The sequence below is a fragment of the Pelophylax lessonae genome, assembly GCF_965119305.1.
Source record: "Pelophylax lessonae genome assembly, chromosome: 2".
Lineage (NCBI taxonomy): Eukaryota > Metazoa > Chordata > Amphibia > Anura > Ranidae > Pelophylax > Pelophylax lessonae.
In genome coordinates, this window is record NC_138769.1 from 479,044,196 (window position 1) to 479,116,284 (window position 72,089).

Sequence of the window (72,089 nt, forward strand, 5' to 3'; positions counted from 1 at the left end):
TCTTGGGTTTGTGTGGATTTCCTCCTTCATCTAAAGTGGCACTGGTCATCTGGAGAGTAACATATCCAGGGAATTCATTCTACAATAAAATAGAAATATGGGTGCTGCTAATGCTGACTTGATTTTTAAGGGTGCAGGCAGGAAGTTTTTTTTTCATAGCAATCCTGGTTGCACTACTTTGTAAGTAACTGGAACAAGCATGCCCCTTCTCCCCTTTAAAAAAACAAAAAAACAAAAGAAAACATGCCTGACACATAAGGAATTCAGGATTGATCAGTGACAATTGTAGGGGCCATTTAATGTGATAAAGCAGGAATTCAGTACTGGCCATGTGCTGTAGGAGGGAGGGGACCCTTAAAAATAGGTCTCAAAACACTTTTCCAAAACATTGCACTAGACATTCAACTAATAATGGCTTTGTTATTTGACAGTATCCTCACTAAAGGGTGGGATACCAGCAGTGTGTGTTGTCAGTGTGTAGGCAGGTTCTTACAGGTTGTAAAGGGGTTGAGCTAGGCTGTGCATTTTCCTGGGCATTTCTGAGCTCTGCCCTTCACAATGTGCTGTCAATAAAAAGGAGGAAGGCTCTGCGTGGGAGCTCTCTGCTGTGGCCTGCTTTGGAAGGAATCAAGAGCCCAAGCCTAAAGATGTACAGTAACTACTAACAATGAACTCGGGTAGTTCTCCTGATCCAGGACTCTACTACAAATGAATGCTCACCTTTGGGAAGGTATGCACCAGGCAACCTGGGTTTAGTTAGGAAGGAACTGTTTTTGCACTGTTGGACTGTATTGTGTAGTTGTCCAGTAAAGTCTTACCTGTTTCATGCCTAGTCTGAAGTTATTCAAAGAGCTGCATGGAGGTACATGGTGTATCGGGAAGAACAGGGCCTGTAAGCATATGCGGGGGTGAAGAGGAAGGAACGAAAGAACCACAAAGGGTTAACTGAGCAAAAGAGTTGTCGGGAAGTGTGTAGTTGCTAGCTATGGTTAACCATGGATTGATGGGAATGTAATAGCAGCCAGACAGCAGAGGGTGGTACCAAGCATGGGTGACTGGTTCTCTGGTAGGGAGGGGGGGTCAAAGTTCTCGCTCCTTCCCTAGTGGTCAGTTCCCCCAAAAGCAATCAGACTGAACCCGCAGCAAGAAGACCCAGTGACCAAGCCGCAGGTAAGGGAGAGCTGAAGGAGTTCAATTAAGTGCACACATGAGGTCTGTGCTTAGTGCACAGCTGGGCCCCATTTAGTCAGTGGCAGATTAAGGCTGGATTGGTGGAATGGGATACAAGCTTAGCAGTGTTGGTGTGCAGTATAATGGGAGTGATTTACTGTAAAAATCTGCATGACGTTGCGTAGCTGCACAGATGTACAGCTTACTTCTAATCTATCGTACCGCATAATGTTGATTTTCACATCACCACAGCCCTGCCTGGTCCTGGGCATTGGTGAGCGCCTACATTAGAAGAGGTACCCCCATGTGCAAGGTGAATAGGCCCTGGCCACAATCGTGTGTTTGAGTAGCTTAGAGACAACTGACTATGCTTTGTTAGTGACATTGTCAGCCCACACCATGTAAGCAGTTTCATTAGAATTACATTTGAGAAAATATGCAATGCTAAATTTGTTTCATAATGTCTATCATCTAGTGTGCACACAGATGAAAGACTCATGCCAATTTAAAATACTTCATATAAATCATAATACACTGGTGACATTTATATTTAGTCATTCAAAAGTTTCTTTTTGTTTCACCAGCCATTTTATATTCCACAATGAATTCATTAACAGGCTTTAAGCCGTGATCATTTACAATTTATTCTGAATGATACCTTACCTGTTAATAAGTTTCTCAGTCACCAATTAAGAAGTGTTAAAAATGCTTATTAAAACCTGAGAACCAGGATTTCTTTTTTACACATTTTACTGCAGTGGAAAGATAGCCCTGAGATATTTGGTTATATAAAATTAAATTCTATCAAGGTGTGCCTTAATTAAATTGCTTTACCTGATATTTGCCTATATTTATTATTTAGGGCAAATATTGCTGATGTTTGCCCTGATGTTTAATATTTATCTATGAAACCTAGACTAAAGTGCTCTAACCTTATATTAAACACACAAAAAGTTTTTTATATAAGGGTCCTTTCACACGGCCGCTCAGCTGCTTTCCGTGTGTCCGCAAATCATCCTATTTTTTTGCGGATGATTTGCGGACATCAATGTAAGTGAATGGCACTGCGGGTGTCAGCGGAATACCATCCGCTGACACCCGATTTTCCTCCTGTCAGTTCTGTTCCGTTTTTACAAATGGAACAGAACCCATTTTTTCTTCCGTGTAAAACACGGAAAGGAAGGAAAATCGGATGTCAGCGGTGTTATCCGCTGACATCCGCAGTGCCATAGACATACATTATGTCCGCATATCATCCGCAAACGGATGGGATGATATGCGGGCACACGGAGCGGATGACAGAAATGTCATCCGCTCCGTGGAAAAAAAAAAAAAAAAGTCCCGCAGCGGACCTTTCACACGGAGCGGCCGTGTGAAAGGAGCCTAAAGGAAAATAAATCAAAGATTGTAATCTCTTTCACACCATAATAATTATACATGGGTGGTAGTGCTACACATGAAAATAAATAATAATCATAATTGTTTTAATAAGATCAGAGAAAAGCTTAAATTTGGAGTAGCTTTAAAGTCATGCTACAGCCTCTTTGTAGCTTCGAATCAATCCATTCTGTCTTTTATATTACAAAAAAGGATATTAATGCATCAAACAATAGTATAGGAATAATTTCATGCAAGTGTTTGCTTTATGTCTAAACTTGAAATGGATTTTTGTAAATAAACATTAGATTTCTCATCAGATTTTACTTACTGCAACCCCCAGCCTCTTGGAAGCAACATTTGAACTTTCTAATCAGTGCTATATAGCGTTTCATATTGAGGGATGAATTTATGTAAATATACAAGAAATATTATGTTTAAACTAAGAACTATAAACTATGTTTAACAGTGTTTAGAATTAGCTCAGTTGTCTAAATCAGCCTTTGTCAATCTGTTTAACGTGAAATAAAACCTTAAATTGATATTAATTGATATTAAAGTGGTTTTAAAGGATTTCTTTTTTTTTTTAAACAAACATGTCTATACTTTTCTGTACCTTGCAAAAGAATTGCATTAAGTGGCCCCTGATCCTCCTCTTCTCGGGTCTCTTGCTGGCTTTCCTGGCTCCTTCTCTCTTGCTAATGTTCTAAAAGGAAACAGATTCCCATAGGGGCACTCATGTGGGCCCACCCCCAAGACCCACTGATTCCCATAGGGGCACTCGTGCGGGCCAACCCCTGAGACCCACTGCTGCATCCATTAATATAGACAGTGGGACTCAGCCCCGCCCCCTCATCATTGGAGTTTTTTGACAGGAGTTTGAGCCAATGCCCTCCCCTTCTATCAATCTGCCCAATGAGGAGGGAGACAGCAGCAAGAGTCACTGCTCTCATGCACATCTCTTGACCAGATTGGGCTCAGGCAAGAAAAAAAAGGGGGACTGGGGGGGACCCCTCAGCAGAGAACATTTTTTACCTTAATGCAAAGAAAGCATTTGGGTAAATAAAACCTTAAGGCTTTATAATCACTTCAAACCCATAAGCAAGCATTTTAATTTATTGTAGTTTACCAGTTCTTAAATGTGATGGCTGCATTACTTCTCTTTTCTTTAAGCTTTTTTCGATTATTTTTATCTGATAACCAGGTCAGTAAACTACTTCCTGTCCTAAGGTGTCTTAGATGAGAACGTAATAAAAACATTTTTGGATAGCAATCTGGGAAGGGGGTAGTGTTAGCTGCACTAGCAGATTTCAATGGACCTGACTCAAGAATTAAAGCCAAACTCCAGCTAACACTTTAAGCAGTTAGAGCAACATTTTTTTTTTTTTTGCCTTTAGGGATAGTGGTTTTATATAAATAAATAAAAGCTGACCATTGTAAGCATCTCTTTAAGTGTTAAATGGTCTGTCTCAATCCTCTAACTGACACTTTTTCTGGACAGCTTGGTCTGTTAAAGAAAGTTGAAAAATAACTGACTTACTGGCCAGATCACCAGATTAAAATAAAGGAAAATAGTCTAAAAAGGAAAACTAACGAAACCATGACATTTAAAAAGCTGTAAGTTGCAATATATAAAACGTTTTTGTTTTTTAGGTTTAACACTGCTTTAAAATAACTACATTAGCATGATGTTTGATGATTGCTTCTGATATTTGTGGACGTTTGTAGAAGAATCCCCCCCCCCCCCCTTATAGATATCTAAAAAGTTATTATTGACATTAGCAATTTCTGAGGGGTAGAAATTGCTTTAGCAACCTCTTAAGAAACCCTGGGGTTCCATGGAAGCCTGGTTGCAAAGTCTGGTCTAAATCATCCAGAAAGATACAAGTTTTCTCACAAAGTTATATTATTTTCAAGGGAAGATGGCAGTGGGAGTGACACTGACAAATGATATTCCAACATTATCTTTACCAACTAAAAAGGTTGTGGCTGTGATAGAAAGCAGTGCCAGAAGAAGACAATATATCAGTAGAAGCAGCAGAAAAAGAAATGTTAAAATGGTGAGTTCTAGCTTTTGAAACTATTTCACTACTCATTATGAAACAGATCATTAAAAAAGATCTAATCTGGCCAGAGATGGTTGAACCCATCAAAATAGATCCCATGTAAAATATTGTGTATATACATATTAACTATACTATTCTGCATTTTAGAATCACTGTTGTGTAACACCTTGGGCATAAGGTATTGCATGGTGCTCTTTATAAAAAAAATTAGAGCAGATCATTTCAGTTACTTTGAATTTAATTTGAGTTTATAATCACTAGTTGTAGTTGGATTTTGTAAAGCTGCTGGTATTCTATACAAAGACCCATGTGTACTTATCATGCAAGCTTCAAAAAGTGCACAGCCATATAACACAAATTATTTTTTAACTGCATTTTTTAAGAAGTCTTTGTTTTTTATAAATATTAAAATGTTCATCCAGACAATATTTTACATACGTTTTGTAATACCAAAGATTTTCAGAATGAGGTGGTAAGTTAAAAGGAAGACAGAAAGTTTCATTGTTATGTAAATTGTATGATAAAAATACATTATATGAATAAACATGATTAAGTTTAACCAGCTGAAGTTTTAGTTTTATCCCTGATCTGAAAAAATAAAAAAAAATAAAGAAATCAGGTCTTGAAATGGAATGTGTTAATTGGTATCTTGCTTGTTAATTAGGTTTCACTGACACCTTTTCTCTTTTCTTTGCTTTTTGTTTAATGAGCTCCCTTGTTGTATTAGATATTAGGTAATTAACTAAAACAAAAAAATGTTTGCGGACCTATTTCAAGTCAATAATAGGATATGTATTAAATAGAGCACAAGTTTCATTAACTGGATCATTGCACTTCAATAATGTTTAATCAATGGACCATAATATATTTTTAGAATAAGTGTTTTCAATCCCAGACTATTAAAATAATAACAAAAACTAAGAAAGCATCCATGTTGTTGCTTTCACATAAATCAGTTGAATTCAGTAAAAAGGCAAAAAAAAAAGACTTTGGGGAAACTATAGAAGCACATTTTCGCATCAACAACCTGGAAAGGAGCTTGGACATTACCCATCAGGCGCTGGCAGGGGCCAGCATAGAGGAGGAAGGAGTAGAGGAGACGCAAGTAGCAGAGGTACGCAGCTGGGTGACTGTTAGGAAGGTTAGTGGGATAAGAGGCAGGGAGGCCAGTCCTGAGTTGGTACACCCTAACATATTTGCCGAGTTGCAGGTTGAGGGGGATATCAGCTCAGGGGTGGCAGAGCTGGAGCATGCACCCTCCCCCAGCTGCCAGGGGAGGGGCGGCTCCAGGAAGAAGGGGGGCCGTAACACAGGAAAGGTTAGACAGGTTGTGGTAGTTGGGGACTCAATTATCAAGAGGACAGAGAGGGCAATCTGTAAAAAAGATCTCGGTAACCGAACAGTATGTTGTTTACCGGGCGCCCGCGTTCGGCACATCGCAGATCTGGCAGACAGATTATTGTGCGGGGCTGGGGATGACCCAGCGGTCATGGTGCATGTGGGCACTAATGACAAAGTAAAAGGTAGGTGGAGGATCCTAAAGAACGATTTCAGGGACTTAATAGATTGAGGAAAAGGACCTCCAAGGTGGTTTTCTCTGAAATACTGCCTGTACCTCGAGCCACACAAGAGAGGCAGAAGGAGATTAGGGAACTTAACAAGTGGCTGAGGAACTGGTGTAGGAAGGAGGGGTTTGGATTCCTGGAGAACTGGGCTGACTTCTCAGTCGGCTACTGGCTCTTTAGTAAGGATGGGCTGCACCTTAATGGGGACGGTACAGCTCTTTTGGGGAGATAGATGGCCACCAAGTTGGAGGGGCTTTTAAACTAGGAGACGGGGGGGGAGGGCTCAGAAGTAGAATCAGTCAGGAGGGAGCAAAGGACTGAAGGCAGTTGTAGGGTCAGCATCGACAGTAGGTCCACAACGTCAATTGGCAGGTCTGTGCGGGAGAACCTCAGACCAAACAGGAATAAACATAACCGCCAATCACGTTTAACTTCCGTAAAACTAAGAGGGGTATATGCTAATGCCAGGAGCCTAGCTAATAAAATGGATGAATTGGAAATGTTAGTACATGAGGATGACATAGACCTTGTGGGAATAACAGAGACTTGGTTCGACCCCTCACATGACTGGCTGGCCAATATCCAAGGGTATTCGGTGTACCGGAAGGACAGGGTAGGAAAAAGAGGGGGAGGGGTATGTCTCTATGTCAAGAACAATATAAAGGTGATAGAAAGGAGTGACATTACGGATGGGATGAGCATGGATTTAGAATCTGTGTGGGTTGAACTCCATAGGGAAGGAGAAAAGGGAAAAGTAGTTGTAGGGGTTTGCTATAGGCCACCTAACCAAGAGGAGGAGGTAGAGCTGGAATTTTTAGCACTAATGGGTAAAGTGGCAAGATTGGGATCAGTCATCATATTGGGGGACTTCAATTATCCCGACATTGACTGGGAAGAGGGGACTGCACACTCACAGAAGGCATGTCTATTCACGGAAACCTTACAGGATAACTACATGTCACAGTTGGTGGATTCCCCTACCAGAGAAAACGCAGTCCTGGATCTATTGATCACTAATGACCCAGACCTAATCTCGGAGGTAGGAGTCCAGGACAACCTGGGCTCTAGCGATCACAGGATGATCACATTTAGTATAAATAACAATATAACAAGGCAAGTGGGGAACATAAGAACCCTAAATTTCAGAAGGGCAAACTTTCCAAAATTGTACTCATTGATGGAAAGGGTAAACTGGGACCAAACCTTGGGATCACTGACCACAGAGGAAAAATGGGAATGCTTTAGGAACATATTAAGCAAATGCATCTTGCAGTGCATTCCTATGGGAAATAAATTTAGAAGAGACAAAGCCAAACCTGGCTGGCTAAACCGTAGCGTTAAAGAACTTATTAGAGGGGCAAAGTATCGGCTTTCGACTAATACAAGGAGGCAAATAAGAAAAGTAAACAAGAAATCAAGATGGCTAAAAACAACTTTGAGAGACAAATAGCGGAGGATAGTAAAAAAAAAAACAAAATATATCAACAGCAAAAAAACTAGGGCAGAGCATATTGCACACATAATTAACGATGATGGGAGGATGGTTACAGAGGACACTGAAAAGGCAACCCTGCTGAATGCTTTTTTCTCGTCAGTCTTTACACAGGAAAAGGAGGGGTACACTGACCATGACTGTATGGTTAGTAGTAATAGACAGGACTTGCCACTATGGCTAACAGAGGGTGAAATCAGGGAAAGGCTGGATAAACTTAACACAAACAAATCACCAGGCCCGGATGGCGTACATCCGAGAGTACTCAAGGAACTCAGTAAGGTTATATCTAGACCACTGTTCCTGATCTTTGCTGACAGTATTAGGACAGGAGATGTACCAGGGGATTGGAGGAAGGCTAACGTGATTCCGATATTCAAAAAGGGCCAGAGGCATATCCCGGGAAATTATAGGCCTGTCAGTTTGACATCAATAATAATGTAAACTTCTGGAGGGGATGATAAGGGACTATATAGTAGAGTATGCTAAAGACAACAACATCACCAGCAGTAACCAGCATGGGTTTACAAATGGGCGTTCTTGTCAAACCAATCTCTTAACATTCTACGAGGAGGTGAGCTGTGAGCTAGACAGGGGCAGACCAGTGGATGTGGTGTATTTGGATTTCACTAAGGCGTGTGATACAGTTCCCCACAAGCACTTAATTTATAAAATAAGGTCTGCAGGTATCGACAGCAGGGTTTGCTCTTGGATACGAAACTGGCTAAAAGGCCGTGTCCAAAGGGTGGTAATAAACAGTGCATACTCAGACTGGTCTGAGGTAGTAAGCGGGGTGCCCCAGGGCTCAGTCCTGGGACCAACCTTGTCAATTTATTCATAAACAGCATTGAGGACGGGATCAGTAGTTTGTTATCAGTTTTTGCAGATGACACAAAATTCTCCAGGGCAATAACTGCACAGCATGAAGCAGATATCCTACAGAATGACCTGGACAAAATTACGGAGTGGGCAACGACATGGCAAATGAGGTTTAACGTGGAGAAGTGTAAGGTTTTGCACTTGGGGACTAAAAGCATAAAAACACAATACACCTTAGGAGGGGAACCCTTGGGGGAATCAAAAATGGAGAAGGATCTGGGAGTCTTGGTTGATGATAGATTAGGCAACAGCATGCAATGTCAAGCGGCAGCTGCCAAAGCCAGCAGATTATTAGCATGCATAAAGAAAGGGATGTATTCCAGAGATAAGACTATAATCCTTCCACTTTATAAAACTCTGGTCCGACCGCATCTGGAGTATTCTGTCCAGTTCTGGTCGCCAGTCCTCAGGAGGGATGTGTTGGAGCTGGAGAGAGTCCAGAGAAGGGCAACTAAACTGATTAGGGGGTTGGAGAAACTTAACTATGAAGAGCGGCTGCAATCGCTCGATTTATTCTCCCTGGAGAAGAGACGTCTGAGGGGGGACACGATAGCAATTTATAAATATCTTAATGGGGATCTCAGCTTAGAAAAAAAGCTGTTCATTCGAAGGAATTGCAGGAGGACTCGAGGACATACAATGCGATTAGAGGAGAAGTGTTTTAACCTCAGGCAACAAGGAGGGTTCTTTACTGTTAGGGCTACAAGATTGTGGAATTGTCTACCACAAGAGGTGGTTTCTGCGGGTAGTATGGTGGCTTTCAAAAGACTCTTAGACTTACATCTCAAGGATCAGGACATTAAGGGCTATGTTAGATGATTACAGCCACACACACCTACACAGGTTGAACTGGATGGACTATTGTCTTTATTCAACCTCACCTACTATGTAACTATGTAACTATTTTAAGGGGACTCTGTTGCTAAATAAATGTGCTAGTAAAAGTAACTGTAATCAATATTGTAAAAACCTTCATCAGAAACCTTCATCTTCCACTCTCCATGGTACCAAACACTGCCCTGCTCAAATGAACTCTCTGACTGAAGATTTTTTAAAATTGACACTTCCTGGAATGTCAGAGTCACAGTGTGGCTCCTCCTGTCTATAACACATGCTTGCGAGCACACCATGGATCATCGAATTGCAGCATTCTATTACATTATGTCCTCTATGATGTGATCGTTCTTCTATAAGGATTTTGGACACTATCTGATCCATGGTGTGCTGGCAAATATGTGCACGTGACCTGTGATGTCTCCAGTTCCAACTGGCTGTTGCTTTAGCAGCTGCTAATCCTAAGCCTTATTCATGAAAGTTTGCAATAAAAATGTTGACATTTTCTCCTGTCTACCTCCAAATCACTACAGGACAGAGTAAGAATGTGGAGGCTGGTCGAAGGAACCATTGGGTACATTAGGAAATAAAGTATCTGAAAACTCAAGGAAGTGTTGGTTTCAGCAAAATGTCAGCAGAGGATTTCTTTTGATCAGAAAGGCATTTGATGGCATGGACATAAGTATGTATTTGCAACCTAATTTACAACTACTTTTTCTACTGGCACATTTATTTAGGTGGCAAAGTCACTTTAAAAGTGTACGCCAATCAAAATTAAAACTTGCCATCATAATAAAGGCAAACTTTTTTAAAATTAAAATAAAAAAAGAGGTTCCTGGCTCAACACCATTGGAGATTATCCTATTGCATATGGGAGGGATACATTGCCGTTTGCTTCATGCATTTCTACCTATTGAGCCACGGCCTAAGCCATTTTCTTTCTTTTGTTTTTTTTTTTTGCTTTCCTTGTCTTGTTAAATGATTTGTGCCTGCTATGTCTTGATACTTTGAGTTTGACATCTTTTGATATTGTTTGTATTCGGCATTTGTTGGTTTATTGTTTCCATAACAGTTCTTGAATTTTTCTTATTGTTCTCAACAAAATAAAATAAAATCATTTGAAAACTAAGGTAAAAAAAGGTTATACTTACGTGCTCTGTGCAACAATATTGCAGAGAGAGGTCTTGTGGGCTCCGGAGGAGCTGTGTGCTATGGGGGCACCCATGCAGTGGGCTCCAGAGCTGGAATGTGTGCATCTATAGACACACACAGCACAGTTTGACCATGCCCCACCCCTCCTCACAGGATTTGACTGACAGCAGCAGAAGCCTATATCTCTTGCTGCTCTCAGAGTCTCCTGTGAGACCAGAAAGAGTGCAGCATCGCTGATTCTGGGACAGTGTTGGAGCACCAGAGGAGAAAATTAAGTCAATTCATTGCACATCCATAATTCTTACATTGATCCCCTTCTAAACCATGAAGCTGATGTTTGGGTTTCACTATGCTGGCAATTATTCTTCACATTGTACGTTTTCACTGGCTATAAGCTTTGCAAATCCTTTGAAAGTTAAGTGATTCAGATTTTACCAGTTACATATATATTTGGTAGGCATAACTTATAAAAACAATCTCAATTCCCAAGAGTCATGCCACAAGTCATATTAACAGTTTTCTGAAAAGGTTGTGGTCAGTCATTAGGAGAGTAACATGAATCTTCAGTCACTTCGGTAGAAAGGTGTCAATTGACATAAGGTGATCATTTTACTCTCCAGGGTGATACAATTTGATTGGGAAATAATTTTATGTCTTAAAGCAAGTAACTTATAGTATTTTTTCTAGATGATTGCTACTGTTTTCCCCCAAGATAAACAGAAATCATGAATATCATCTTACTTTTTTCTCCCCCCTCTTCCACAACTTTATGCACATCTGGTAAATATTAAAGTTACATTTTGAAGAAACATGTTTTGGTATTCTAATTGCACCTGCATATCTAACTGCCTTGGGAGAGGAACAACAAGTAGGAAATTATAAACATAAAATGCAGTTGTCCTTCCTGCCTAGCTTCCCGACCTAAGGAAATCAACCAGCTCCTGCCTTGGATCTATACTTAACTTCATCCCATGTCTTAAGTCTTCCAAAATGTTCTTTTTGCTAGCCAACCCATTGACTGACTTCATAGCCTTAAAGCTAAGACATTTTTTAGATTTTGAATGGGGTGAGGTTAGATATAATAACTTATATCTATGTTCTTGTTTTGTAGATTTTACTACTTCCTCTCTCTGTGACATAAGAGAAAGTAAGATGGCCTTAATAGAGACACAACAGTAAAAAATAAAAAAATAAAAATGCCTGATAACAGTTATATCCCTTCCCCACTCCAGTAATGAAAGTACTTTTATTGCTGTCTTAAATCGCTTTCCTTGAAGAAACAGAAATAAAAATTGTTTGATACCTTCCTTTGCTTACTAGAGTTCTACTTTAACCAATTGAGTCCCAGCACCTTTTTAAAAGGAGATTTAGGGAAAATGATGCATGAGGACTCAAGAGGATAACAGCCCTACAACTGTAGTGTGAAACTGTTTTAAAAATAAAAAATTACACTTTCACCACAGAAATAATAATTTCCAGTGTATTCAGTATAAGGATTTTTCCAGTAAAGAGTTATGTGCGCCTTTAAGCTTTGATGATCTTTCCAGAGGCACCTGTGCAAAGTCAGAATGCCCCAGCTCCAATGCTAACATGAGTTCCAGTACTCATAGTCCTACCCTTTTTGACTGCCTAGGGCATGCTTAGATTAAGGGTGAGGCATTGCAAAGATTGTTAAAGACCCCAAGAAGAGTAGTAATGCTGAATGCATGGCACTCTGTGGCTAACAATGGGTGTGGTTAATTGTTTTAACAGTGGCACAGGCATAAAGGGGTATGGTTAAATAAAACAAAAGCTTTCTTGTACCCTTAAAATGTGTTTGGTTTGCTGTGCCACACTTAAAGTGAAAGTAGACTCTGCTATCTTTTTTAGCCAAGGAAGCTGTCATCTTGGCCTCTGTTTAGCCTTCATCTGCCATGATGCTGCACATGTGATCAATTATGACACCAGCCATTCGATTGCTTGACAGTTTGGTTAAGAGCACACCCAATGTGACAGTTACATTCCCAGCACGTGCCGAAAATGCAACTGTTTTTTGAAACTGTTAAATCAATGGGTTTAATTATACTTTAGCCACTTACCCACTGGGCACTTAAATCCCCTTCCCAACCAGACATTCTTGTCTTCACACAAATAGAGATTTATTTTGGTGGTATTTAATCATCACTGGGTTTTTTTATTTTTTGCGCTATAAATGAAAAAAGACCAAAAATGTTGTTAAAAAATGCAATTTTCTTTGTTTAGGTTTTAAAATTCTGCAAATTTTGTATTTTTTTTCATAAATGTGGACCAAAAGTTACACTGCTACATATCTGTGTTAATATATATATATATATATATATATATATATATATATTTATATATATATATATATATATATATATATATTTATATATATTGTATAATATTTGGTCTTTGTGAAGTTTATAGAGTCTACAAGCTATAGTGCCAATCATTGAAAATTGATCAGAACTGATGTACTGACGGCCTATCTCATTTCTTGAGACACTAACAAGTCAGGAAAGTACAAATACCCCCCAAAATGACCCCTGGAAAGTAGACATTCCAAGGTATTTAATAAGAGGCATGGTGAGTTTTTTAGGTTGTAATTTTTTCCCCCACAATTATTTGCAAAATAAAGGCTTTTTTGTTTTTTTTTACAAAATTGTTACATTAACAGGTTATTTCTCTCACATGGGACATGAATACTTACAACTGTACCCCAAAACACATTCTGCTGCTCCTGAGTATGGCGATACCACATGTGTGAGACTTTTACACAGCCTTGCCAAATACATGCAGGGAGCACCGTCAGGTGTTCTAGGGACATAAATGACACATCTAATTTCTTGACTACCTATCACACTTTTGAAGGTCCTGGAGCAACAGGACAAGGGAATTGCCCACAAAATGATCCCATTTTGGAAAGCAAACACCCCAACACATAAGCTAGGAGGCATAATGAGTCTTTTTAACATGTCATTTTTTTCCACAAGTTGTTGAAAAATGTGGAAAATTATTTTATTTTTTTTATTTTTACACAAAGTTGTCCATTTACAAGATATTTCTAACACATAGCATATACATAGCAAAAATCACACCCCAAATACCATGTGTGAGTCTTTTACACAGCCTAGCCACATACAGACGCCCAACATTCAGGGAGCACTGTCATTTCCTGACTACCCATTACACTTTTGTGAGGCACTGATAGGCACTGATGTGGCACGGATGAGCACTGATGTGGCATGAATGTGGCATGAATGAGCATGGATGTGGCAGGGATAAGCCCTGATGTGGCATGGATGTGGCACAGATGAGCACTGACGTGGCTTGGATGTGGCATGGATGAGCACTCATTTGGCATGGATGAGCATGGATGAGCCACAGATGAGCACTGATGTGGCTTGGGTGGGCACAGGTGAGGCATGGATGGGCAGGAACGAGGCATGATTGAGGCACAGGTGGGCATGATTGAGGCACAGATTGACATGATTGAGGCATAGATTGGCATGACTGAGGCCTGGATGGGCATGATTGAGGCACGTATGGGCATAATTGAGGTATGATTGATGCATGACTGAGGTATGATTGAGGCATGATTGAGGCATGACTGAGGCACGATTGAGGCATGAATGGGGCATGGAGGAGGCAGGTGTAAGCAGTGCTGCAGTCTCTCTCTACTCCTCACATGCTGTGCCGATCGCTGTGTACAGCGTGCGAGGAGAGGAGAGAACTGAACTGGACATGCGTCGGTTTGTTAACAACTGATCACTCCGTCATTGGAGGGAGCGATCACGTGGTAAAGGGCCACTGTCATTGGCCCTTTACAACAATCTGTGATGCGCCAGGATCCGGCGAGCACAAACACTTCTGTGTGCGCTCCCCAGGGGGCGCGTAAGAAGCGCGATTCTGGGAGGACGTCATTGTACGCCTTTCCAGAATAAGCCGACCGCGTTGTAGCTGTCATTTGGCTATAGCCCACTAGGTAAGAGGTTAAGAGTGTCACAAACTTGTGGTTTAATCCTTTCACTGCCAGGCCCTGTGATCCACTTTTAAACTTAGCGGGCCAGGCCATTTTTGCAATTTTTCTATTGCTTTTTTATTTTTCCCTTACAGCTTTCAGAGTTTGTTAAAGACCCCCCAAACCATATATTTTCTGAAAGCACATGACCAGTAGAATACAATTAAGGTGCTACTGATTTTTATTGTTTATCAAATCAATATTTTTTGTAAAAATACACTAAAATCCCTATTAGCAGATAAAAACACAGCACATTGTACAAAATTCCTGCTAAATATAAAAACTAACTTGTATTGAGTAAATAAATAATCACTATTTGTTGATTTTAGATTGCACCTTTTTGCGAAATGATAAAAATCGAAAATACGCAAAAATGGAAATATCCACATTTCTCAAACAAATCTAGAGGTTTTCATTGTATCCTTACAGCTTAAAGAGTTTGTTTAAGGTCCCCCAAATCATATATTTTCTGAAAGCATGTGACCTGGAGAATAAAAATAAGGTGCTACTGATTTTAATGCCCTGCGATATTTGCGCAAATGTTTATCAAAACCATATATTCACTAAACATTCTCTAAATTCATTTTTAACAGATATAAACATAGCAAATTTCAAAAAATTCCTGCTAAATTTCTGCTAAATATGGAAGCTTAACCTGTATTGAGTTAATAAATAACAAATATTTGTAATTTTTAAAACTTTTTGCAAAATGGTGAAAATTGAGCATATGCAGAAATTAAAATAACCACCATTCTTTAAAAACCTGAAGGTTTTCATTGTTCCCTTACAGCTTTCAGAGTTTGTCAAAGACCCCCCAAGCCTTATATTTTCTAAAAGCATAGGACCAGTAGAATAAAAGGAAGGTGCCTCACAATAGTTGCGCAAATATTTACCAAATCAATATTTTCGCTAAAAATACACTAAAATCATTTAAAGCAGATACAAACACAGAACATTTTACAATATCCCTGTTAAATTCCTTCTAAATATAAAAGCGTAACCTGTATTGAGTTAATAAATAACAAATATTTGTACATTTTTAATTGCACCTTTTTGCGAAATGGTGAAAACTAAACGTACACAAAACTCTAAATAACCAAATTTCTCTAAAAATTTGGAGGTTTTAATTTTTCCCTTTCAGATTTCAGAGTTTTAAAAGACCCCCCAAAATATACATTTTCTGAAAACAAAGAGCCAGTAGAAAAAATGGAAGGTGCTACTTATTTTTAAGGCACCGCGATATTTGCGCAAATGTTTATCAAACCAATATTTTCACTAAAAATACACTAAAATCATTAATAATGGATTCATACATGGCAAAATGTACAAAATTCCTACTAAATATAAAAGTTAAACTGTATTTAGTTAATAAATAACAAATATTTGTACGTTTTAAATTGCACCTTTTTGTGAAATGGTGAAAACTGATTGTACGCAAAACTGTAAATAAAAGCAATTTACTCTGAAAATCCAGAGGTTACCATTTTTCACTTACAGCATTCAGAATTTGAAAAGTCCCCTCAGGCTCGGTTCACACTGGTGCAATGCGGGATCTGTGAATCCAGTGCGGGTTCCCGCATCACACCTGAATCGCTGGAAGTTCACACTGCCCTCTGTGAACTGCTGCAGGTGTCAATACAAAAGTAATGCCATCCTCAGACCGGTTTGCAGATCGCAGTGCAAACTGTGATTTCAGACAGGAATCGAATCGCATGGATGTGAACAGCCATGTGATCCTATTCTGGTGCAGACAAAAAAAAGGGTCCTGCACGAGTTTGGTTCAAATGCAATGAAAATTCAGCCATTCAGTTTGTATGGCTGAATTTGCATCACACAGACATTGCAAGTGATCTGCACAGCAATGTGGTGCGAATCACATGTGATGTCTGGCATCGCACCAGTGTGAACCGGCCCTCAAACCAGAAATTTTCTGAAAGCACATGACCTGTAGAATACAAAAAAGTGCTAGTGAATTTTTGGGCCCTGCAATAATTGCGCGAATGTTCATCATATCGCTATTTTCACTAAAAATACACTAAAATCATTAAAAGTGCACATAAACACAACATAGCTTGCAAAATTCCTGCTGAATTACTACTAAAGCACCATTCTCATGTGGCATACTAAAGTGTACGCCCATCGAGGGCCATGTTTACCCACACAGGGATGTGCAGGTGTTCAGTGCATCCCTCTACGAGCATTCCCATTAATGTTGATTGGTATGCAACGAATGCACAGGCATTGCTGCTGTTCCCAATCTAATATCCGTGTTAGTGCACAACCCTGAACGCAGACAGTGTGAGCTCAGGGACATGCACGCAGACCAACATGGATGTCAAATTGGGAGCAACGGCTCTGTTCGTGCAGCTGCTACATCCCAAAATACATCAATGGGACTGCTTGCACAGAGATGCATGGAACACCTGTGCATCCCTATAAAGGTACGCTATGTATGCCCTGTGTGAACAAGGCCTTAGGCCTCGTTCACACAAGCAGACCATTCGGGTCTGCCCGTTTGTTTTTCAAGTGGGCCCATTCAGGCCACCCATTGTTTTCTATGGAGAGGCTGATGTAAATGGGCATGTGTCCGTTTACACCCGCCTGCATCCAATCCGAATCTGGTTCACTAAAAACAAATAGCTGGGGATCCCATTTCCCATCCATCTAGCAGATCGGATCAGATGGAAATGGACAGGTGGTCCATAGAGAACAGTGGGCTGTGTCCATGTCTGCTCTGCATCAGAGGAGCAGACGTTGACCTCTCATCCACCTGCTCAGAGGGGATAAGCAGAGAGATCCCTCGCTGAGCAGGTGGATCTGCTTGACAGTCTGCTCCATGTTTTTCAATTATTTTTTACTTTTTTTACAAACATATAAATATATATATATATTTTTTCTTTTTTTTTTTTTGGGGGGGGGTCTTTGGCGAGATATCAGAGGTCTAAATAAACCCCCATATCTCTTTTTTTTTGAGCTGGAGAACTTTACATGAACTCCTCAAACATTCAGTCTGACACATAGTAACCACTCGATTTACTATGTGATCAGCTGAGCTGCCAGTGGACACTGCACTACCGGGAGGGGGCTAGTAAACACATTTACCAAGCCCCCCAAGCCCCAGCTACACCAGCAACCCCCAACCCCCCCCCCCCCCGGCTCAGCATGACAGCTGGCCAGACACAGTGCCGGTCAGCAGGTGTAGGTGGAAGGAGAGAAGCCACTGGGAGGATGGATAGAGGGGGGGTGCAGGGGTTAGTACAGGGGGACATTCTGTGACCCCCCCCCCAAGCCCCAGCAGCACCTGAATCCGGCAGGAGTGGCAGAGGAGGGATGCCGGCTTCTAAAGTTAGCTGCAGTGGATAGGGTTTGCTGGGGGGGGGGTCAGGTGTAGCTTTAGGTGACAGGTAATAGCAGAAGGGGAGAGGCTGGGGACAGGGAAGCAGTGGCATGGGAGGGGGGGTCACATTTTAGGTTAATAGCTCTGATCATCGGATTGTAATCCACTGATCAGAGTTATAGAATTGTTCAGCAGAGTCTGCTGAACAATTCTGTTATAAGTTCATGGTCATTGAAGTGACCATGAGCTTATAACAGGGGGAGAAATAAGGTCTTAGCCAGCTGCAAGCAGTGCTGTTGGTCCGTACACCTTAAATGGGTTAATCTTAACACTTCTGAAGACAGAAGAGGAATTGGGTAATACCTGATTTTGACTGTTGGTGATTTGCAAACTTTTCCAGCAGCTTTTAAAACACTTTTTCTGGAATTTATTTTTCTTCTTTCAGTCTTCTGATTAGGGGAGTGGTTCATTATTCACAGGGGCTACAGGTGCTATATACATTTTTGAAAATTAATAAGCTATTTCAAGGACTAGAACCTAACTGTCATTAAAAGAAGCACATGAGAGGGCCAGGAAAATGGTAAGGGAACACCAGGTGAAGTGGACGCAGCTCCTCTGTGATTAGAGTTTGAGATACTAATACAAATATAAATACAAACACACGGAGGTGCATCCATCTAAGTGTAGCGATTTAAAAAAATAAAAATAAAAGACAATAAAAATGCACCCACTGGTTAAAAGGGGGATCAAGGTTTGCCATAAATCAATATAGACCTCCAAAGGATCACCGTGAGGCTGCAGATCTCTGCAGGCATGTGTCTGCTGTGAAATATGTAGCTGTTTGGAGTCACAGTCATCTTGCTACTTCTGGAAGTCCCTGTTGTTGCTGGAGGTCTATAGGGTTTATGACAAGCCTTGATCCACTTTTAACTATTGAGCGCATTTTAATTGCCTTATATTCTTTTTAATAAATCTCTATGCCTAGATGGAGGCGCCCTATTATGTTTGTTTTTGTTTTAGAACTTTTTGTAGCGCTCACACTGAGATTGCTCAAACATTGACAAAGCAGAAATTTGACCAAGTGGTGAGTTAAAAATCAGGGGATGGTGGCTATTGTGGATTCTATAATCAGAATGACTGATAGAATAATTTGTCACCAGGATCATCTCATGGTTTGTTGTCTCCATGGTGCCAGAGTTCAGCATGTGGTGGAATGGATTAATAAATTACTGGGAAGGACTGGGCATGACCCAGCTGTCTTTGTCCATGTTGGGATCAATAACAGAATAGATGGAAGATAGAGGCTCCTTAAGAATCAATGTAAAGAACTAGGCTGCAAGTTAAAGGGAAGGACACACAAAGTTATATTCTCTGGAATAGTGCCTGTTCCATTCACAACACAAGGAGATTAGATAACTGAATGCATGGCTAAAGACCTGGAGTAAGAGGGAGGAATATGGATTTCTAGAGCACTTGGCTGACTTTTTGTTGGGATACAATATTTATGCTAAAGATGGCTTGCACCTAAATATGAGGGGGGTCTGTTGTGTTGGGGGGGGGGGGGGGTTTGACTTAGAACATAATAGGGCAGACAGGTCAATCAGGAGTCTGACCCTAATGGTAGGTGTAATGGGGGGAAATAGAGGGAGGGTTATGGTAAGTGACAATTGGAAATTGTAGTACTATTTGTATTACAAAAAAATATGCAAAACACAAGTGAAAACGGTGACAATAAATTAAAGTTTTTTTCCCAGATTTTCTTTACTATGTTCAGGACTAAAGAATATACTTTTTAAAAATAGGCATATTTTCAATCAGGTGAATATAAAAAAATTAAAGCAGAACTTAGAGGTGTATGTCAATTTAAGGATGGTTGTACTTTCTGTCATATTTACTCTAAGGCTAAAAGTATAGTTACTATGAGAGCTGCGGATCTCATGGTCAGAAGTTGTAATGTCATTTGTCCATTGTTCTCTCCATTTGCCCATTTAGTCCTCATTCACATGAGACATTTTAACCTATGTCCCCTGCAGGGTGTTGCGTGTATACCTGTGTTGGCAGCCCCATAACTGTCAATTGATACACGGATGGATACAGCCCAATGTGACATCCATATGGGTGTGGGTGCATGGCCCCAAACACCCCTGGGTTCCTTCTCTTGCAAGGAAAAAAGGGAGTTTCAATGAAAGAGAGACGGTCTGTAGTTACCTGCAATGATAGTTTCCTAAAAATGAAAAGTGTGAGTTGGAAAGAACGACTAGCCAGTTCAATTATATTTTTTTAATAGTACTGGAGTGCTCCCATTGAATAAAAGGGGATTCAATGCTTTCTGAGGTTCACAACTTTTTATTGCAAGTTCATTCTGAACTGTTCTTCTATTGCTTATCCCCTATCTTGACTTAACAGGTCACATCTTAGCCTCCTAATGGCTAGTCCACTTTGGACAAGCTTAAAGGAGCTATTTACCTCAGCACTATTTTGTAGCACCCTGACCCCCTGTCTTTCCATTAGTCGTTTAAATCAGTCCTGTTCCAATGATCTGGCCCTAAGGCCCAAGACCTTTTACACTTACACTTGTTGCTCTGAACTTGGTGACAGTAAGTTGCTGGCAAGTAGAGTGGCCTTGGAAGAGAGGTACTACCTACTGAATTATGAGCTCATCTATTTTCTATTCTGAAGAATCATTAGTACCTAGAGTACTTAAAGTTGAATTAAACCAAAAAGCATTTATTTTTTATAATGAAGCTCACCAATTCTTATTGGTAAGCATTTGTTTTCTTTTTTTTTTTTTTTTAGGCTTTTTTTCTTTATTTTTATCTAGTGTTCCTGCCAGTAAATCTGTTTGTTTTCCAACAGAACAAGCTGTCCTGCATATGTACAGCAGTTACAGACTTGGGACAAACCATTTAACAATGACAGAGGAGCTTATAATGGTCAGCTTTTATTTATGTATTTGAAACCTTTATCCTAAAAGGAACACAACTGCTGCTGTAACTGCGTAAAAAATGTTAGCTGTCATTTGACATCAATTTGCCAGTGCATCTGAATTTGCTAGTAGATTTAACATTACCCCCCCCCCTTCCAGACTGACAATACTGTTGTCCACAGGTGTCTCTGTTGCTGCTTCATTCAGATTGGTGTCACTCCAATACAGGAAGTGTGCTACTGGCCATATCACTGAGTGAAAACAGAGGGAGAAAAGAAAACTGATCTAATGGCTGGTAAGCTGAAATATATTCAAGTTTTAGTTTGGGGTTTAATTCCGCTTTATGAATTAGAAAGTGCATTAGGCCACTCCAGGCTTTATTGGCTCTCTTCCTTACCAGATTCAACTTCTACTTAGCGTGACCTGACCCTGCCTGGATCTGACTACTTTCTCACCTTTTCCGACTCCTGCCTGGATCTGACTACTTTCTCACTTGCCACCTGCCTTGACCCTTGACTACTCTTAGTCATTTAGCTTATATTTTAAACAATAAAATAAAGTTATAGTTATACTGTATATGAAAATTAATTTATATTGAGCATATTGAGCACATTTAGGCTATTTCCTAATATTTTTTTCTGGGTCTGGAGATTAGCTTTAAGGCATTTGTAGCATAAAATATCTTAGACTTTACAATTCCATTCTTGACATTATTGGTAATTATATGTAATTATATACATATCATTTCCTAGTGCATACTGTGAAACTTCATCACTTTATCTGCTATTAATATACCATATAATATAACGAATAATAAGTAGTCTGCCATATGAATGTCACTGATATACACATAAACCATTTTGCGTGCCATAAAAAATGTAACACATATTTTTTTGGTTTACTTGCAGAAAATAAAAATATATATATATATTCAGTATATATAGTATATGTGTATATATATATATAATATATATATATATATATACTGTATATATGTGTGTATGTGTATATATATATATATATATATATATATATATATATATATATATATATATAGAGAGAGAGAAAAAAATATATATATATACGAAATATATATTAGCGCGCCAAGGAGGTTATATCAGAATCTGGTATGAATAAATATATGTGTGGATAAATAAAGTGATTTATAAATTAATAAATTAATAAATAATTTGCAGCTGCTATGTAAAGTGCGGGTGCTAGTGATGAAAGAAAAGTAATCACAGTAGTGATAACTATAGCGCTTGCAGTGTTCCCCTAGTGAAAAAATTGTGAATTACGATAGTGCTAAAAATATATATGTTGCTCTCAAATTAAATCAATCAAATACACTGATAGAAATAGATCATAAATAAATAAGTAGATAAATTAATAAACCACTTATAAATAATGTCCTTCCAGTGTATAGTGATAAAAAGCTGATCAATGTGCCAAAAAATTAAATAATTATCATATACAGTCCAAAAAACTTAGATGACTAAAGTGCTGGTGCTTCTTGCTTGATTTCTGGGTGCTTCCTTCACCGTGAAAATAAATGAAATGCCCACTCACCAGATGCTGTGGGTTCTATATGTCTTACGACATTAGAACCGTGTGTGCTTAATAGGAGATCCTTTCCAGGTTCGGATAAACTCTCCCTGGGTATATACAGCCACTGCGGGTTAGACTTCCACCTTAGGATATATCTCCTCCAGCCATGATCCAATTCCTGGAATGTGCCTCACCTGTAAATCACCTCCAATCACAAGCCGTGATGGGGGAATAAAAACGGATAGTGTGGTATTGTTTTTCCAATATTTTATTCACACACCCCGCACACTTAAAAGGTAAAATCCATAAAAAGTTCCAACAGGTGAAATTCAAATAGGTGACATGCTCATCCAAAGTTCAAATTAGCAGCAAAGGTGAGGTAAAAACGTGATCAATCCAGACAGTGCAAACAAACGGATAGGACCGTCATACGTGTGGACTCAGGAAGTGGAGAGCGGTAGTTCCGGTTTGCGTTCCACTCGAGTGCGTATGACGTCACGACGTGCGTTCCACCTAACGCGTTTCGTCATTGGTTAGACGTCTTCAGAGGTGGAGTCTCACATCTAGCTCGGATCTTATATACCAGAGCTGCCGCTCTACACTCCGCCCATCTCCGCCCTAAAAATCTACCCGGAAACTGGAAATAACTCTGTGTCCCCGCAGTATTAATGTGCATTTTAAACCATACAATCTTTTTGCGGAACTCAAGTTTCTTAAAAAACATACTCCCCTATCTTAATAGCGGTTGCCTTCTCATGTCATATATGTATACTATATGCTGTATTACGGGAAACAGGGTGCATATATAAATAAATTCATGCTTTCTCAATAATAAATTTTATTTAATGAAGTATTTAAAATTATTTTAAAATTTATTAATATTACTGTTGTTGGGGGTCGTGATGCCATACAGTTCCTATTGTTTATTAGAATTCTATATTTTATTAAATAAATATTAAAATATTATATTATTATTATAAATTGTGTGGATTACAAAAACTCTAATAATGGTACTACATGTTATATATTATATTATAAATAGAGGAAACTTATTTATAAATAATTAAAATTGCATTTTGATACTAAAATCTAAAATTACTGTAGCTGAACAAGGAAATTAAATTTTATAAAATTTTATAAAATCTATGGGTTTGAAATAAAACAATTAATGTCCATGTCAATGTTCATACCCTTGGGCTGTAGGGTAGATAAATCCAACGAGACTCATTCTGGGAGACGGCGATTCGCATGTTGCCCCTCCAATTCTGTTCAATCTTATCAATACCTAGGATGGTAAGAAAGGTGGGGTCCTTATTGTGCACCATTCTAAAGTGTAGGGAAACACTATGATTTCTAAAACCTTTCTTAATATTGGCGATGTGCTCCCCTATACGTACCCTAAGCTCTCTTGTGGTGCGACCCACATAATGTAGCCCACATGGGCAGGTAAGAAGGTATGTGACGTGGGTACTTCTGCATGTAATTAATTTCTTTATGTTGTATTTCTTTTTGGTCACATTTGATTGGAACTCAAGTACTTGTCGTTTCCTAGTTTTCACAGTTCTGCATGGTTTGACGAAACGCGTTAGGTGGAACGCACGTCGTGACGTCATACGCACTCGAGTGGAACGCAAACCGGAACTACCGCTCTCCACTTCCTGAGTCCACACGTATGACGGTCCTATCCGTTTGTTTGCACTGTCTGGATTGATCACGTTTTTACCTCACCTTTGCTGCTAATTTGAACTTTGGATGAGCATGTCACCTATTTGAATTTCACCTGTTGGAACTTTTTATGGATTTTACCTTTCAAGTGTGCGGGGTGTGTGAATAAAATATTGGAAAAACAATACCACACTATCCGTTTTTATTCCCCCATCACGGCTTGTGATTGGAGGTGATTTACAGGTGAGGCACATTCCAGGAATTGGATCATGGCTGGAGGAGATATATCCTAAGGTGGAAGTCTAACCCGCAGTGGCTGTATATACCCAGGGAGAGTTTATCTGAACCTGGAAAGGATCTCCTATTAAGCACACACGGTTCTAATGTCGTAAGACATATAGAACCCACAGCATCTGGTGAGTGGGCATTTCATTTATTTTCATGGTGAAGGAAGCACCCAGAAATCAAGCAAGAAGCACCAGCACTTTAGTCATCTAAGTTTTTTGGACTGTATATGATATTTATTTAATTTTTTGGCACATTGATCAGCTTTTTATCACTATACACTGGAAGGACATTATTTATAAGTGGTTTATTAATTTATCTACTTATTTATTTATGATCTATTTCTATCAGTGTATTTGATTGATTTAATTTGAGAACAACATATATATTTTTAGCACTATCGTAATTCACAATTTTTCCACTAGGGGAACACTGCAAGCGCTATAGTTATCACTACTGTGATTACTTTTCTTTCATCACTAGCACCCGCACTTTACATAGCAGCTGCAAATTATTTATTAATTTATTAATTTATAAATCACTTTATTTATCCACACATATATTTATTCATACCAGATTCTGATATAACCTCCTTGGCGCTCTAATATATATTTCGTATATATATATTTTTTTTTCTCTATTGTCTACCAATACTGCGCAGCCATGGAAACATTTGATATTTTTAATTATGTCACCAACAAAAAAGTGGATGTGGATAGCATTTTCTCAGGGGTGGCTCCCTTAAAGATAGATAAAACTATGGATCAGCTCTTTAAGTCCTTAAAAAGTAATATGGATAAGCAGATACGTACCTGGTGGGACATTTTGACTTTGGAAAAATATATAAAAGACAAAATGACCCCCAGAAGATTAAGATGGGAATTAGCCCCCAATGATGGTATGGTGGACGCAGACCTGGAGGATGAATGTTACTTATTCTTCCAGGGATGTGAACATAGCCTTTTGGAACTTATTGTAAAAAGAAGGAAAGCAAAACTAAACAAAATTAATGAAAACATCAAAAACCTTAAAGAAGACCTAGAGCCATATAATAATTCCAATGAATACAAGGAAAAACATAAGTATCTTAAAGATTTTTTGGACAAACTGGATAGGGATACTCAACAAAAGAAAATAAAAAATATCAGAGAGACATAGGAGATTACAATAAGAACTTGGTCTACAAGTGGCAAGAGATAACAATAGAAAGTAATACTATGTCCAGATCTTCATCTATTGAGAGGGATATCGATGTAATTCAAGGGGCACCTACCCCCACTCCGCAAGAGGAACGCAACTTTCAACTCCCCATCCCTAGATCCACTGGGGGTCCAAAACCACAGAGAACACCACATACTCAAAGGGAAAAACACAAATCTGGACCATCATCTAACCCAACTGTAAAGTACAATATACCCACCCATAATTCATTCCAACCGCTTGAAAATACACAACAGGGATACTATACCCCCGAAAAACCAAAATTTCGGGATTTTCACGGATGGGAGAATCGGGAACCCCCTGTATGGAATGGGTATGTGAATCAGGCACCATATTACCAACGTCCAAATCGGGGTTACAGGGGCTGGAATCGAGGTTGGAATCAACCCTATTACGGGAGAGGAAGAGGGGGCAGAGGAGGACATTGGCAGTCCCAACCCCCACCGGTTCAACAGGGCTACCAACCATACTATCAGAACCCACCCAACCAACACCCCCCACCTCGGAAAGAACAAGAGGGGGTAAGAGACGCAGAGGATGCAGAGGTGGCGGGGGCAAAAAGAAAAAGGGCCCAATAGGTCTGGGAATTTTCAACTTGAGCGGAGTTGAATTCTCAGAGAAAGAACTATTAGTACTAGATATGGGACTCAAATATGCCCCTGACCAACTTTTAGACCCTTTTAAAGTTTTCGTGGATATACAAAAATTTGTGAGGAAAATCAACATAAAAAAACATTATATTAATAAACCGGATTTTAAAACTTTTAATAATGATAATAAATATGTAAAAAGTGGCTTGAAGAATAAGTCAACGTTTAACCCGAAATGTGGCAACAACCATTTTGTGGAAACCTTTAAATCTATGGTTGAACAGGATTTGAAAACGATGAAAAGGAAATGGCATGAACCAAAAGATAACATCAACATGGGCATACGTGAATTGGAACAAAGGAAAAATGTTGTCATCCGCCCCGCTGACAAAGGGGGGGGGGGGCATAGTGATCTTTAAAAAAGAGGATTACTATGAAGAACTAAATAAGTTAGTACATGATGAAGAAACCTATACGAAACTTAATAGTAATCCACTAAACATATATAGAAAGAAGTGTAAGAAGCATCTCAAGAGGGCACACAAAAAGGGAATACTTACTAATAAGCAATATCGTTACCTACTCCCTGAAGCCCCTCGAACACCTGTCATCTATCAACTCCCGAAGGTCCACAAGAACTCTGAAAAACCGCCGGGCAGGCCCATAATTAGTGGGATAGACTCCCTTTTCTCACGCATAGGAGAATATCTAGACACTTATTTGAAACCTTTGGTCACACATTACCCATCACATCTCAGAGACAGCAAACATCTCATTAATTTAATCGATTCACACACATGGGAAGATGATGATATTATCTTAGCAACCATAGATGTTGAATCGTTATATACAAACATCGAACAAAAGGATGCTTTATCAGCCATCAAGTGGGCCATAGAAGATCAACTCGAGTTGGAACCAGAACAGAAAGAATTCATCCTTAACCTTCCTAGCGGTATTCCCGAGTGTGACTCGGGGTAAGATTTTTGAGCCAAAAGCGGTAACCCCGAGTCACACTCGGGGTAGCGCTGGGAAGATCGCTGGATCCTGGTGGAGGTTTCACTTACCTTTTCTCCGGGATCCAGCGATGTATGAGAGCGGCGTCCGGCGGCGGAGCTTCCTCTCGATCGTCTGTAAGCCCCGGCTTCCGTCTCCGGCGACGTGACGTCCGCCGGGGGGTGGAACCGGCGGCAAATTCAAAAAGTATAAACACCAAACACACTGACACACTGTAATCCTATTGGATTACATTCCCAAAATATAATAAAGTGACCTTTTTATGCCCCCCAGTGCTTTCTCCATTGCACTTCCTGCATTATTTCCATACTTTGTATCTGGATTATTGCAGAGCGACCATGGCCTCAAGCAAGCATGCCGCAACATCAAAAGTGATGTATGACCTGCTGGGCGATAGCGACAGCGATCCCGAATCGCACGGAGAGTGGAGTGACAGCGATGCATGGGAAAGCTCATCATCCGACGAAAGTGAGTTTAGTGATGATGATGTGCCGAGCGATGTGCGTACGTGGTGCGTGATCGACTGCGGTACGGAGCACGTAGCGCCCCCAAGGTTCCCGTATACCGGAACGCCTGGTCTCAAAGTGGATGTTGAGGAGGATAACCCCTTGGCGTATCTGCAGCTTTTTTTGACCGATGAGGTCATCGAAAAAATTGTTGTGGAGACCAACCGGTACCAGCAACAACAAGCCGCAGCACATCGGCGGTTTTCCAGGAGCAGGATGTGGGAACCCGTTACCAGTGCGGATATCTGGAGATTCCTGGGCCTTATTATTCTGCAGGGAGTGGTGGGGAAACCCCTGCAGAAGTGGTATTGGACCACCAACAAATTATTGGCCACTCCTTTTTTTGGAACCATAATGTCGGAGTACAAATTTTCCCTTATAATGCGATATTTGCACTTTGCCAACAATGAGGAGTTTGATGAAACATCTCATCCGGCTCCGAAGCTGAAAAAAATCTGGGACATTTATCAATTAATTTTGAAAAACTTCCAGCGGTCCTATGTCCCAGAAAGAGACATTTGCATTGACGAAAGTCTTATGGCGTATAAAGGGAGACTTAGCTGGATCCAATATATTGCGTCCAAGCGAGCACGCTTTGGAATAAAATCCTTTATGCTGTGTGAATCCAGCTCTGGCTATATTTGGAACTCGGTCCTATATACCGGAAGAGGAACTAAGTTCAACCCAAGGTTCAGCAGCTATGGGATGGCAACTGCTTCAGTTCTGACGCTGATTGAGCCTCTGCTGGATCAGGGGTATTGTGTCACTACAGACAATTTTTACACCTCCCCAGAACTGTTTGAGTTCCTCCTACAGCACAAGACGGATGCTTATGGGACCGTCAGAGCAAACCGGCGTGATATGCCCCCCAGCTTTGCCAACAAAAAACTCAAGCCTGGAGAGTTAGTTGCCTGGCAGAAAGGCAAAATGTTGGCACTTAGATGGCGCGACAAAAAAGATGTCTGCCTGATGAGCACCATCCATAACACCGCCACTGTCATGGTCCATACAAAAGGGGGAAAAGATGTGCTGAAACCGCAACTGGCCCTAGATTACAATAACACCATGGGAGGTGTGGACAGAGCTGACCAGGCCATGACCTTCTATCCAGCAATGCGGAAACAGCAGAAGAAATACTATAAAAAAATTTTCAGACACCTCCTGGAGCAGTGTTTATGGAATGCCTTCATTCTGCTGAAAAAGAAAAGCGACCGGCCTATGATCCATGCGGACTTTGTGTGGAAAATTGCGGAGCTGATTTTTCTCAGGCACCAGACACCAACTGTAAGTCGATCCGGACGCCGTGCGGCTGGTGTCGTGAACCCCGAACGACTGACCGGTCGTCATTTTATGGACTTCATTCCGCCGACGGAGAAGAAGACTGCACCCACAAGAATGTGTGTGGTGTGCTGTTCCAAGCACGACGACACCGGGCGGAAAATAAGAAAAGAAACACGGTACTACTGTCCAGACTGTGATGTTGGACTTTGCGCTGTACCCTGTTTCAAAATTTTCCACACCCGGGACGTTTATTGAAGCAGTATGAAGAGTAATATTGCATCCTTTTTGGGAAAAAAAAAATATATTGCATCCTTGTTTGACAAAAAAAAATGTCAGTGTTTTTGATTACATGATTTACTATCATTTATTGAATAAAAAGTGTTATTTTTTGGAAAAAAAAAAAGTGTTATTATTATATTATTATTTTATAGTTATTTATTATATTATAATTTAGGATTTTGTGTTTCAAACTTTATCATACTCGGGATGTTATAAAGAAGAACACACGGTAAAAAGAAATCATTAGTAAATAGCTGGTTTGGGCTGCTCATTCTCCAGAATTGCAAGCAAAATAATGGTACCGCTTTCAGCACCTAAAATCCGAAAGAATCATACCGCCAGGGAGGTTAAACTTTTGAAGATGGCAATGGAAAGCAATTATTTTTGGCACCAGGGAGAGTACTATCGCCAACATAAAGGAGTTGCTATGGGTGCCCGCTACGCACCTAGTGTAGCAAATCTTTTTCTAAGCAAGTGGGAAAACAAGGAGATCTATGGAAAAAAACGAGATGAACTGGTAATGTACCGAAGGTACATAGATGACGTGATCATCGTTTGGAAGGGATCGGAAGAAACACTAAAGGAATACATAGAAGGCATGAACAATAACCGGTATAAAATTAAATTCAGCGGGACATGGGATAGGAATGAAATACACTACCTGGACCTTACCATTTTTAAGGGAGAAAAAGGACTCTGCACAAAAACGCACTTTAAGGCAACAGATAGGAATGGATACATTCCCACCCACAGTGGACATCATCTTGGCTGGATCAAAGGAATCCCTAAGGGACAACTTATGCGCCTGAAGAGAAATTGTAGTAATGAACAAGATTTCATGACTCAATCAGATATGATTCTAGACAGGTTCCATGAAAAAGGATATAAAAGAAACACATTGGAAAAAATTAGAGAAGATGATACCCTACAGCCCAAGGGTATGAACATTGACATGGACATTAATTGTTTTATTTCAAACCCATAGATTTTATAAAATTTTATAAAATTTAATTTCCTTGTTCAGCTACAGTAATTTTAGATTTTAGTATCAAAATACAATTTTAATTATTTATAAATAAGTTTCCTCTATTTATAATATAATATAATATATAACATGTAGTACCATTATTAGAGTTTTTGTAATCCACACAATTTATAATAATAATATAATATTTTAATATTTATTTAACCTCCTTGGCGGTAATCCCGAGCATGACTCGGGGTTGATTTTTCATATCAGGAGCGGTAACCCCGAGTCACGCTCGGGGTGGATTGCAGAGAGCGCAGCAGTGTTCTCTTACCTTATCCTGGCGATCCATCGATGATCTCTCATTGCTGAGATCGCCAGCCGAGAGTCCCGCCTCTCCTCCGTCCCTCCGTCGGTCTGATCACTTCCTAGTTCCGTTCCCTGCAGCAGCAATGCTGCATGGGAGCGGAACTAGGGAGGGAAATAAAAAAAAAAAAAAAAACGTTGCACAAAACACATTTTATATTATATTATATATATATATTATATATATATATATATATATATATATATATATATGTGTGTATATATATATATATATATATATATATATATATATATATGTGTATATATATATATATATATATATATATATATATATATATATATGTGTATATGTGTATATATATATATATATATATATATATATATATATATATATATATGTGTATATATATATATATATATATATATATATATATATAAAATTATATTATTGATTCAATTATAATTCATGCGTTATATATATATACACACATATATCTATATGTAATATATAATGCATGAATTATAATCTAATCAATAATATAATTTTATTATATATATTATATATTAAATAATAAAGTTATATTATTGATTCGATTATAATTCATGCGTTTGTGTTTCAAATTTATCACATCTGAGATGTCTACTAGAGTCTTGTTTTGGTCAAGTTTAAGTCAGTAATTACTAAGAATTGTAGGCCTATAATACATAACGCCAAATTTCCATGAAAACAATTGTACCGCTTTTGGTATGTAATTCCTGACATAATCATACCGCCAGGGAGGTTAATAAAATATAGAATTCTAATAAACAATAGGAACTGTATGGCATCACGACCCCCAACAACAGTAATATTAATTAATTTTAAAATAATTTTAAATACTTCATTAAATAAAATTTATTATTGAGAAAGCATGAATTTATTTATATATGCACCCTGTTTCCCGTAATACAGCATATAGTATACATATATGACATGAGAAGGCAACTGCTATTAAGATAGGGGTGTATGTTTTTTAAGAAACTTGAGTTCCGCAAAAAGATTGTATGGTTTAAAATGCACATTAATACTGCGGGGACACGGAGTTATTTCCGGTTTCCGGGTAGATTTTAGGGCGGAGATGGGCGGAGTGTAGAGTGGCAGCTCTGGTATATAAGATCCGGGCTAGATGTGAGACTCCACCTCTGAAGACGTCTAACCAATGACGAAATGCGTTAGATGGAACGCACGTCGTGACGTCATACGCACTCGAGTGGAACGCAAACCGGAACTACCGCTCTCCACTTCCTGAGTCCACACGTATGACGGTCCTATCCGTTTGTTTGCACTGTCTGGATTGATTACGTTTTTACCTCACCTTTGCTGCTAATTTGAACTTTGGATGAGCATGTCACCTATTTGAATTTCACCTGTTGGAACTTTTTATGGATTTTACCTTTGAAGTGTGCGGGGTGTGTGAATAAAATATTGGAAAAACAACACCACACTATCCGTTTTTATTCCCCCATCATGGCTTGTGATTGGAGGTGATTTACAGGTGAGGCACATTCCAGGAATTGGATCATGGCTGGAGGAGATATATCCTAAGGTGGAAGTCTAACCCGCAGTGGCTGTATATACCCAGGGAGATTTTATCCGAACCTGGAAAGGATCTCCTATTAAGCACACACGGTTCTAATGTCGTAAGACATATAGAACCCACAGCATCTGGTGAGTGGGCATTTCATTTATTTTCACGGTGAAGGAAGCACCCAGAAATCAAGCAAGAAGCACCAGCACTTTAGTCATCTAAGTTTTTTGGACTGTATATGATAATTATTTAATTTTTTGGCACATTGATCAGCTTTTTATCACTATACACTGGAAGGACATTATTTATAAGTGGTTTATTAATTTATCTACTTATTTATTTATGATCTATTTCTATCAGTGTATTTGATTGATTTAATTTGAGAGCAACATATATATTTTTAGCACTATCGTAATTCACAATTTTTCCACTAGGGGAACACTGCAAGCGCTATAGTTATCACTACTGTGATTACTTTTCTTTCATATATAATATATATATATATATATATATATATATATATATATATATATATAAAGTAGGGACTTGCATGAAATTTAGAGCTTTAAGGACACCGCCACTCACTGTCTTCTTTAAGGGCTTTCCTTGCCCATTTTTATTATAAGAAAGTTCAGTAAACAAAACATGTGTTTCCCTCGCAGGGGTTTTCAGCATTCCTTTGCTCATAAACATAAACATCCTTCAGCCCCTTTGGCTCTCATTTGCAGCACTGCTGCTCTGGCCTTACACTCCAGGCCCTTGTCTGTACCCTACAGACTGTTAACTCCCCAACTATGCGCATATAGATAGCAGCCTCATGCTGCACTGACTCCCACGTGGAGCCCTCCTGACTCCTGGGCTAGACCTTCTGTCTGCCAGGGTGGAGCCCAGTACCTTGGTCCTGTCTTTATTAAAAGACCCTGACACACCTGCACCATCAGTGTCCTGGCTAATCCTAAATCCTGGTCCCAGGATTGGAGATTTCCTCCCACTCAGATCGCTGTGAAATCTCCAGGCTCCAGGTCCCCAAATGGACTTTAGAAAACAATTAAGAAACTTAAAAGCCAGTTTACTCTGCATTAAACAAACTCCCTGGAGCCCCACAACCTGTCCCCTGCCACAATATATATATATATATATACACACACTACTGTATATTACTAAATGTATTGGGATGCCTGCCTTTACATGCACATGAACTTTAATAGCATCCCAGTCTTAGTCCGTGGGGTTCAATATTGAGTTGGCCCACCCTTTGGGATGCTATTAAAGTTCATGTGCATTTAAAGACAGGTGCCCCAATACTTTTTTGCCCTACATGCTTTAAAAAACAATGAATCCATAACAATCAAACCCTCCGACAAGGGGGGGAACATTGTTTTAATGGATAATGACGACTACAAAAATATGTGCCAGAGAATACTGGACAACACTCAATGTTACAAAAAGATCTTGCCAATCATGGTAGAGACATACAAAGAAGAGTTTTACAAAAAAGTAGATGGAGCACGAAACCAAGGGATGATTTCAGAGACACTCTGGCAGTATATTAGAACCAAACATGCTAGAACCCTGACATTTTATGCTCTACCAAAAATCCATAAGGATAAAGACAACCCCCCAGGCAGGCCCATCATCTCAGGGAATGGTAACCTAACAGAAAATACCAGCAAGGTTATTGATGCATATCTAAGACCGCATGTAACGAAACTCCCTTCGGACACTAGAGATACAGGACATCTCCTTCAAATCTTGGAAGATATCACTATACCAGCCGATGCTTTTCTTGTCACTATTGACGTCGAGGCACTTTATAATAATATCCCACACAAGAAAGGGATGGAAGTCATCAGAAAAACCCTTGAAGAACAGAGTGGACATGATCAAAAATTTAATGATTTCATTATCATGATGCTTGACTATATTCTTAACAACAACTTTTTCGTGTTTAATGGTACATACTACTTACAAACATGTGGTGTCGCAATGGGCACAAGCTGTGCCCCGTCCTATGCGAACACATATTTGGGAGCCTGGGAACAGGATTTCCTTGCCCAGGAGGAAAATAGTATCTTTGCCAACAACATCATAATTTGGCAAAGATTCATTGATGATATTTTTATTATCTGGACAGGCACAGAGAATATGATTAAAGAATGTCTCCAGGCTATGAATAAGAATAAATATAACATGTATTTTACCATGAGCTATGATAAAGAAAAAATACCATTCCTAGATATATGGATTATCAAGGATAAGGATGGACTTCTAAAAACCACACTATTCCGGAAGGAAACAGCAGGTAATTCTATATTGCATGCATCCAGTTTCCATCCATCCTCACTAAAAAACGCTATCCCGTATAGCCAATTTTTGAGGCTAAGAAAAAATTGTACCACTGAACAGGACTTCCAAAAGGAAGCCGATTCCCTGACAGCCAGACTCAAAAAGAGGGGATACACAAAGACAACTCTACGGAAAGCTTTCAACAGAGTCAAGAAACTAGAAAGACAGGACATTCTGTTTAAAAAGAAAAAGAAACAAACACCAGATGAATCAGAAAATCAAACAAGGGTTATCATGAGATTCACAAACGACCACCCCGTAATAAGGAATATTATAACAAAACACTGGCAAATCCTAAAGGAGGACTCCACCATAAAACCATTCATACCAGAAAAGCCTCAGATAACATATAGAAAGGCAGGATCCATGAAACAGTCGCTCACCCATAGTGAGTACAAAGAAATCAGAAGGGATCCTTGCAAGTTAAAAGGCACTTTCCCCTGTGGAAACTGTGGGCAATGTAACGTGATAAAAAAATGCACAAATTTAACACTTCCGAATGGAGATTTCTTTACACCTCGGCACTTTGTAAACTGCCACACAAGAGGGGTAGTCTACCTTATGATGTGTCAATGTCAATCCTACTACGTGGGTAAAACCAAACAGGAGTTTGGGAAACGTGTCAATCAGCATATTAACAGCATGCAGATGTGCAATTTTTACGTACCCTTGGGCAGACACGTCGCACACTATCACAAGAACGTTATGCCAAAGGTCACCTTTACAGCTCTGGAAAGGATCCATATTCCGCATCGAGGGGGGGATTGGAATAAACGTCTGTTACAAATGGAAATGAGGTGGATAAGACGCCTCCAAGCCACAAAACTACCTGGACTGAACGAGAACGAGAGTTTTCGCCGTTTCCTGGAGGGTTTCGCTTCAGGAAAGACAGATTAAAATGAGATTCTCTCTAAAACAATTAAATTAATTTCTAACCTCCCTCCATATGTTCCCTACTTCCATGATCTTGATAGGTCTGTCCATGTTCAACTGAGACATTAATCATCTGCCCACCCCCTATCCCCACTCTCGTTTCTATGGTGGGAAACAATCATATATGGGATTCTAATTTAATAATTTTTTCCTACTTTTTCCTCATTGATTTGAGGTCCTCAAACTCCCCTTAAGATAATATCCCAATTTTGTGCTGCTTGCCTGCATCCGACCCTGCCGAGCATGGCCTCGGGGGGACCCTGGAGTGTCCGGACATTGGGATTGCTCCCTCTCGACCCATAGAGCCCCTGAAGTGGGATTAAATGTTGTTTGCTTTAAAAATCTATATACTCTGTTTGATTACATCATCATGTATTATTTTGCTTACTGTATAATCAATCCAATTATATATACCATGTTACTCTCATGTTATTTATATCATCGCATTCTGCTACCGTCAGGTACGGCATATGCATAACTCTGTTTTTTATTTTATTCATGAATATAGTAGTCCACGTACATGATATGTAACTGTCATTACTGCAGAATGGCTGACCCCAGTCCTGTTTAGTCACACCCAGCACGGGTAGCCCTTGCGTATCCACGTAGGGGCAGTTTGGGGATCCACCAATCACCTTCGGGAAAGGGCGGGCCCCTCTCTCCGTGCTGGCGACCAGAAAGCGCCCAGCACTACGAGCCTTAGCAACCTGCGCGCGCACCCTGGCGCAGGAGTGCGTACTGACGTTCCTTCACGCTCGCAGCTAAAGCCGTCCCATGTGCAGAAACCACTGCGCATGCGCCGAGGGCTTTAAAAGGCCGGGGATCGACGAACAGTCCTCACTTCTCTCGTGTAGAGAGAAGGGGACAGTCGTAACCTGCGCCAGCCGGATGGATTTTTCGCCTTACTTTCAAGATCAAACCACCAAATGTAAGTGTTAAAGGGAAGACTCCCGAACAATTACCAATAAAAACTTTTGAGCACAATGAAGTCACATCACTTCCTTACGTTTTAAGCACTAAAGCACCATCATGGAAACTAGTACTTATATATATCATATATTATACTATAGATCGGAAATAGACTCTGGTACAAACAGAGGAAGAAAAAACCACAGAAAGCCACCTGCTTGGAGGAAGTGTTTATTAACCCTCCACCAGCCAAAAAACTGTAAGTGGTCATCATATATACAATGCCTATAATGAACAATATACTCATCTAAATTTATATATTTCAACATATATATACAATTATTTCATTATCTACCACCATCCTAGGCTGCACGCAGAACATGATCTCGTTATGACTAAAAAAGGACAGGGGAGCCATATGCAGTCAATGCCAGCAGCACCCATGTACGTGTAACACAATTACCTTTATATACAAAATTATGTGTATTTACCTTTGATAACAATACTGAAGGTATATACTCCTCTTTTATAGAACAAGCATAGAGTGACCTTTTTAACGCTTTGAAAAAGGCCCACGAGCCGAAACGCGTCAGCGAACATTGAGGACCCTCTTGCGGGGAACAATATCCCTTTAATATCTATGGGAAAACAACCCCACAAATTCCTCAAGAACATGTCACTTCTGCACTATTGTCACTGATTCTCTTTAGAATCAGCCTCTTTTTTACTTCCTCACACTTGGGCCTTTAACCCAAGCACATTATTCACCTTTTACGGTATTTATACTACTTGGAATTATATATATGTAAATAAATCTATATTTACTTTTTTTGAACACTATTTTCTTTACTGCCTAATTGAGCATTTATGTTGTATAACCTTCTTTATATATACCCCCCCCCCCCCCTACTTGCCCGTAAAGTCCCATTCATATTTGGTTTGAGGCACCAATAAAACCCCAATATATACTTACTAGGGACAGTGGCAACACCTACTACTTGTGTACAAAAGGAAACAACCCCCCCCTTCAACCCTTTGGGATGCTATTAAAGTTCATGTGCATTTAAAGACAGGTGCCCCAATACTTTTGGTAATATGGTGTGTGTGTATGTGTATGTGTATATATATAATATATCATATCATACACACAGTTTCTTTGTTGTTCTCACTTCTCCTTAATCTGAATATTATACTTTATCCACAATCACATACTGCTCCATAAAGGGTCAGTACAAGGGCAATAGTTGAGTTCTTCCTGAATCCTGTTAAGTGTAACACTCCCTTTCTTGGCTGTGAGAAACATTTTAGTATTGACAATTAACATTATGAAGATTTCCATGTCTATATCACAAGCTTGCAGTTCCTACTGGTACTTATTACCACTGAAAGGTGTTGAAGTGGACAGAGGAGGAACACAAATACCCGGATAAAAAACGAAAGCAATAACCAGGTAGGTTATGTTCCCTGCATGCATCTTATTATCTAATTTTTCTTGGGTGTCTATAATTACAATTCCTTTAAAACTGTGTTTTTACATTTTCTATATTTGCATTAAATCTTTACACCCAGAAAACAGTCAGTCCTGTTACAGGCTGTTACAGTAATTTCTGCCTAAGGCTTCTTTCACACGGAGCAGACCGTATTGCGATCCGCTCCGGCACTTTTTTTTTTTCCGTATGTCCGCATATCATCCCATCCGTTTGCGGATGATATACGGACATAATGTATGTCTATGGGGATTGCGGATGTCAGCGGATGACCCCGCTGACATCCGATTTTGCATCCTTTCCGTTTTTTAAACGGAAGAAAAATAGGGTTCTGGTCCGTTCCAAAAAAACGGAACAGAACTGAAAGGACGCAAATCGGATGTCAGCGGATGGTCATCTGCTGACATCAGCAATCCCATCGACATGCATTATGTCCGTATATACGGAGCGCCCGTGTGAAAGGGGCCATAGTCTACTACACTCAGTCCTCCTACAGAAAGTCTGCTACACCCAGTGCTGCTTTAGTCTGATACACTTAGTTCTGCTACAGACTTCTTCACTCAGTCCTCCTACAGTCTGCTACAATCTGTCCTGCTACAGTCAGGCCAGCTACAGTCTGCTACATTAATTTCTGTTACCAGAACACTTTTGCTACACTTGGCTACCAGTACTGTTCTGTTATGGTCCTGTTACCAGCACAGTCCTTCAACCAGCCCAGCTTGCTGCCAATCCAGCAGTCCAGTCCTACCTACCTCTGCATCCAAAGTGAACCTGTTGAGTGACCTGGAGGCATCTTGCGGCTAAGTTCAAACTCACATTAGTGGCCTCTGGCAAGGCAACAGTTATTTCTGAGCCTCCCTCACAGGAAAGTAAGTTGTATTGAGGTAAGAATCTACTTTCAGGAAAAAGTGAGGCTTTTATTTCAATTTTTAAAAATAATAATTGAAGAATAGAAAAAAGCCAGTGGAGTGGGAAGGGATAATTTTAGAATGACCAGAGATTAATTTTTTATATAAAAGAAATTAAAAGTATACAGAATTTAATTTATGGAAAAGAAAAGAAAACACATTTGACTGAAGATGAACCATTAGTAATCTGCATAGACACTTTTATATCAAAGGTATAACTTGGTCACCAAGATGGACTATTGGTGACATTAAAGATTAAACTATTACAATATTGCACATTCATTTATGGACCCCATTGAATTTTATGTGATTTAATAACAGTTCTTGCTAGAAAAAATATTCTGTCAGGTTAATTTAATATTTATGATTAACTCCAATATTAACTACCTTTCATTATGAATAAAAACTGATAATGCTATTATACTAGTTTTAGTTAGAGCTAAGCACCTTTTTCTATAAAACGTTTACTGTGTCTTTAGATGAATAGCTTAAAAGGCAAAGTCTGTATTTTATGAATCCAGGACAAAGATCTTTATGTAGAGCAAAGCAGAGTCAGCTGTTTTTTCCTGTTAATCCCCACTGACAGTAATAAGAGTTATGAGACTAAAATAGCTGAGTGCATTTAACTCTTTATACATCAGAGAAACCACTGTTACTTCCCATAAATTAAGCAATGTTATTATTATTATTAGTATTGCTATACATTAACTTTCCTAAAGTAGAAGTATATTTTTTCTTTGTCATTTTTCAGATAGGTTTTTCAAAGGTTGTTATTTGCAAAGTTATTCCCAGAACACCAGCATGATATTATATTTTGAGATCTTACTAAAGATCCGGCCTGTGTGTAAGGCACTCGGTCCGACAGAAGCCGGCCGTTTCGTCGGCTTAGGTCGGATGGTTATGCTGGAAAACCAGCTGCTGATCGGCTCCTGATCAATGCTCTCAATCAATGGCTGAGAGCGCTGATCAGAGTGTTCTGGCTGGGGTGGGCTACCCCCCTGTCATAACACAACAGCTCAGCGGGGGAGATTGCTGTACTAACTTTGAATAGTTAGTACAGCAGCTCCGACCAGAGCTGATAGGTTTTTTTTGTTCAACCTGCTGGGTTAAAACGGAAAAAAAACTAACACGGCTCTAGATGGTTATAGAGAGCATGCTTGGTTTTAACCAACCTGTATTGTACAAACAAAAGTCATGCATAAGATTTGTCCAAAGAAGTGCTTAGCTCTACTCCAGTTGAATTGCAGTAGCCTAAGCACTCCCAGGTCACTTTGTTTCTGATCTTACAATGTAAAGCAGGCATGTCCGTGTAAAGCATGCAGGTGCTCTTGGGCTGTGTGTGGACTTTTTCAGATTCAATGAGGCTCGCAACTTGAAAATTTAAATAGAATGAGGTACAACATTGTTCTCCAATGGTCAAACGCTACATTGTCTTACATAATTTTTAGCTGATTGCTTCAGGAAATGCCTAATAGACACTTGCTCTGGTACAAAATAATGAAATTTACATATCAAGTGCAAATTCAAGTCATTTTTTTTTTTTTTTAATTATGCAGATGTGTCCCAAACTAAACAAAATAACGCCTTTGAAAAATGTATTCCACTGTTTGGCCCACTGCTTTTTTTTTTTTTAATTCAGGTAATCCAAGTGAGATAAAATAAGAAAAAAAAAAACCTAACATCCATCTCTTGAACTTGTTGTCTAGTTCTTCGGATCGTTATTCATACATTTTGGCATGTATAGAAACTTTCTCTGAAAAGTTTCCATGACAAAGTGTTTACCAAAAATGTTATAAAAGAGCAGACCTGACAGAACACTTAGGTGTGTATTTATAGAAAAATTGCAGAGCAATTCATCTTGTGAAACTGCATAAACATTTGTTCTGTGTAAAAATAAAAATCATAACAATAGCACGATTAAAATTCTCCATTAAGGCCACTGGATGAAGCCAATGAGCATAATAAATAAGTATTTATTTTCTATTTTAATAAGATCCATAAATGTTTCCTAATTCACACAATGAAGGAAGAACATCCAACCTGGAGAGAAAATAGCCTAGTAACATTTAATTTTGTCAATGTTAACACATAATGAATGTACATGCAGTTTCACAGGACAAATAGCAATTTTTTTTTTATAAGTACACCCCTAAGTGTTTCTCTGCTGCTATCTGTTTCAGTGTAGTATTTTGTAAAGTTCATTCAAATTCTTATTTCTATTACTACAGAAAACAGTCTCAGTTACCTCCATATCAATTAGGAGATTTTTGAGATGATTTAGAGAATAATGCAGATACCTAAAGAACAAAGATTTGCCATCTCAATCTATACTTGAGACATGAAACAACTGAATAGTACATTGTTCACAGTGGGTACCAGGTCTTTACACCTATGTGCTTATTAGCAAATCTTTGCACAAAACCCTTTAATTTTTTTTGGTCAGTATTACTTGTGGTTCAAAGGGTTTCAGTGATCCCTATAATATTACCTGAGTAGATATTTTGCCAGTAGCTAACTGAAAGATACAAATTCTAGGAGCTGGTGAATTAGTAAAAAAATAATTGACTCTGTATAACCTATTTTGTTCCAAAATCTGATGATACATCACACATTGATAAATATTTTTTAAGGAATAACCCTGCAAGTACAGTCACTTAATGATGACTTTTTGACAGAACAAATGGCCTATCCTTGTTGCCTCCTGTTGGCAATGCAGTTGCCTGGTTGTCATGCCAATTGTCTAGCTTTAATAATTTAGGCACTTGCTGACCAGGCCTTTTCTGGAACTTTTTGTCTAAAAGTTTAAATCAGAACTTTTTACTACAAAATTATTCAGAACCCTCAAACATTATATATTTTCTTTTAGTAGAGATCCGCAGAGATCCTAGAGAATAAAATGGAGAATATTTCAATATGTAACAACATTTTTTTTTTAATACACTTTAATAAATTTTAATGCAAGAAACCACCACAGATAACCCTACTTGTGTGTAAAATATAAAATATGATGTTACACTGAGTAAATAGGTACCTAACATGTCATGCTTTAAAATTGCGCACACTGGCGGAATGGCGACAAACTATGGTAGCTAAAAATCTCCATAGGCGACATTTTAAAAAAATATTACAGGTTACCTGTTCAGAGTTACAAAGGGGGTCTTGCATTAGAATTATAGCTCTTGCTCTAATGTTTGCGGTGATACCTCACATGTGGGGTTTGAACACCGTTAACATATGTTTGCACGACTTACTTATGCGTTCACATCTGTACGCAAGCACGGAGGGATGGGGCGCTTTAATTTTTTTTTATTATTGATTTATTTTCGTTTTTATTTTTACACTGTCCCTTTATTTAACTTTTGTTTTAATCACTTTTGTTCATATTACAAGGAATGTAAACATCCTTTGTAATAGAATTAGAATTTTATTGAGAGATCTGGGGTGCAAAATTATTCAGCCCCTTAAGTTAATACTTTGTAGCGCCACCTTTTGCTGCGATTACAGCTGTAAGGTGCTTGGGGTATGTCTCTATCAGTTTTGCACATCGAGAGACTGAAATTTTTGGCCATTCCTCCTTGCAAAACAGCTCAAGCTCAGTGAGGTTGGATGGAGAGCATTTGTGAACAGCAGTTTTCAGTTCTTTCCACAGATTCTCGATTGGATTCAGGTCTGGACTTTGACTTGGCCATTCTAACACCTGGATATGTTTATTTGTGAACCATTCCATTTTAGATTTTGCATTTGGATCATTGTCTTGTTGGAAGACAAATCTCCATCCCAGTCTCAGGTCTTTTGCAGACTCCATCAGGTTTTCTTCCAGAATGGTCCTGTATTTGGCTCCATCCATCTTCCCATCAATTTTAACCATCTTCCCTGTCCCTGCTGAAGAAAAGCAGGCCCAAACCATGATGCTGCCACCACCATGTTTGACAGTGGGGATGGTGTGTTCAGAGTGATGAGCTGTGTTGCTTTTACGTCATCCATAACGTTTTGTATTGTTGCCAAAAAGTTTGATTTTGGTTTCTGACCAGAGCACCTTCTTCCACATGTTTGGTGTGTCTCCCAGGTGGCTTGTGGAAAACTTTAAACGACACTTTTTATGGATATCTTTAACCACTTTACCACCGGAGGATTTTGCTGTCTTACGTCTGGGCCACTTTTTGCGATTCGGCACTGTGCGACTTTAACTGACAATTGCGTGGTCATGCAACGCCGTACCCAAACAAAATTTACGTCCTTTTTTTCCCACAAACAGAGCTTTCTTTTGGTGGTATTTGATCACCTGTGCAATTTTTACTTTTTGCGCTAAAAAAAAAAAAATAGCGACAATTTTGAAAAAATAACAATATTTTTCACATTTTTTTATATGAAATTCCCCCCCAAAAAGATCAAAATTTTTTATAATTTTAGGCCAATTTGTTTTCTGCTACATATTTTTGGTAAAAAAAATTGCAATAAGCGTATTTTGATTGGTTTGCGCAAAAGTTATTGCGTTTACTAACTAAGGGAAAGATTTCTGTCGTTTTTGGTGGTTTTTTTTACGAGTAATGGCGGCGATCTGCGATTTTTTTTTTGCGGGACTGCGACATTGCGGCTGACAGATCGGACCCTTGACTGACATTTTTGACACTTTTGGGGTTACCAGTGACATTACTACAGTAATCAGTGCTATAAATATGCACTGTTACTGTAAAAATGACACTGGCAGGGTTAATTTTATTGGAGAGGGAGGGGTTAATGTATGCCTGGTGCTTACTGACATATGTGGGGGGAGGTGACTATATGACACAGGGACAGATCGCAGGTTCAGCTATGCTGAACCCTGCAATCTGACCCTGCCTGTCACATAGGAGATCCGCCCGCTTTGTTTACACAAGCGGGCGGATCTCCAGACTCGATTCCCCGACGATCGGGGAAGAGCAGCGGCGACTCCCGCTGTGACTGAATACAGCGGGAGCGAGAAGGGGGAGTGTCTGGCGATGTAGGTCTACGTCTCCAGACGATAACGAACCACTTTGCCGCAGTAGAGCTCTAGTGAGCAGTGGTAAAGTGGTTAAGAATTTACTTTCCTCTTGCCACTCTTCCATAAAGGCCAGATTTGTGCAGTATACGACTGATTGTTGTCCTATGGACAGAGTCTCCCACCTCAGCTGTAGATCTCTGCAATTCATCCAGAGTGATCATGGGCCTCTTGGCTGCATCTCTGATCAGTCTTCTCCTTGTATGAGCTGAAGGTTTAGAGGGACGGCCAGGTCTTCGTAGATTTGCAGTGGTCTGATACTTCCATTTCAATATTATCGCTTGCACAGTGCTCCTTGGGATGTTTAAAGCTTGGGAAATCTTTTTTTATCCAAATCCGGCTTTAAACTTCTCCACAACAGTATCTCGGACCTGCCTGGTGTGTTCCTTGTTCTTCATGATGTTCTCTGCGCTTTAAACGAACCTCTGAGACTATCACAGTGCAGGTGCACTTATACGGAGACTTGATTACGCACAGGTGGATTCTGTTTATCATCATTAGTCATTTAGGTCAACATTGGATCATTCAGAGATCCTCACTGAACTTCTGGAGAGAGTTTTCTGCACTGAAAGTAAAGGGGCTGAATAATTTTGCACACCCAATTTTTCAGTTTTTTATTTGTTAACAAAGTTTGAAATATCCAATAAATTTCGTTCCACTTCATGATTGTGTCCCACTTGTTGTTGATTCTTCACAAAAATTACACTTTTATATCTTTATTTTTGAAGCCTGAAATGTGGCAAAAGGTCGCAAAGTTCAAGGGGGCCGAATACTTTCGCAAGGCACTGTACTTCATGGCAGCAGCTTAGAGGTCAAAGGGATAACATGAACTCTACTCATTTTAAAAGGAAAATCACATGACAGCCACCATATTACTTTCATGGCTAATATTCTTTGTTTTTTTCCCCTTTTGGCAAAGGGAACATAAATAAAACTATCTGCGCAAAGGAAACAACCATGTTGTCATAACTTGAGTCATACAATGTACAGCATCCCTGTTACCTAATATTAAAAGTCATAGTACTAAGCAATATTTAGCCTGTGGATACCATTAGGCATGGCTTCAGCCAAAACCTTTTATTTAATTTTAGAACAACATAAACTAAAAGCTTTTGTATGTTTTTTCCCCTCTCTGTCCACGTTAAGGGCATTCACTCCTCCCTTTCTGCTATAAGATGAAGTAATGGGAAATTTCTGTCAAGGAGACACATATAAAAATATGATTAGCACAGTAAGGGGACGATGCTCTTCTTGCAGTCCCTGCCCTAGTGATGATTAACCCCCTATTTTGTTTATGGGCATAACAGGAAAAAGAAGTAAGAAAAAATCTCCCCAGTGGCCTCACCAACAAAGATAAAAAACATATATACATTTAAATCTTCCTCACTCTATCCAAAAACTGAAAAACGTGGCTGGAATTAGATTCTAATGAGGAAAACTAAACATATCTGCCTGACGTTTTTCAACATCAATGCCTAGTAGGAGCTGTTATTTTCTCACAGTTAGTAGCAATAGAATGTCTGAAAAAGAGAGAAAAACAAATCCTATTGCATTAAAAGTTTTAAGTTTGGTGGCAGTAGTTCAAAGAAAGTAAGTGATAAACTTTCATCAGCATCTAGCCACAACAACAGGGATGTCCATTAACATTAACCTAAACTACTGACCTTGGAAAGTGGTCCAGACTTTCATACAGTTATGGCAGCATGTAGTAAAAAGAGAAGTCAATTATTTTCTGAATAAACCAAGCTGTTACAGCAATTAGGCTATGAATTACTACCTTGTGTCTTGCAAATACAACAGTGCCTTTTGAGATTGAAACCATTTTAATGTAAAAGTTAAAAGCCAAAAGTTTAACCACCATAGTACCAGAATGTTTTACCCCCTTCCATACCAGTCCACTTTTCATTTTTCAACAATACCCACTTGCTGTCCACGTCAATTCTGACACTTCTCACATACATGTATAAAATCAGCATTTTTTACTAGAAAATTACTTTGAACCCCTAAACATTATATATTCTCTAAAAGTGCAGACTTTAAAAAATAAATTAGTTGTTTTTGCAATTTTTATATCATCCTATATTTGCACGGTGATTTATCAAACACATTTTTTCAGGAAAATATACACTTTAATGAATTTTAGTGCACACAAAAAATATAATACCAATTTTTTTGTAAAATATAATGTTATTCTGAGTAAATTAATACCTAACATGCCACACTTTAAAATTGTGCAAGCCTGTGGCAGCACTCATACTTCTACTTCACAAAGACAACCTCTGGATATGACGCTGAGCACGTGCACTCAAATTCTTTGGTCAACCATGATGAGGCCTGTTCTGAGTGGAACCTGTCCTGTTAAACTTCTGTATGGTCTTGGCAAACGTGCTGCCGCTCAGTTTCAGGGTATTGGCAATCTTCTTACTTTCAATGGTTTTTATTGAATTTTTCAACAAAGGAAAAGAAAAGGTTACAAACAATAACAGCAGTGCAGCATTAATTTTAACATTCCACTTAGAGTAAATGATAAGGAGAGGCGTCAATAGACTTAGTGAACTAGTAAGGCAGATCCACGTCTCAGGCATTTCATGGAATTAACGACAGGACAGGTATCCGACATTCCCCCATCCCTCCCGGGACACCCCAGTGGGAGCAAAAACTGCATCCCGGGGGGAATGGTAATCCACTTATAATGAATGGTTATTGAGAAAAGAAGACACTGCCTCAGGAGTTTAATACATTAGCATGAAGGATGCTACAACAGTGGGATAATGGTACAAATCAGCTGTGAAGCGTATGCATCCCATTTGCAGAACTAAAGCTTACTGTAGGAGAAGAGGGAGATGGTTTCCATATCCCTTACTAAACATGAGTACTGTAGTGAGGTCCATAACCCAGTATAAAGAGCCTCATTGGCATATAACTTCCTGGTCCTGATCCCCTTAGCCCTATTGGGAAGGGAGGTAATAACAGTATCTAGGTGGCAGAGAGGTCAGGACCAGCCACAACATACTATCGACTAGATAACCCGGGGAGAGAGGAACTTCAAACCCATCTTCCCCATAAACTGTATTTAGCATATACCAAAAGGAATTCTACTAGCAACAAAAACAGAGCCCCTCGGCGTGTGGTTCATTGTGAAAAGTGAAAGTTATCTCAATGAAGTCAGGCAAAAAGGCCCACTGGCCTAAAATAGGAGAAGAAAGAAAGAGGCCAGGGGGAAATGGAGAAAAGGAGAAGAGGGGGAAAAGAAAAGCAGTAGAAACGCAAAAGAACAGCCGGTCTCCAGGGCCGCAGATGGTTATCATTTAATTCGGGTGCACGCCGGGAACCAATGAGATTCCCACATATGTGGCCCAAGGTTCCCAGATTCTTTCAAATTTCGACACGGTGTCTGTGAGCACACTCACCAATCTCTCCTGGGCCATAACCCATGTGATCTTATTGCGAATCTTCCGGATAGAGACAGTAGATTTCTTCCAAGCTCCTGCAATAGAGAGCCTAGTACAGAGTAAAATGTATAGAATCAGCTTTTGGGTGTGTTTCGGCACCCCAGGAATTAGTGTATTTAGTAGGGCTATTTGGGCCAATTTAGGAATTCTGTGGTTAGTGACCTTGTAGATCATATGAAAGATCCGATCCCAGGTGCCTCTTATACGTGGACATTCCCACCATACATGGATCATGGACCCTGAGAGCTGACATCCCCTGAAACACAGGGGTGAGGAGGAAGGATACATTCTGTGCAACCTCGTTGGCACCAAGTACCAGCGGGTTATGACTTTTAAGCTAGCTTCCATTAAAGATACGCTGCCTATCCCTTGAAAAGAACGGAAGCATGCCCTGCCCCATTCCTCCACATCCCAAGATTCCGCCAACTCCAATTCCCAGGCCTTCATATAAGGCAATTTGTCCCCTATGGAAGCAAGTGACAGGTATATCAGAGAGATGCCCCCTCTCTGCTCCCTGGAGTTGCAACACCATACCTCGTATTCCGTAAAGGATAGGGGGGGGAGTCTCTTTCGCTGAGATTGATGAGAGGAAATGGGAGATTTGATAGAAACGGTATGTTTCAGATTTTGGCATTTTAAGCTTGTCAGTACAATGTGCAAGAGAGAAGGGTCCGCTTTGCGTAAAAAAGTGTCCGATACGATAGAGGCCCTTGTCTAGCCACCACTGGAACGCCTTGATGTCCATTCCTGGGTGAAAGGCCGGATTGTGGAATAGATGAGATAATGGACACATGCTAGAGGTGAGGGATGGCAGACATTGTAGTTTGTCCCATAAAGCGAAGGAGGACGACAGGACTGGGGATAGAATGGGAGGTCTGTTTTTAGGGGGGCACCAGAGAAGGAAATCCAGTGTGTAAGAGGGTACTGCCTGTTTTTCTATTTGAACCCAATCCGGCTTTTCGTAGCGGGAGTATATTATGGAAAGTTGAGACAACCTGGCGGCTTGATAATAGAGCCAGAAATTGGGGACTCCTAGCCCTCCTTGTTTCCTTGGGCAGTACAGAGTCTTGCGAGACAATCTGTATCCCTTGCCGCCCCAGATAAATTTTATGACAGAGTTTTGGAAAGAGCGTAACGGGGCTTTGAGAAGGGGGATCGGCAATGCTCTGAATAGGTAAAGGAGTTCCGGGAGCAGATTCATCTTTATAGCATTGATTCTACCCAACCATGATAAATGATGAAGTAACCAACCCTGCATTTCTTTACCCAAGACTTGGTAGATACTTGTGTAATTCGCTTTATGGAGATCTTTCAATTTGGCCGTCAGGTTAATCCCCAAGTATTTAATTTGCTTGTCTTTCCAGGTAAAAGCAAATGAAGATTTTAAACGTTGAGCCTCCACAGCATTAACGGAGATATTCAGAACCGATGACTTTGCCAGGTTAACTTTAAGGCCAGAGAATTTCGCAAAGTCTTCCAGCACCTTGCAAATGTTTGGCAGGGAGGTGGAAGGGGAAGTTACAAACATGAGTACATCATCCGCAAATAATGCACATTTATGTTCCTGTGGTCCGCACAACACCCCTCTTATATCCGGGTTGGTGCGGAGTGCAAGGGCCAGCGTTTCTATTGCTATGGCGAATACAAGGGGGGATAGGGGACAACCCTGCCTTGTTCCTTTTGAAATCGGGAATGCCCTCGAATAAAAGCCCTGGTATCTGATTTGTGCTGTCGGGTAGGAGTATAGAGACCTAATTATTCCCATGAAGTTATCCCCAAAGCCCCAACGTTCCAGGATCGTGAATAAATACGGCCATTCGACCGAATCGAAGGCCTTTTGCAGATCTATAGAAAGAAGAATACCTTCCTGTGGACCTCTACCATCCCACCCAGTTTGCAATATGGAGATTATGTCAATAGCGCGTCGCACCTGGTCCGGACCCTGCCTCCCCGGGATGAAGCCTACTTGGTCCTTATGAATATAATGGTTGATGAAAGACGCTAATCTATTGGCCAGAATTTTAGTGAGGATTTTTAAATCATTATTGATTAATGAGATAGGTCTGTAATTACCCACCTCACCTGGGTCCTTGTCCGGTTTTGGAATGGCGGAGATAAAGGCTAGGTTGCTTTGCTTATCTATGGGAGTCCCACCTTTGAGAGTATTAAAAAACCTCGCTAGATAGGGGGAAAGCATCTCCGAGAAGGTTTTATAGTAAATATTAGAGAAGCCATCCGGGCCAGGGCAAGAGCCTACCTTAAGGTCCTTGATTACCATTTTGATTTCTGCTACAGTGAAGTTTGCTTCCAGGATATCCCTATGTTTTGTGGAAATGCTAGGTATGGGCAATTCCCGTAAAAAGTCATGCATATTAAGAGCATTCCCGGAAGAATCAGACTTGTATAGCCTTTCAAAATAAGTTGAAAACTCCTCCATAATACGTTGTGGGTTTTGGGTCCTGCGACCCCCTTGTACTGAGATCTTAGGGAGAGCCTGGAGTCTAGGTCTAGGTCTAAGGTTGAGAGCCAGCATTGAGCCCGTCTTGTCCCTGAGGTGGTAGAACCTGGCGCTTTGCCAGCGGAGGTGCTTGTCCGCCGAGTTGGTCAGAGCCAGATTAAGTTCGGCCCTGGCTGCATCCAGAGTCCTCGCAGACTTTGCAGTAGGATTCTGTTTGTGACTGGAGCACAGGTTGGTAAACTGTTTTTCAAGGCGGTCTATATGAGATCGCCTGTCTCGTTTAATGTTTGACGCAATTTGGAGAAGCTTCCCTCTGATTGTCGTTTTATGGGCCGCCCACAGTGTTGTGGGAGATATCTCATCCTTATCGTTCAGGGAAAAGTATTCCGAGATTGCACTTTCGAGCTCAGCTACCCTGCATGGGTCACTCAGTATTGATTCGTTCAGTCTCCACTGGAAAGGTCCCCTAGGAGCGTGGAAGCGAGACACCCTGACGGTCACCAATGAGTGGTCTGACCAGACCACATCCTTGATATCCGCTGAAGTCAGGGACGGGAGTAAAGCCTGAGAAACTAACAGATGATCAATGCGGGCGAAAGTCTGGTGAGGATGAGAAAAATGGGTATAATCTTTTGCGGTTGGGTGCAATTCCCTCCAGCTATCTACCAATCCCATCTGGTTTATCAGTTTAGCAATTTGTGAGCTATGTTTCGTTGGTTTAATCCCTCGGGAGCCCGGTGGTTTAGATTTGTCCAATCCATAATCAAAAGCAGTGTTGGAATCTCCTCCAAACACAATATGGCCCTCCAAATGTGGCAATAGCTTTTTAAACATTTTACGGAAGAAAGCGGTTTGATTTTGATTAGGCGCATAGTATGAGACAAAGGAATATAGTTGCTCATCAATAGTGCCCTTAACCAAGATGAATCTGCCCCCGGGATCCCCCATCTCAAAGTGAAGAGAAAACTGGCAGGATTTGGCAAGCAAAATAGCCACCCCGCGTTTTTTGTCATCCGCGTTAGCCAAATAGAACGTGGGGTATTTAGCATGTAAAAACCGAGGTTTGTAAGATTTCGGAAAGTGAGTTTCCTGAAGCATCAAGACCTCCACCCTCCTATGGTGAAAGTCCTGAAGTGCCTTCCTTCGCTTCACGGGAGAGTTTAGACCCTGCACATTATGAGTCGCTATCCTGAGGTATGGTACTGAACATTTAGAACTAGCCATGGGGCAGAGAGTGTGAGTGCATCTGGAATACCATGTCACTTACCTGAACCCGTGGTGAGGAATCCTGCAGGGAGACCGGACTGCTTGGGGGGGCTTGCGTGTAAATATATGTCTGAAAAGCTTGATCCTGGAGACCAACTGTAGAAGGGTAAGAAGAGAAGAGGTGAATAGAACACAGAAAAGGTAAAGAGGAGGCAGACCTACATCCAACGAGGATGACAGTTGCCGGGTCGAGGTCTGCTGCGACCCGGCAAATGGTATCGCACAGTTCCTGCCCCCAAATTGGGGAGGCTGGAGAAGATCACGAGAGAGAACCGAGATTTTCTCTCGAGATCAAAGGAGGCGCCATCAGGCCACCCCGGCTGGGCTCCCGCCCATATTATATATCAAAAATGAAGAATAACAATGAAAGAACAGCCATATACATTATATAACGTTACACATCCCGTTTCCCAATGAAAGAATGAAAAGCAAATGACCGGAGTCATTGGACCATACTAGGTAACCTAGCCCGAGCGTATGATGTTTGCATCGATCGGGTGTATGGGAAACAGTCAAATCCAGGGGATATAATTCAAAACCCCAAAAAAAAAAAAAAAAAAGGGGGGGGGGTGTTGTTCAAAAGGTAAATGTAGAGCAGTCAGTTGGTTGACAACAAAAATAACTTAGCAACTCGCCAGACTCAGGACATGAGGAGGAAGTCACTAATGGGGCAAAAATACCCCAGGTATGAAAATGGTATGAGAGTCAGCTAGAGATGATCAGGGAGGCTTTCCGTCCTTGGAGCGCTTGAAGTTCGACTTGTGCCACAGGGGAGCAATAGGGCTAGATGGATTAGGGCGTTTGGCGGATCCAGAGCTCGAATTGGAGGGGAATGGGTCCGATGTTTGAGGAAGCAAATGAAGGTGATGAAGTAGTTTTTCACCGTCTGAGAAGCTTGAAAAAGAGTATGTCTTGTTCTTGTAAGTAAACTTGAGTGCAAAGGGGAATGACCACCAGTATTTCAGTTCTTTCTGTGATAGAATGGACAATAACGGTTTTAGGGTCCTCCGACGTTGGATCGTGGACGGGGCCAGGTCTGTAAATATTTGAACTGGGTGACCCTGACAGACAATTTGCTTAGCAGCTCTAGCTCTGCTAATGATTTCTTCTTTTACTGAGAAGAAGTGGGGCTTAACCACAACATCTTTAGGATTACCATCTCTCCTAGGAGGCCCCAGTGCTCTATGGGCCCTGTCCAGCTCCAATTTATGTGCAGGAATGTCGGGGATGAGGTCCTTAATTAACCCCTGAATAGCAGTAGGAATGTCCGTGACAGAGTCAGGGAGGCCCCGCAGGCGAAAGTTATACCTGCGGGACCTGTTCTCCAGATCCTCAACTTGAAGTAAAGCAGAGTCCAATTGTTCCTGTAGGGACTGTATGAGCCCTGTGTGCTGATTCGTTTTAGCTACAGTCACGTCAAGTTTGCCCTCTATTGCTTCCATTCTGTGTCCCAAATTTTGAAAGTCCACTTTCATGTCAGTGGTAATTCTGTCAGCTATTTGGTTCAAGCCCCTGTCTAATAGGGATGACATTTTGAGGAGCAGGTCATTATATAATAGTGATTCCTGTCTGCCTTCACCCTCCATGGCTGGCATTCCTGAGGTGATGTGAGGGGAGACATAGCCAGGGGAAAAGGCCCCCAAAGTCCTGCTTAGAAGAGATTCTGTGGAGGCTGGGGAGGGTGTCAGCATGAGGGGGTTACTCACTGTGTTCCTCAGGGACATTTCCTGAAGACCCCCGATCTGCTGCGCTGTTATAGACTGTGCCTGTCCTCCCTCCTCCATGTTCTCATTCTGAGGTGCCGGATCCGCCATTTTGGATGGATCGATTTCCCCCACAGATGCCTGGAATTGATTCAGGAGATCCCTTTTGACCCGGTTTGCGGACATAGGATGGGTGCCGCAGTTTTGTAGTGTGACCGGCGGCAGATCTGGAGGCAATTCGGGACCTGTTAGCTGATCGGGGCCGAGGAGTGAGCCGTGATTATCGGTGTACAGCCCTAGGACGGGTGCCGCCGTTATGTAGCGTGACCGGCGGTGGATCCGGCAGCAGTATGTGCCCAGTCAGCTACTCGGGGCCGGAGAGTGAGCCAGAGAGACCGTTTCGCGGTCACCGGTCGGGTGCCGCTGCTGTGTAGCGTGACCGGCGGCGGGTCCGGAGGCCGTACTTGGCCGCTTAGCTGCTCGTGGCTTAAAAAAGGGTCCGGGATGACCGATCCGCGGTCATAGGATGTATGCCACCGCTTTGTAGCGTGACCGGCGGCGGATCTGAAGGCTGTGCTCGGCCGTTCTGTCGCTCGGGGCGGGAGATGAAGCCGGGATGGCGCGGAGCTCCGGGCTTAAGCGGCCATCTTAGGAGCTGCCGCGCATGCGCCTGGGTATTGGCAATCTTCTTATAGCCTAGGCCATCTTTATGTTGAGCAACAATTCTTTTTTTCATATACTCAGGAAGTTCTTTGCTATGAGGTGCCATGTTGAACTTCCAATGACCAGTATGAGAGAGTGAGAGCGATAACACCAATAATCATAACAGCGATAACACCGATAATCATCCAGGCTTTGCCAATGGAAGTTGCAATCAAGTCCCTCATTCTCCAGCTGGAGGAATCTCACAGGAGGGAACTGTAGTCCCATCCATACAAAGGTGCAGACACTAGCAGACCGACTAACTATTATAGACATCTTGGTTATAGCCCTGGAGCAACAGGTAGCTGCCCTGGAACAGGCGCAGGAGGTTCAGAGCGATAACATGGTGGCATTGCAGTTACATTTAAAGGAACTGGAAGACCACTGCCACCAAATCAATTTATGGCTCAGGGGCCTTCTAGAAGCTACAGGTCCCAAAAACCTTCAGGACACTGTTAAAGCAATTTTCACAAGGTGTTGAACTCTGTTCCACTGACTAACCCTGAGCTAGATCGCATCCACTATGCGCTGGGTCCCAAGCCCTCTGATCTGAACAGGCTGCGTGATGTAATGTGCTGTCTGCACCACTACACTCGAAAGGAGGTCATTCTCCATGAAGCATTGTCACAAGGTAATGTGAACTTTGATAGTGCTACAGTCAAGATCCTACCTGACCTCTCCCGCACTACCCTGCAATGTCAGGCACTCCAGACCCATCAGCTTGGGCTTACTTATGGCTGGGGACACCCACTTGCAGTTTCCATATAGAGGGGAGCTGAATGTTTACCCTGAGGTCCCTGGAAGAACTGCTTGCTCTTTCTGCCTTTACGGAAACAGCGCTGATTCAGGTTCCTAACTGGCTCCAACTGTTTCCACGTTTGCCTGGTTGCCCTATTATATCCAGATTTAGCTCCGGTCCATCTCCCTAATAACCCAGGTGGAAACGACAACCTCGCTCACCCTCTCCCTCTCCCGAAGGAATATGTGAGTCTTGAATCAGCTTCACCCTTCATTGAGTATCTTTCCTAGGCATGTGCTCTACTTTTCTTGTCGTTGTTTAAGCCAATCTGCATCTTGTTTATTTCCTTACTTGTGCCCAGCTGTCATTCCAGAAAGGACTTTGTGCCTTAATTATTTTCCTTCATAGAATGTTCTTGTCTATGAGTACTGTGGAAAAAGCTGCTCTCTGGACTGTCTCTCTTCCAGTGATGTGCCTTCAGACAGATGGACTCTTTACATTTTTTGGCAGTGAATAATGAAGGGCTTTGCATCTTAATACTTTCTTACAATGGCCATGTGCCCCAATTCCCTGACTGTTGTCTGCTTAATACTGCTCCACACAGGTATCTGAACCTGGATCCTTCTTTCTGTTTGTAAAAGACTTTGAGCCTTAATTTTTCTTCAATAAGGCAGCTAAATCAAGGTCAGTATCTATTTTGTTCTCTAACAATGTTCCATGGAAATATTAGGATACCCTGGCAGATGTTGATGGCCACTTCCTTTTTCTGAAGGGCATGATTGGTGAAGTTCAGATGACATTGGCTAAACTTTACACTACCAACGCTCAACAGGACCTCTTCCTTTATAGTGTTCTAGCTAAGCTTTGAGAATTTAAGGAAGGGCGTTTAATTCTTGGAGGTGACTTTAATATTCCACTGGTCCCTAATGTTGACACCTCATTGGGCTTGTCCTCTGTTACCCTTGGTTCACGCAAGTGTATTTTTTTAAGCCTTCGACTGGGCCCAGTTGGTGGACATTTGGCGATTATTCCACTCTGGAAAAAGGTAATACACTTTTTACTCTCCAGCGCATAAGTTGTATTCACTCATTGACTTTTTTCTGATCCCACCTCAACAACTCGAGGCGGTTATGACCACCTCCATGGGGATTATTACAAGGACAGACCATGCTCCAGTCACTTTGTGGTATTCGCTGGCTGCTGCTCCATCCTCTAGGTATAGGAGATCTTCCTGAAGACTTAATGAGAGTCTCCTTCAGGATACCGCAGTGCTAGCGGATGTTGAGTGTGAACTTGGATTGTATTTTCAAATAGATGACAAACCTGGAGTGGTCTGGGAGGTGTCACAAAGTATTAATCAGAGGGGACTTAATTAAACATGGTGCTCGGATCAAAAAAGAACAGGAAACATAACTGTCCATGCTACTATCTGATATACATAGGCTGGAATCCCATCATAAGCACACTCCATCCTAGGCCCTAGAGAAGGAACTGCTGCATCTATGCAAACAGGTCACTGATCTTTTACGATTCTGAGCCAAGGCCGTGCTCCAATCCTGTCTCAGTGTTTTTTATGAATCTGACAACAAGTGTGGTTGACTGCTAGCTAGGTCTTTGCAAGATCACTGGGTGATGGCCTACATACCACACATTACTACTTACCCTAATTACATTGCCTAGGCTTTTGGGGAGTTTTACTCCTCCTTCTATAATATTCATACTACCCCTGCCTCAGAAGATCAATTGGAGGAGTATGTGACATCTCGCATGCCTGGACTTCCTTCTCCGTTCCACCAGGAATTGGAGGCTCTGATTACCATGAAGGAGCTACAGCTTGTGGTTCGTATGACTTAACTGGGAAAAGCCCCAGGCCTGGACGGTCTTACCTTGCAATACTACAGACTCTTGCTTCCTTGCTTGGGTCCACACAAGGTCAAGCTGTTTAATGCTTTGGGCACTACAGCCTCTTTCACATTAGACACACTAAAAGCTCATATAACTGCCCTTCCCAAGGAAGGTAAGGATCCTTCCTCTTGTGGCAGTTATAGATCTATCCTAAATATTGACCTTATATATCGGCCACACATCTTCAACAACGTTTACCGCATTTAATCCACTTGGACCAAGTAAGGTTTAGCCCAACTTGTGAAGCCTGCAATAATACTATTAAGGTACTTAAAGCGTTTGTTACTCCAACACTTCATATTCCTGAACGGAATAAAACAAAGGATGGCTGTACTTCCCATACAATGCAATTTCAATGTATTCAGCAGACATAAAAGCAAGCACAAATGATATACAGCATACAGAAGGGGAACAAAGGTGATGTGTTTCACATGACTTGTGTGCTTCGTTAAAACCAGATACAACCACTGACACAATATATATATATAAATACCATATCACATGGTCGCTTAAACGTAAATAGCTAAACACAGGTGTATTTCTTCAGTGATTGGATCCACACTTCTGTCGTTTGTTATCCTTGAAGAACACACTAATTTTTACCAACTAAGAGCAAATCATATTGTAATTGAATGATATTAAAAATTACCTTTCCTTTTCAATCTGCAGCTGTTGTAATTTTCTGAAAATGCAATGCAATATGGATACTTGGAGCTGTTTTGTACACAGAATGTGTACTGACCACACCCCAGAAACATAATTTCTTGCTTGTGTGATTGGTTCGCCAATTTTCCCAGAAGTCTGCACTAAGATACAAGTCAGATTTCTGGCATCCCCTGCAGTAAAAATGTAATTTTTGGTGAGATACTCCCAAAAGGAACACGTCTAAAGGGATGCAGGCCCAGCAGCTTTCCTCATTAGAGCCCTGCAGCTGCCACAGCTGATAGATAATTATGAGACCACTCCCATTTGACCCACTTAACACAGAGGCACAGAGAAACAAACAGTGAATTCTTCAGAATAACAAAAGGTAGAAATCTGCAACAAAGTTTGTTAAAGACATTGCAATGTACATAGATCACCCAGAGGGGAATGTTATGCTTTAATCATAGAAATGGGTCAAATCCCATTCAAAATTTAAACCCACTGGTATTCTTTTTCCCAAGGGAAATATCCAAAATACCTCAGGTATACACAGTATCCTAAAGTTGTCTCCCCCTCTCCCAGGGGTATTCATTTTCTCTATACCCTGTATTGGTAGTAAAGAGGTATCTCCACCATGTATCCCATTGAAGTGTCTCGCTATATTGATGTTATGTTCCTTTTCAGTTTCATAAACATGATCATGTAAACGGTCAGGAAGTCTCCTAGTCATGCGACCAACATATTGTATTGCACATATCTTGCAAGTGATCAAATAGATCACATTTCTAGTATTGCAATTAATAAAGGTCTTGATTTTGAAAGTCCTGCAATTCGCAGTAGAAACAATCTGGCTACCTTTAATTAAGTGTGGACAACATGGGCAGTTGTTTTCTCCACATTTAAACATACCTATAAAATCTATTCATGTTCTGCTGCAAGTGCGAGAATCAAAATTACTAGGAGAAAGAGAATTGGTCAAGGAAGGAGCTAATTGAAATACCGTTTTAACCTCTTTTGGTTCAAACTATTTTATTAATGAATACAAGTGAGGTACAACATCCAGGAGTCAATGAACAAAGGATGAAATAAAGGAACAAGAACAATAACATGGTGTAACATGTATCTGCAATAGCAGATAAACAATACAATCTGATAAACACAAGGGATAACCATAGGAGGTGATCGGGGAAGGTGGCAGGTCTGCTGCAGCCAGCACCCAGGCACCCAAAAAAGGGAACACGCTGTGCCTGCGTGGGGTGGCATAACCACCTGCCAGCCGCTTCATGGAGAAAAACATCATCAGGAGTCAGTCAGGTATTGCAAGAAATGTAGAGTAAAAATGGTAGGATTAAGAACCATGTTAACAAAAACAGGGGGTTACGGGTGGAGATAGGGAGAAGGAAAACAGATCTTATTGTATGTAAAGTCATAACCACGTCAGCAGGGGTCCATCAGGCCGGGGATGTGGTGGTTTCCACAGTAAGGATATACGCGGAGGGGGGAGAAAAGTAGGAAAAAAGGGGGATACAAGAAGAGGGAGAGGAAAAGGAAGGGTAGAGGGGGGGGGGAGAAAGGGAGGGGGAGAGGTATATCGCCGGGGGGCAGGTTCCCCAAGATTAGCTTGGGGGGGCACAAGGAGGCACATCAGGGCAACAGGAGAGAGTTGTCAAAACTAGGTGGGAGGAAGTGATCTACCCAAGGCTGCCAGAGCCTATTAAATTTCTCAACTCTTTTCAAAAGGACGGCATCAATTTTGGCATGAATCATTGCATTTGTGATTCTATGTTTCAATTCGGGTATAGGTAATTGTGGGGATTTCTAGGCTTTTGCTATAGTTTGTTTGGCTGCTGTTGTGACTTTGCTTAATTTGCGTCAGGATTTAGAGACATTGTCTGGCTTCACGTTCAAAAGGGCCAAAGAGGGGTCCGGAGGGATGGGTACATCCATCAAAGTGGAGAGAATGCAGAAAACTGCTTTCCAGAACTCTTGCACCTTGGGGCATGTCCACCAAATATACATGTGGGTACCTGCAGCCGGGCAACCTCGGAAGCACACCGAGGGGTATGACGGTAGATACTTTGCTATACGCACTGGCACTAAATACCTGCGCATTAACACTTCATAGTTGGTTTCAGAGGCCACTATATTTTGCGAGGCTATCTTTGTTGCCTGCCAAATTTTGGACCAGCCCTCAGGGTCTAAGGATAACACTAAATCTAGTTCCCATTTAATGGTATAGGCAGGGGGAACTCGACTGGGGGAGTCAGAGAGTCTAGTATAAACTAGGGAGATAAGGCCACGGGTGTGTGGGTCTTGTAGGCAGACGTGATCAAACGAGGTCAGGTTGGGTAAAGTAGAGTCAGTACGAATGCATTGGGTTAGAAAGTGTTTAATCTGGAGATAGTGAAAAATTTCTGAGCTCGGTAAACCGTGGGATTCACAGATAGCCGGGAAAGGTTTCAATGAGTTGGAGATTATAAGAGAATGAGCCTGAATGAGGCCAGCAGCTAACTAACCGTGGAATGAAGAGGGGGATTCCCAAGCAGGGGGAAAGGATGGATTGTATAAGTAAGATAATAAAGGGGTATGGGGCGATTGGAGATTATATTTAAATTTCAGGGTGTCCCACAGATGCAGCGAGTGACGTAGAACAGGATTCACAACCGATCGACGGTCAATTGGTTTAAGCCATAAAAGGTTGGCGATAGATAAGGGTTCACAGTCTACTGCTTCCAGAGCCACCCAGAGGGGGATTTCCTGAGTAGCATGCCATTTTGTGAGCTGGGCAAGTTGAGCGGCTTGATAGTATTTAGCATATTGAGGAAGACCCAACCCGCCTTGGAGTTTGTGGAGATGCAAGACATTGCGTGGTACCCTGGGTCGGGTTTTACCCCATACATAGGAGAAGGTGCGGCGTTGAAGTTGGCGTAAGTAATATGAAGGGACTCGAACAGGTAGGACTCTAAATAAGTACTGGATTTTTGGCAATATAACAATTTTGGTCACTGTGATGTTGCCTAGCCAGGCTAGGGGTAAAGGAGCCCAAGTAGTCATAAGTTTAGTAAGGTGTTGTAGCATAGGAGGGTAGTTGGCTGGAAAGAGTTCTAACGGGTCGGCTGTGAGTTTAATTCCCAGATAGGGAACATGGTGAGAAGCCCAGGAGAAGGGACGTATGGATTGTAATTGCGAGAGAGGGGGGGTGGGTGGGTACGGAAATATTAAGTGCTTTGGATTTGTTTTAACTGATCTTTTTATAGTATTCATCATCATATAGAATGGATATATGATGTTCGATTACCCTCCTGATGTTATTAAACTCCATGCTGTAAGCAGTGTAAAATATAGAAATATTTTCAAAACTGGGTTTACAGTGTTTCTTGTGTAATAATTTTTCTCTAGATGTACCTTCAGCGATATCCATCGCTCCTAGAAGTACATTAGGCTTATATCCCCAAGCACAAACCCTAGCATGCAATTCTTCCTTCTCTTGTTGGAAATCACCATCCTCGCTGCAGATCCTGAAGCAACCTCAAAAACTGGCCCACTGGAATACCATGGGTCACATGATTTGGGTGCCCAGAATCCGCACAAAGAAGAGTATTCCCTGACAGGTGTCTAGTCTTGACAGGGGGTCCTGTAAAGACTAGATGTAATATGTCCCTCCCTGTGAGATAAAAGCACATCCAAAAAGGAACCAATCTGCTGTCCGTATGTCACGTAAACTGTAGATTCAAATTATTATTATTATTCAAATAATGTGAAAAATTCTGCAAAGTATCCACAGAGTCGGAACAGGTGAACAGTAGATCGTCTATGCAGCAACAATAAAATCTAATGGCTGAAAGAAATGGATTAATATCTCCAAAAATACGCACCCTCTCCCACCAACCCATGTACAGGTTGGTGAGAGAGGGTGAAAACGTAACACCCATGGATGCTCCGCACTTCTGGAGATAAAAAACATTGTCAAAGGAGAAAAAGTTTTGAGTTAGAGGATAATAAAGGCATTTAAAAATATATTCTTTGGGGGGCGGAGCCGGCCGGCGAGAGAGATGGACGCTTAGCTGCACAGCTCCTCGCTAAGCAGTCACACCGGAGCGAATCTACTAGTCGAGGGTCAGACATTCAACATCCCGCTTCCACTACACAATGGCTGGACGTCAGCAGCACATTCCGGGGAAGAAGAGGGGGAAGAATAAGCCCGGTAAGCTGTTAAATTTCTTCCATCCCGCGGGCGGGCCGCGCAGCCAAGATGGCGCCGGCCCCTCTGGTAGCGGTGCCTCGCTGCCCGCTCTGTCAGCCCCTGCTCGCACTATGCATTCAGCCACGGCGGGAGATGCCGAAGCTGCTGAGGACTCACAGGGGGAGATACATACCACCTCTACCCCTCGCTCTCCTTGTGCCAGCCCTGCTAAGATGAAACTACAGCTTGCAGATGGAGACAGGGCCTCAGGTGACCCAGTGGATGATACATTAGAGTTTCATGATACCATCTCATCTTTCCCCACTAAAGGCCTTCCTGTCATGGACTCCCTATTGAAAGACATGATGATGTCCCTCAGGAGCTCCATACATGCGGACATGCTACAACTTATGTCCCAGTGCAACAGGGCTGTTAAGGCAGTAGACACGAGGGTGGAAAAAATCGAAAATAAGATGGGAGAATTTGCAGACACCTTTAATACTATGGTGGATGTCCACAACGAACACGACGATGATATCACCTGGCTTAAATCGAAAGTTGCGGATCTTGAAGATCGATCGCGACGCAACAACATAAAGATCAGGGGGATCCCTGAATCGGCTAAGCCTCAGGAGCTAACGGACTATCTTACTTCACTGATGCAGGAAGTCCTTCCAGACGTCCCACTCTGTGACATGGCTATCGACCGCATACATGGGTTGCCTAAACCGAAACACATTGCCGCCTCACTGCCCCGGGACACCATTGCACAGATTCATTTTTTTACAGTGAAAGAAAAATGTATGTCTTTGGTTCGGAGGGGTACGAACCTTCCACCCGTTTTAAACAACCTATCCTTCTATGCAGACCTCTCGGCTCATACAATGAATAGACGCCGCAACCTCTCAACTATCACTAAACCTCTTAGAAACCATCAGGTTGTATACCGTTGGAATTACCCAGCCACCTTGGTGGTCACAAGGGGGGACAGAGATTACCGGATCACATCACTGGATGAAGGCATAGCACTGCTGCAATGATGGGGTATCTTGGATCAAGAGGACCACCAGGCCCCACCCGTGGAATGACTTTCCTTGTTATGAGTTTCTTTTTCTGCCGTGACCCTCCTAGTTATACGTTTTTACAACTACGAGGCTCCGAGTGACTTGCTCGGCTAATGTTTGTTCTATTTGCACCCCCACCAAACGGTAAAGTGTACCGTGCAGACTCTCCAGTGGAGTCGTCCTTTTTTATTTTTCCTGATCTCTGCTATTGCAGAGTGCCTATTCCCACGCACCTTTGCCTTGTCTTTCATTTTTGTTCTTTTTCTGTTGTATTTTTATTTTTTCTATCCAGATCCACAATAGCCCCCTGAACTGCCGTGCATTAACAACTCAAGACCTCCACCTTGATCTGTCTCACATCTGCTTGCATCACTCCCGGGATCCTGCGGAGAGGGACTGCGACTTGGCAACCGGCGTGGAATCAGTGAGTGTACTTCAATACATCCACACATAACATTGCTCCTGATCTTCCCCACAAGATGTCTTTCCAATTGCTCTCTTTTAATGTCAACGGCCTTAATAGCCCCCACAAGAGACATATGCTTTGGAGGGAACTTAAGGCCCAGAACTGCGATGTGGTCACCCTACAGGAAACACATTTCATGGCTCATACTCACCCACAACTTACATCAAAGCAATACCCTCACGCCTTTTACGCCAACAACCCCAAAAAGAGATGTGGAGTGGCACTGCTATTCAAGGAGACTTTGGAATTTTCACTGCTTTCGCAGTTTGCGGATCCTGAGGGCAGGTTCCTAGTGATATCTTGCATCATTAATAATTCTACATACACAATAGTGACAATCTATGCCCCCAATAGCAGACAAATTACGTTTCTCATGCGCCTGTGGCAGCAACTACAACCCATGCTTGAGGGCCATGTGCTGCTATGTGGCGATTTCAATGCTGTCCCCAACTACCAGTTAGATGTGTCAATGAACTACCCGAGGCGCCATCATCGTGCGGATCTGTCGGCATTTCTGGCATCTGTGGACTTGCACGATGTGTGGAGATGTTACAACTCCTCGGAAAGAGACTACTCTTATTATTTCAGGATCCATCATTCATACTCCAGAATTGACCTCTGCCTCACGGATAAATTTTTGCTACAACGGGTCACACGCGCATCGGTGGGCTCTATAACGTGGTCGGACCACGCCCCTGTTATTTTAACATTCGGGGACGTGCCCTACACCACTAGAGCAAACAGGTGGCGGTTTGATGCTAGCCTCTTGACCAACCAGGAGGCATATGCGGAGACCCTCTCCAAAATAACTGAATTCTTTGTTATTAATGATACCCCTGGTATTTGTCCATACACCGTATGGAATGCACATAAGGTGTTTGTACGTGGTCTGTTGATGGCTAGGGGGGCGAGGGTTCGGAAACAGAGGAGACAGAAATTGGATGATATTCTCACCTCTATCAAACACTTGCCCAGAAGCTGAAAAAAAATCGCTTCCAACCGCGACTTGCGCGGAGAAGCTTTTCAAATGTCAATCTGAACTCCGAGTCCTTTTGATTGGTCAGCACACTAGAGCCATTGGGCGGCTCAAGGCCTCGCAGTACTCGCATGGCAATAAGGCTGGTAAGTTACTAGCTAACCAACTGAAAGCTAAGCTGAACAAGCAGAAAATACTGTACATGCTCCACTATGCCACGGGAGAACGCCTGACCAATCCAAAGGATATAGCGGATGCATTTAGCCAATACTATACCTCCCTATATAACTTACACGAGGACGTATCAACTCCACAACCCACTATATCAGACATCCAACAATTTCTGTCTTCCATCTCTCTTCCGAGCCTGTCACCTGGGGATCTGGAAACCCTGAATGCCCCTTTCACTGATGCAGAGATATTAAAAGCGGTTAAGTCTCTCCCAAAGGGGAAATCCCCGAGGCCTGACGGATTTACTCCCGAGTATTATAGCCTGTTTGCAGATACTCTAGTTCCATATGCTACACGGGTGTTCCAGAAGGCACTTAGTGGGGTCCCTTTTCCAGCTGAGATGCTAGAGGCCACAGTGATCACACTACCAAAGACGGGCAAGGAACCTAATAGACCACAAAACTTTAGGCCCATATCACTATTGAACGTGGACCTAAAGGTCTACGCCAGAATTCTGGCTGACCGTATCTCTGGGTTCCTTCCTGGCCTAATTAAACCTGATCAAGTGGGCTTTGTTCTGGGGCGCCAAGCCACAGATGCAACCAGGAGATTAATAGGCTTAATCCATCAGGTCTCCACTCATAAGGTTCCCACGGTACTCCTGTCTTTGGATGCCGAAAAAGCCTTTGACAGGATTCACTGGGGCTACCTGAGGCAGGTTCTGGACAAATTTGGTTTTCAGGGAGCGATAATCCAAGCTATCATGGCCTTGTATTCCTCCCCTTCAGCGAGGGTGTTCACAGAGGGCCTATTTTCTGAAAGTTTTGGCATAACCAATGGCACGCGTCAAGGGTGCCCACTATCACCACTTATTTTTGCAATGCTCATGGAGCCCCTTGCTGAGAGGGTTAGATCCCACCCTGGGGTGGCGGGCATATGTGTTGGCGGAACTCCCCATGTCATCTCATTATTTGCGGATGACGTCATATTGACTTGCACAGACCCTGAGACATCATTGACACATGTTGGGCACATACTAGAGGAATTTCAATCAGTCTCCTACTACAAGGTGAATGAGCTTAAATCTAATCTCCTTGGAGTTGCAGTGGACTCCAAACTCCGGGCACGGCTCCGGAGCTTGGTACACTATCAATGGCAGGAAGAGTCCATGGACTATTTGGGCATCAAACTGACTGCCTCCACGACATCCCTGTTCAAGGCTAATTTTCTTCCCCTACTGACCTCCACAACTCAGGACACTCTCAGACTTCAGAAGTTCTACCTTTCATGGTCGGGTAAAAATGCGGCCTTCAGGATGTTAATACTACCCAAAATATTGTACATTTTCCGTGCGTTACCTATTCTAATCCCAAATCACTTCTACAAAGCACTGCAGACACTACTCAGTAAATTTCTTTGGTCCAGTAAACCGCCTAGAACGCCACACAAAACTCTCACCAGACATGTTCTGGTGGGAGGTATGGGAGTTCCAGATGTAAAAGACTACCATATGGCAGCTATATTGGCACAATCCAAGCATTGGTTATCAACAGGGCAGGCACCTTTGTGGTGCTCCTTGGAGCATTCCTTTGCACCACAGCCCTCACTGAAGGATCTAATTTTGGCACTCCCCTTTACAGGGAAGTCAAGGATAATTAACCACCCCACCATCTCTGCCACGATCCAAGCATGGAAATTCTTTTATGCCCACAGGTCTAAGGGGGGGGGGGGGGATCAAACTAAGGCACCTATTGCATTGTCCACGTTGAGAGCACTGTCCCCGGACTTATGCATTGCACACTGGGGAAAATACGGACTACATCAGGTCCTAGATTCCCAGACTTTAAGACTGAATTTCTGACATACCATAGAGTTACACATATCTTACACACTCTACTGGAGCTGCATGTCACTTTCCCTCGCCGAGTTCATAAGTTTTGTTTTACTGACACCATAGGCAAGAGGGGGATCAGCATATTCTACAACGCACTACATGACAGGTCCCTGTTTTTAAAACTTTCCCATTTACTGAAATGGGAAAAAGACCTGCAACAGACGTTCACTGATGCCCAATGGCTGAAAGCCTTTAAGCTGAACTACGCACTTACCAAATGCTCCACCTTTAGGGAAGGGGCACAAAAGATCCACCTACATTGGTATAGGACTCCCTATGTTTTAGCTAAATATAGTGGTTCCTGCTCAAACCTATGTTGGAGAGGATGTGGGCAAGTCGGTACATTGGTGCACATGTTATGGTCATGCTTATCCTTACGAAGTTTCTGGTCCTCAATACATAGACGATAGCAGATATTACGGGCATTCTCAACAAACTAAAAGTGGAACAGGCCTTACTGGGTATTGGACTAGACTGGTATCCGCCTTCCAGTAGAGTAATAGTCCAACATATCCTCTATGCAGCCAGATTGGCGATAGCTCGCAACTGGAAAAGCCAGGTGCTACCCTCAAAAAGAGAAGTAATACAGATCGTAGGAGAGTCGTTTGAATACGAAAAAATTCTTTCACGCTCAGATCAAAACTTTAAACAATTCAACAGCAGGTGGCAATTATGGGAGGCATTTCGATCATCTAGAATGTAATCCTGTTTTCTTTCCTTTTCTTTAAGAATATAATTCCTGGACAAGTGCGACTCCAGGGGGCGGAAATGTTCCCATTTGGGTGCTTCCTGGGGTCAGCGCGTGTCTTGAGGTAAATGCAACAGATGCCAGGCAACGTGGAGTGGAAAGGCTACTACCCCACCTTGCTGCTCACCCTTTTTCCATTGTTTTTCCCATTCCCTTCCTTTTCTTTCTGTTTTTTGTGTATGGTTTAATATGCAAATTTTCTGAAATACATGGCAATCAAAGCCATGTTAAAGATAGTCATGTTTACGAATGTTTTCTACACTTTTCCAATTACTATGTTCACAAGTCACATATGTATGTTACTTTGTACACCATGTTAATACGTGTTTTGTACTTTCTTGAAAATCCAATAAAAATTATTTAAAAAAAAAAATATATATTCTTTAAGTATAGGTGAATAATTACTGTGGTTATCCAGAAAGTACTCAACTGCATGTAGCCTCAATGTGTGTGGTATTGAAGAGTACAGACTGGACACATCACATGTAATCCATGAATCTCCTTCCACCCACCTCATCTGATCACACAGATTTAACAATTGTTTGGTCCCTTAGATAGCTTGGTAAACCTCTAACCAATGGTTGCAACTGGCAGTTAATCCAAAAACCTAAATTTTCATTCAGGGAACCTATTCCAGCTACTATGGGGTGACCCACAAGAGGGATGAGTCCCTTGTGGGTCTTAGGGAGATGGTGGAACCCTGGATTAATGGGAAATTGAGGTACCATGACCTCACCCTCCTTCACAGAGAGGATGCCTAATCGATATCCTTTATGGACTAATTCAGCCAAAATTTTCTTATATTTAATGATAAGCTTTCCCCTTAATCTAATGTAGGTCCTCTCCTCTGACAACTGACAAATTGCTATCTCCTGATATGTGGAAGCATCTTTGACGACTACCAAACCACCTTTGTTGGAGCTCTTAATTACTATGGGAGATTCCTGGTTTAAAGCCTTAAGGGCATCACGCTCCTCCACAGTAAGTTTATCGTTGTAAATGTGCCCCTTATTGTTCGTACAGGATGCTAATCTAGTGAGCTCTTTTTCAACTGTTTTCTATAATAAATCCAGAGATTTGCCTCTGGAATTTATAGGGTAAAAGTCTGACCGAAGTCTGAAGGAAACCCTTACAGACTGGGTGTTCACCTCCTCCTCACAACCAACAGACTCCCCCTGAAGCTCCTCAAGATCCTGTAAGATACATAAGTCCTGAAACCCCTGCTAGTCCCCTTGTTTTCTAATAAAAACTGACCACACTAAGCAGCAGAGCACATTGTGGTCAGTTCTCTAGCTATGCTAGAGATGCTCTCCAATGATCAGGCTTGTCTTGAAATGTACAAAAGTACATGAGGAAAGCAGCGCATGAACCACACCGGTATTCAATGGATAAGGAAGTCAGGTGAACATCCAGTATAGAAAAGGTTAACAGTTTATTTGTATTGATAACCAAAAAACAAAGTAAATAAAATGCTTACATCCCCCTGGGCTGGAGTAGACAAGGGCACCTGGCAGCAAGCAACACGAGTGCGAGGAGGTCAGTCTCCCTGCTGTTAAAGCGCACAGCGCAAAACATGTAGTCATGGCAACCATATAGCTTGTGTTCCACCCTGGTTCCTGGTATTTCCCCGCAAGTGGTGCCTGTCCGGCTGATGTCACCGCTACGGAACTACAGCGGAGTCCTTTCATCCTCGCGCCGGCTGGTTTCCGGCTTTGTGCACACACTGCTCAGCTCCTGGGAGACCGACCTCCTCGCACTCGTGTTGCTTGCTGCCAGGTGCCCTTGTCCACTCCAGCCCAGGGGGATGTAAGCATTTTATGTACTTTGTTTTTCAGTTATCAATATCAATAAACTGTTAACCCTTTCTATACTGGATGTTCACCTGACTTCCTTATCCATTGCATCCCGGTGTGGTTCATGCGCTGCCTTCCTCATGTACTTTTGTCCATATCAGCACCCTTCCTATGCTTGTTGGCTATCAGCAGAAAAACCACTGGGGAGCCTCACAGGCTTACTTCTATCCCTCCACCCTAAAGACACCCCAGGAGCGCTAGATTTGTGATTATTGCTTTGTCTTCTGGACTGGATTTTTTCCTATGGCTGCCCTGGGTGCGAATCTCTTTACTGAGCCATTAGTTGGCTAACAGCAGAACAACCGCTGGGGAGCCTCACAGGCTTACGTCTATCCCTCCACCCTACAGGCATCCCAGGAGCACCTGGTTTGTGATTATTGCTTTGTCTTGACATGACCCTGCTGCATAGCCATTCACTGGTGTGATGCTGCTTTCGCCCCATCTCTCATGCAGCTAAGAACAGCTGAGAACAGAGGGAATGTCATAACTTGTAAAAAAGGGAAAAAATGTATTTATATATTTTTTTTGTTTTATATCTATACAAAAATGTTTTGCCTTTCATGTATATTTTAAACTGAATGTATGAATGAACTTATTTTACAAGGTGATCATTTACAATCACTTTAATTTGATCCATGTAGCTACCCTGACCAACACCTCTTGCGTATATTTAGGAATGGACACAGAAAAGGCCTTTGACCATGGCGATTTATGTCTGCAGTTTTACACCATATAAGGGCTGGGGGATAATATGTTTAACTGGATCTCCAGTGTCTATACGGTGCCAACAGCATCAGTTAGGACCAATGGCATTCCCTCTCTTTCCCTATTTCAAATGATACCAGGCAGGGCTTTTTGCTTTCTCCTCTATTTTTTGCCCTATTTTTTTTAGAGCCTTTTTGTGTATGATCTAGTGGAACCACAACATTCAGGAGCTGTATGTGGGGGATGCTCAACATAAAGTATCAGAATATGCAAGTTCAAAATATATAGAGCCCTATTGCATCTTAAAATGAACTTTACCAAACCAGGGGCAATAGGTGTAGCGATGCCACAATCTCTTGTTGGCTTTCTGTAATCAAATTTTAAATTTAAATGGACCACTACAGTATTGAAATATCTGGGCACTTTCATTCCCCACATTTATTCCGTACTTTTGACTTGAATTTCCCCCCACTCTTATGTAAGGTGCGTACCCTTTTGGCTAATTGGCACCACATACTCCATTCTTGGATTGGGCATTGTACCATTCTCAAAATGTGTATTCTACTGAAATTGTGGTACTTATTTCAAGCTCTGCCTATCCACATTCCTGTGGATTTTTTTAAACAGGCCCACTCTCTTTTCACAGATTTCATTTGCACACTTACGAGGCCTTGGATCTATTGGCATCTTCCTACTCCGCCTAAACAACTAGGCGGATTAGCTGTCCCAGATTTGAAAAAAATACTTCCAAGCAACTCACTTAGGTAGATTGGTAGACTAATGCCTCCATGAGAATTTTAAACTGTAGCCACATATTGAGCAAGCTTAGCCACTTGTCGATCGCATTATAGCCAAATTATGGCTACAGGGTGGCCGGCTAGTTCTGGCAGGGTGTCTATTTGGGTGCACATCCGGAAGTGTTCAATAAAGCTGGGACCACGGGACCCAGTGCATCATGGATCGGGGAAAGGGTAAATCAAAGCGCCCTTTTATCACGTGATTGCTCCATCCAGTGACAGAGTGATCCATTTGTCAACAAACTGGCGTCATGTCTGATTCAGCTCTCTCCTCTTCTCACACCGATACAGCGTGTGAGGAGAAGAGGAAGACACTTAGCAGCAGCATGAGTGGGCTAGTTTTGATGTGCCCTACAGTGTCATGGGTGCCATCACAGTGCTAATCAGTGCTACCACAGTGCTCATCAGTGCCACATCAGTGTCATCACAGTGCTCATCAGTGCCACACCAGTGCCATCACACAGTGCTCATTAGTGCCATCACAGTGCTCATTAGTGCCACATCAGTGCCAGTGCCATCACAGTGTTTATCAGTGCCACATCAGTGCCCTACAGTGCCACTACAGTGCCATCAATTCCCTACACTGCCATCAGTGCCCTAAAGTGCCTACAGTGCCATCTGTGCCACTACAGTGCCATCCATGCCACTACAGTGCCATCAGTGCCACTACAGTGCCCATCAGTGCCACTACAGTGCTCATCAGTGCCCTTTGGTGCCACTACAGTGCTCATCAGTACCCAATAATGCACATCAGTGCCCATCAGTAAGTTCTCATCAGTGCCACCCTATCAGTGGATCCTCATCAGTGCCCATCAATATGTTTTCATTTTCTTTCCACATTTTCCAAAAATGTGTGGGAAAAAAAATGACATTCTTAAAAGACTCAATATGCATAATAGAATATAGATTTGGGTGTTTGCTTTCCAAAATGGGGTAATTTTGTGGGTGTTCCCTTTGCCGTGGTGCTCCAGGGCCTTCAAAAGTGTAATCGGTAGTTAACTTAGATGCATAATTGATGTCCATAGAAGACCTAATGGTGCTCTCTGCATGTTGGGCCTCAGTTAGTGGCCAGGCTGTGTAAAAGTCTCACACATGTGATATTGCCATACTCAGGAGGAGTAGCAGAATGTGTTTTGGGGTTTAGTTGCAAGTATGCATATGTCATGTGAGAGAAATAACCTGTTAATATGACAATTTTGTGAAAAAATAAATAAAAACACCTTTGTTTTGCAAAGAATTGTGGGAAAAAATTAGAACTTCATTCATCTTACCTTTTACTAAACACCTTGGAATGTCTGATTTAAAAAAAATGGGTAATTTGGGGGTATTTGTACTTTTATGACTTGTTAGTGTCTCAAGAAATGAGTAGTCAGTACATCAGGTGTATAACCTTCACAAAGACCAAATAATATACACTTATTTGGGGTATTCTTACTAAAATTATTTTTTTTTTATTTATTTATAGCACAAAAAATAAAAAATAAAAAAACAGTGGTGATTAAATACCACCAAAAGAAAGCTATATTTGTGTTAAAAAATACAAAAATGTAATATAGGTACAGTGTTGCATGACTGAGTAATTGCCATTCAAAGTGTAAGAGCACTGAAAGCTGAAAATTGGCCTGGTCAGGAAGGGAGTGTATGTGCCCAGTAGGCAAGTGGTTAAAGCCAGATACTACTTAAACTTGTCCCATGGTGCCATGCAATCTTGCCTCTCACCATTAAAACTCACCTGCTGATTGGTATGATGTTGCATAGATGCTCTTTGTTTTGACCGACTATATCTGTTACCTCAAGGAGTTCTCCTCTATTCCTAATTATGGAAGGCCCCTTTTAGGCTCTCCTTCAATCAGGCTGCTTTCAAGCATCTCATTTCATGGAGGCTGCCCCTGGCCTTCATTACAGACTCTTATGAATCCAACAGGCTCCTACAAATTGGATTTTTGGAAAGCTCTATAAATCCATCATTTTATTCACTCTCTCCCCCCTCTGAATAGCATACAGCATGAACTGACCACACTAGAAGAATACTTCTCAGACAGCGGTGCTCTTCCTCATGCTTTGTCTAAGCTCTATTCGCTTTTTCTTTCACACTGCCTTATTTTGAAAAATGGGAAGTCAATTGGAAATCTACTATGGTCTGATTTGCCTTGAAATCTTCACTTCACACATAGATTCAGGAGAATAATTTTAAGATTTTGATGCAATGGTAAAGAACTCTTTCAATTCTACATAAGTTCTTTCTGACTACTTCAGATATGTGCTGGTGCTGCCAGGAGGAATGGGGACACTCCTGCATGTCTTTTGGTCCTGCTCTAAGCTCAATCCTTGAAGGAGGTCTGCCGGATTAAGTTCTGAATGACCTGCCATTTTTTCTTCTTCATGTCACAAACATACCTCCCAAAATCTACAAAAGGTCAATCCTGCGCCACCTTATGAACGCTGTCAAGTTTTGTATTTCCCTCAGGTGGAAGGATCCGCAACCTCTGTCCATTGTGTTTTGGCTCCACAAGGTGGAGGATCTCATATTGACGAACCAACACAAACATTAGGAGTATACCAAAATGTGGACTCAATGAAATATGTTTGTATACTCTGATGAGGGAAAATCTCTTCTCGCTGTGAGTCCCACTGGCTGATAGACACTGGTGTCCCTTTTTGCACCGTCCCTTTTTGCATGTGTAAT